The sequence below is a fragment of the Arachis ipaensis genome, chromosome B3 (assembly GCF_059453495.1).
Source record: "Arachis ipaensis isolate K30076 ecotype BB chromosome B3, ASM5945349v1, whole genome shotgun sequence".
NCBI lineage: Eukaryota > Viridiplantae > Streptophyta > Magnoliopsida > Fabales > Fabaceae > Arachis > Arachis ipaensis.
In genome coordinates this window covers 53,931,702-54,003,790 of record NC_142438.1, presented here as the reverse complement: position 1 = coordinate 54,003,790, position 72,089 = coordinate 53,931,702, and the positions used below count along the sequence as shown (strand labels likewise).

The following is a 72,089-nucleotide window of genomic DNA, read 5'->3' as shown; positions in this document are numbered from 1 at the left end:
GCGTGGCCGCAAACGGAGCAGCAATCGGAGCTCTAGATCAAAATTTATGGTGGTTTTAAGATCAACCAAGAGAGAGAACTTGAGAGAGTGTTCTCCCCCCCCCTCCATATTAGTTTTCAGCGTGTTTGAGTGTGTTGTGAGGAGAGAGAGTGCTGAAAACTAGGGTTTTGGTTGGCCCACTTTGGGTCCGGTTGGTCCGGTTTGGCCCGTTCGGCCCAATCTTGGTCCGATTTCTATAAAATTGGTACCGAAATTCTCGTCTCAATCTCCTCTATCACATTTAGCCATAAAAATAACATTTTTGGCTTTCTAGAATAAATTCTCATTTTATGGGTTAGTTAGCCGTTAATTGACCGGGTCTTACATTCTACCCACCTAATTGGGAATTTTGCCCACAAAATTCAAATTCAATTACCTGAGAATAAATGCGGATAATCCGTTCGCATCTCCGACTCAAGTTCCCAAGTGTGTTCCTCAACACCGCCTCGACTCCAAGCCACTTTGACTAATGAAACCTCTTTTCCACGCAATCGTTTGATACTAGTATCATCAATTTTGACTGGAGCCACTGGAAGCGTCAAATCTTCCCTTAACTGAACCGATTCGGGTTCTAACACATGGCTAGCATCAGGGGTGTACTTCCGAAGCTGCGACATGTGAAACACGTCGTGCAGGTTCGAAAGATGAGGTGGTAGAGCCATCCGATATGCCACCGGTCCAATCCTCTCCAGGATCTGAAATGGACCAATGTATCGAGGATTTAACTTCTTCGCTTTAATCGCCCTACCTACTCCTGTGGTCGGAGTAACCTTCAGGAAGACATGATCTCCTTCCTCAAATTCCAAGGGCTTCCGCCTCTGATCGGCGTAACTCTTTTGGCGACTCTGCGCCGTAAGCATCCTATCTCGAATTTTCTTCACTTGTTCAGTGGTCTCAGCTATCATCTCCGGCCCCAACAAGCCTTTCTCTCCAGCTTCATACCAACATAGCGGAGATTGACATTTCCTCCCATACAATGCCTCATACGGAGCCATTCTGATGCTCGCATGGTAACTATTATTGTATGCAAACTCCACTAATGGTATATATCGATCCCAACTCGCCGGTTGATCCAAAACACAAGCTCTCAACATATCCTCTAGGGTTTGGATCGTCCTCTCGGATTGACCATCTGTTTGAGGATGGTAAGCTGTACTCAAGCTTAATCGGGTTCCAAAAGCTTTCTGAAATGAACCCCAGAATCTCGAAGTGAAATGAAGATCTCTATCAGAAATTATAGTAGCAGGTACACCATGGAGTCTCACAATCTCCTTTATGTATAACCGAGCTAGCTCCTCAAGGGTGTAAGTCATCCGAACGGGTAAAAAGTGAGCTGACTTCGTCAGTCGGTCCACAATCACCCAGATAGCATCAAAACCAGTCCTAGTCCTTGGCAATCCCGACACAAAGTCCATTGCAATACTTTCCCACTTCCATTGCGGAACCTCTAAAGGTTGCAACATCCTGGAAGGTCTTTGATGTTCAATCTTTACCTGTTGACAAGTTAAGCACTTTGAAACATATTCCGCCACATCATTCTTCATACCCGGCCACCAAAACATCGCCTTTAAATCATGGTACATCTTAGTACTCCCCGGGTGAATGGAGAATCCGCTTTTGTGTGCCTCCTTTAAGATATCTTGCCTCAAAGTACCAACATCCGGCACAATGATCCTACCCTTGAATCTCCATAACCCATCTTTTTCTTCCGACACTCTCCACTGTTTTCCTTGCTCGATAGCCGGTAACACCTTCCATAACGCTTCATCATTTTCATGAGCCTTTAGGAGTTCGGACTTAAAGTCACTCGAGATTTCTAATTGGCTCAAACACAAGGTTCCAAATACTTCTCGAACACCAATTTTTAGACTCTCAAATTCCTTGAGCAACTTTTCCTCCTGAAGCATCATCCAAGACGCATACAATGACTTCCGACTTAACGCATCCGCCACTATATTCGCCTTTCCAGGATGGTAATTTAACTCAAAGTCGTAGTCTTTCAACAATTCCATCCACCTCCTTTGCCTCATATTAAGCTCTTTCTGATCAAAGAGGTATTTCAAGCTCTTATGATCGGAGAAGACTTGGAACTTAACCCCATAGAGATAATGCCTCCACACCTTCAAGGCAAACATGACCGCAGCGAGTTCCAGATCGTGTGTAGGGTAACTAACTTCATGAGGTCTCAACTGTCGTGAGGCATACGCCACCACATTATGATGCTGCATCAGCACGCATCCTAGACCCTTTAACGAGGCATCACAGTATACCTCAAAAGGCTCGTTCGGCTCAGGTAACACTAACACAGGTGCAGTGGTCAACTTTTTCTTCAATGCCTGAAAGCTCTCCTCGCACTCAGGAGTCCAAACAAACGGGGTATCTTTGCGGGTTAACTTTGTCAACGACAAGGCTAATTGCGAAAAGCCCTTGATGAACCTTCAGTAATAGCTAGCTAAACCCAGAAAACTCCTTATCTCGGTTACTGTGGTTGGTTGCCTCCAATCCATCACAGCTTCTACCTTAGTTGGATCTACGGCTATTCCCTTCTTACTCACCACGTGACTCAAAAACTTCACCTCACTCTTCCAGAACTCACACTTAGACAGTTTCGCATAGAGTTTCTTCTCCTTTAAAATCTGCAACACGGTCCTCAAGTGTTCCGCATGCTCTTCCTCAGTCTTGGAGTAAATTAGTATATCATCAATGAAGACAACGACGAATTTATCCAGAAACGGACGGAATACTCTATTCATGTAATCCATGAATACTGCAGGGGCGTTCGTCAACCCAAAGGACATTACAGTATACTCGTAATGACCATAACGAGTCCTGAAAGCGGTCTCAGGGATATCCTCACCCCTCACCCTTATCTGGTGATAACCGGATCGCAAATCGATCTTAGAGAAAACCCCAGCTCCTTGTAACTGATCCATGAGATCATCAATTCTCGGCAATGGGTACTTATTCTTTATGGTGACCTTGTTCAGCTGCCTGTAATCCACACAGAGCCGCATACTTCCATCTTTCTTCTTTACCAGTAACACTGGAGCACCCCACGGGGAAACACTTGGTCGGATAAAGTTCTTACCCAACAATTCCTCTAACTGAGACTTTAGCTCGGCCATCTCTAACGGTGACATCCTATAAGGAGCACTTGAGATTGGTCCCGCCCCAGGCACCAACTCAATAGCAAACTCGACCTCTCGGTTAGGTGGAAATTCCTCAATATCATCAGGAAACACTTCCGGAAACTCACACACTACCGGAATCTGATCAAACCTTTGATTATCACCCGAAACACCAGCAGTTAACAACAGGATACCCTGACATTCGATTCCAGAACAGTTCACCATCATCGAATTCAAGTAATAATTATTCACCACGACCGGACCTTCTGTATCTTCCGGCATAAAGTACACCGACTTTGTAGAGCAATCAAGCAGGACATGGTTCTCAGATAACCAGTCCAATCCCAAGATAAGATCAAGACCGATCATCGGTAAGCAGATTAAATTATGGACAAAATCACGCTGCTTGAACCTAAACGAAACTTTCGGGCATCCTAGCCTAGTTACCATGGCTTCATGGGTAGCATTATACACTTTTAAGTCATAACCTAAGGTTACGATCTTCAATCCTAACTCATGGGCTTTCTCAAATGCAATGAATGAATGCGATGCTCCCGAATCAAATAAAGCATTTAAAGTTTGACCAGCCATTTCACAGTTACCTCGAATGAGTGTCTCGGATCCCTCTGCACCCACAGCTGAGGTGGTGAACACCCGACCAGTCTGTTGTGCTTTCCCAGCACCTTGCTTTTGCTTCTCTGGACAACTTGCGGCTTTATGCCCCGCCTTTCCACAATTGTAGCACAAACCCCATCCGGCCTTGCATGGTACTCCTGGATAGTGACTCCCACACCTAGTACAAGCTTGATCATTCTGAGGCTGCTTCCCAAACCTTTTCCTTTGGGAGTAGTTGTTGTTGGGCCTCCTAAAAGAACCTCCCCTCTTAAAAGGTGGACCTCTAGGTGCAAAGCTCTTCCCTCGGTTTTGTGGGAATGATCCTTTGTGACTTCCTTTCTCAACGGCTGCCCTCTTCACGCACTCTTCAGCAACCCTACACTTGTTCACAAATTCGGAGAAAGTCCTAATCTCCATTGGCCCCACTAAACCGAAAATATCACTCCGGAGTCCTCCTTCATACTTAACACACTTCCATTCCTCATATTCCACCGGAGTCCCTTGACACATACGAGAGAATCTGAACAGCTCCTCAAACTTGTCAGTATACTCAGATACGGACATAGCACCCTGCTTCAGCTGCAACAATTCAAGCTCCTTGGCCGTCCTAGCAGAAGTCGGAAAGTACTTCTTATAGAACTCCTCTTGGAAGACATCCCAGGTGATATAATCATCACCCTGCTGCAGAAGGCGTCGGATACCCTGCCACCAATGCGACGCTTCACCAGTGAGAAAATAGGTAGCAAACTCCACACGCTGCCCTTCAGGTACCACCTGCGCTTGCAGTGCTCGTTCCATAGCCTGAAACCATGTATCGGCTTCAGTCGGACTAGTAGTTCCCTTGAACTTTGGTGGATTAACCTTCAAAAAGTTTGCCAGTGTCATCGGGCCCTGAACTCCACCTCCATCATTACCATGGTTGTTCATCTGTTGACTAAGAGCCTCAGCAGTGGCTTGCATAGCAGTAGCCATGTTCTCCAACGCAGTCATAAAGTTCACCGGATCATTAGGGTTAGTCTCCGGCGCACGAGCATTCGTTTGTCCTCTCCCACGACCTCTACCGCGTCCACGAGGCGCCATCTGGTTCCTATACACACCAAACAATCGATATTAAGTTGATCAGTCTCAATATCAGAAGTTTAGTGCTTCAAAGTCCCAAATGCATGCTCATGAACGTTTATGCCAATTATATCAAGCAGATATACTAACAGCACATAACACACATACAGAGAATGCACAGAAGCATAGTCAGACCATTCCTCAGGCTCTACAGGAACGAACTGCTCTGATACCATAATGTAACACCCTACCATACAGAGACTTATTTTTAAGTCATAATTCAGAGATGACAAGGTATTACGACCTCTAAAACCAAATTTTTGTACGTATAGTAGTATGAATAATTGAATATAACTAGGAGCCTTTGTAGAAAAAGGGGTAAACAAAAACCGTAACTCGAACGCGCAACACTCCGATCGATAACGTAACGAGCAAAGGATAAGCTAACGCAAGATCATATGTATAAAGAGTGTCAAAAACGGGAATATCAAGACTCAAAATCTGGCTGCGAAGATAACCGGTCCGAGCATAGCAATATATACATATAATAAAATAAGGAAAACCCCAAGGAAAACCCAAAGGGACACAAATACAGAAACCTATTCTCCAAAACCTCCTATAAAAGGAGCCATCACAGTTTGTATTATTTAATGGAGATAAAAGTATCTAAACAAGATATATAACCCAAAACAGAGTTCCGAGAACAAAGGATCTTCGCTAAATCCAGAAGTCTCCAGCATGCCTCAACGAGAAGCCTCGCGTCCTGCATCTGAAAACCACAAAATCTGCATGGGTGAGAACCAGAGGTCCCCAGCATGGTAACAGCTTCCACATATATAATACATAATAATAGAGGAAAGCCGAAGGCAATCCTAGAACTTCCCCCAGATAATATCAAAGCTTATAAACAAGTTAAACCGTAAGTGGCAACTGACTAAAGATCCTTCAGTCTAACTAATACTTCCCTTTTCAATTCCTTCAGACCTCCCAACCACCAGCAGGAGTATAATATAGCAAACACAATTATATCAGACAAGAGATTTACAAATAGGAACAGATAAGGCATTTAGGCAATTAGCAAGTAATATGCAGTCAAATAGGCAATCTCAAACAATTCATGTAGTATGCTTATGATGCATGCCTGTCCCTAGTGGCTGATGATATCATCTGTCGGTTATAGAGCCAACCCGACAAGTCCTGGTAGCTAACCATTGGACTGTCCCTCTGTCACGCATCCCCAACTCGAGTTATACTCATCATAAACTTGATCATAATCATGATCCATATCCATCACCCTCACTGGTGAATATTTACGGGGGCGAGCTCATCCGGGCCTTTCACAGTGCCCGCCCACACTTACGACATAGGGTCAAAAGAGCTTCGAGTCTCAACCTGGAGCACGTGGTGGCTAGCCACTGCTACTACCCAGGGAAACCCTCATCTCCGATGGTGGAAGTGCAAACATTCACAATTCATTCAACAGCATATATGCATTTATACTTAGCCATAAACATGGCTCCGCCGTCACACGGCAATAATCTAGCCATCCGGCTCACGGTTAAATCCATAACCAGCCAATTCATTAACATTTACGGCCCTTCGGCCCATGGCACAACAAGCACTTCCACCGCCATTCTCCGCATCTCACATAATCATCTTTGATCCTCAATGATCATCCATTTTCCCTTGCTTCACTCGCAAGTTACCACATTCACTAGCCCTTTTTCTCATGCTAGGCATATCATAATGATTTAAGACATAAGTGGTGAGATAGGAGGCTTAGAAGTATGAAATTTGGCTTTTAAAACTCAAAAATAAACTTTGGGATGAAAACAGGGCCACGCGTACGCGCACTCCACGCGCACGCGTGGATGGCCTTAAAACTCATTGACGCGCAAGCGTCATACGCGTGAACGCGCGGATTGAAAATTAGCCAAATAACGCGCAAGCGTCAGCCACGCGTACGCGTGGGTGCTCTTGCGCCCAGGCACAAAACTGGCATAACTCTGGCACAACTCTCTGGAAAATGGCTGGACATTTGGCGCAGCGCATCGACGCGCCCGCGCACACCACGCGTACGCGTGGATGGTGCTTTCTTGAAAAATGGCGCTTACGCGCCAAGTGCGCCTACGCGCGGGGGGTGATTCTGCTAAAATTTTTCTAAGTTAAAAGCTACAGAATTCACAGATTCAACCCCCAATCTTCCGACGGACATAACTTCCTCATTTTAAATCGTTTTTCACCCGTTCTTCAAACGGCATGGACATCCCGGATCCAATTTTATTTCTAAACAGATTTGGCACAAATCAGAGATCCGTAGTCCAAGTTATGTCTCGTCAAAGTAAGCCCAAAAACCATGTTTTCATACAAAACCACAAAGTGCCATTTTCAAAACAAGTCACTTTCAACTCTTTTCAAAATCAATCAAAACATGCCAATTTCATCTCTTTTCTTTGAAATCAATCAAAATGTACCAAAATCAATACCAAGCCATCCTCAACTCACACATTGACATTTTACCAAAATTCCCAAAACTACCTCCAACCATTTTAACACTTCTCAATTAATGGCTAAAGGACAAACACAATCTCATGTCATACATCCTTCTCATCCCAATTTCCAATAATATCAATTTCCAAATCAACCATCATTATACATGATCAACATCATACTCACCATCAACATGGTACCACCCATCAATTCAACCTCAATCATCCATCAAGCATATATCACAACATGCATTTCTCATATATCACACAATCAAGGCATCAATATTTATAATCACATATATGAACACATCATATATCTCAACCATTCAACAACGCCAACAATTCAATGCCTATCTTAGGGCCTCTAGCCTAAGTATTTCCTACCACATTACATATTAGATACGGGAAACCGAAACCATACCTTAGCCGATTTCCCAAGCTCAACCGGAGCACTTCCAAACCACTTGTCCACAAGCTCTCAAGGTCTCAACACCTCCAAGAACAGATTTTGTCACACAAAACCCTCTCCCAAGCTTTCCAAAATCACCAATCAAGCTCCAATATTCACATATACACAACCTAAGCCACAATCATCATATCCATACACAACATCTCAATACCCAAACATCATAGAACAACAAATTACACTAGGGTTGAGAATCTTACCACACCCAAGGTCCAAGGAGACAAGATTAACCTTCTCCTTCAAGAGAGTTGGGTCCTATAACATCAAAGAACCCAAAATCTCAATATTTTTGCTCATGAAACTCGAAATCAAGGGCTGGAATTTCGAACAGTAAAATGTGGCTTACCTCAAGATTGATTGTATGGGTTTTGTAGAGCTCTCCGCGGTGAACGCGTGGCCGTAAACGGAGCGGCAATCGGAGCTCTAGATCAAAAGTTATGGTGGTTTGAAGATCAACCAAGGGAGAGAACTTGAGAGAGTGTTCTTCCCCCCTCCATATTAGTTTTCAGCGTGTTTGAGTGTGTTGTGAGGAGAGAGAGTGCTGAAAACTAGGGTTTTGGTTTAGTTATGTTGGGCCAAGGGCCCACTTTGGGTCCGGTTGGTCCGGTTTGGCCCGTTCGGCCCAATCTTGGTCCGATTTCTATAAAATTGGTACCAAAATTCTCGTCTCAATCTCCTCTATCACATTTAGCCATAAAAATAACATTTTTGGCTTTCTAGAATAAATTCTCATTTTATGGGTTAGTTAGCCGTTAATTGACCGGGTCTTACAAAGATCACAAATGCCAGCTTTGTGCCTCAGAAATATCTGAAGAAAGCAATAATGAAACGGAATCAACCCACATGCTAAAAGAAGAGGACAATGCATCTGAAGCCCACATGATAAAAGAAGAGGACAGTGCATCTGAAGCATCCCTCAACATTATTGTATAATGACGTAAGCGCTTAGGTCATAAGGCACCAACAATGTAGCTGGTGCAAGATAATAAACAATGACGTAAGCAATGACGTCATAAGAAGGGTAAGGATGGGAATTGTCCATCAGACCCAACCATTATAAATAGATTGCTTAGGCAATTGTAAGAGGCATCAGAAAACAGAAAGCAGGAGGCTAAGAGTACTCATATGCTAGGAGAGCAAGGAGGAAGCTGCCGAGGCGATTCTGTAGTCTGACAAAGAATTCCCTTAGGGAAAAATAGTTCTAAACTCCCCTCTGGAGTTAGTATCTATAATCTCCCCTCTGGAGATAAAAACACCTTATGTAAAATATACTAAATAAAGGAAGTTTTTCTCCAGAAAGGTACATCTTCATCCTAGTCTTTTAGTTATGAATTATTTAGAAAGTTTAGAATTAACGGAAGAATCTGATTATTATAGATTAACTGCTTTATTAGATAATGAAAAACAGGCTGTTCTAAAAACAGAATTAAATCTCAAATCAAATAAAAATTTTAATAAACAAAATCTTTTAAAAGAAGTCTTTAATAGAAAAAATATAATATACTATGGAAAAATTCAACTTGAAGCCCCTATAAAAATAAAATCTGCCAATGGAGAACTTGAAATAGCTTTGATAAATGATAAAGAATTGAGTAAACAGATTAAGAAAATTAAGGATCAACAAAAAAGATCTAAAATTGGATGGATTCATATTAGTACTATACAAGTCTTAATCAAATCTACATATATGAAAGGAATTAATTCACCAATAAGTTTAGCAATCTGTGACAAAAGAATTACTGATGACCCAATAGATCAAATAATTGGAATTGTTCATGGAAATTTGGCAAACGTAAATGTTAAATTCAATGCCCATCTTGGATATGCTATACCTTTATCAACTAAAAATCTTAGAAGATCTATAAGTTTGGCTTATAAATTTCACAGAAAGAATCTAATGGAACAAGATGATGAACCATTTTCAATTACATATGCAATAAATTATGCTCTAACAAATAGCCATCATAGTATAATATTTAAAAACAGAGAAAGAATTTATGTCGATGAATTATTTCAGAAAATTGTAAAAACAGAAATACCAAAATATAAAGCTATTGAAAACCCAGTTCTATTATTAAAAGAACCATCAGGAAAATTGGTTTCATCAAATTTTCAAATAAGAGAATCTAAAATTAATAGCCCTTTAAGTTTATCTAAGTTAAAAATTAAAGAAGAAAATTCTGAAATAAAAGAATTAACAAAGAAGGTCGAAAAATTAAATGAAACCCTAAATACTAAATTATGACAATAAATAAAGAAAAAATATATATAACTTATCAAGACAAGAAACAAGAGCTCTTTGAAAGAGAAAATCGTTTGAATTATTTACAGTTTTCTGAAATAAATCAAAGAGCATTTGAAGCTCTAAAAATAATCTATGACAAGTTGAAAAGAGAAGTTGAAGAGCTAGAAAAATTAATAGAATCTCTAGAAAATAGTGATGAATCGATGATAGAGTTTGCAGAAATTCTAAAATAAATAATGAAGCATAAAAAGATTGAAAAACCAGAAAATAAAATAAAAAGGAAAAGGGCGAAAAAATTAAAAAGTAAAATAGAGGAGTATAAAAGGGAATTAAATAATCTTCAGATCGAAATTGATGATCTTATAATAAAAAGGATAGAAATAAGAATAAATATAAACAAGCTGGAATTAAACTTAAAAAATTTATAAATGCCTGGAAAACCATATTATGATTTAAAAGAATTAAAGCTGTTGAAAGAAAAAATGGAGAATGAAGTTGAAAAATTAGAAAGATATTTAGAAACAAGAGAAAGTGTAGAAATAAAAGAAGTTTTTGAGGATTTGAGAAATTATATTAAAGAAAAAGACAAACAGATAAAAGATTTTATATACAATAATCCATGCAAAAAAGAATATTATAATTATGATAGAAATTAAGCCAGAGTTAAAAAACTATAAATATGAAATCATAATTATAAATATACATCAAGGATTAGTAATAAATGATCATATAACAAATACAAGAGAAATAGTAGAAATGGTCAATACTTTAGATTATGAAGTTGCAAATTATTTTTATCAAAATCCCTTAAACAAAGCACCACCAATTGAATCTATACAAATTATAAACTTATTCGAAGCAAAATATGAAGAGTTAGTAGAAATTTCGAAAAAGAAATTAAAAGAAAAGTCGAAATTGAAAAATTGGTATCAGAGCCAAGTTAACGATTAAAGGTAACACTTTCTCTTTAAGCAACACTTTTAGTGATACGCTTTTAAATCAATAACAACCACAAAATGGAAAACGTCTTTACGAAAAGATGAAAATGGCATCTTTACCGTAGCATCCCCCTCTTTTAAAATGATAGTAGATAATTATTTTTTTTTAATGTAGGAGAAATTATGCAAAGATAAGTTGATTATTATTTGCACGTTATAACCGAAATAGTAGCTAGAATTAAGTTTTTTTTCCTTGCTTTCCAAGTCGGATCAAATTCAAATTGCGGGATTTGAGTTCTAAATTGTTTGGGTATGGTGACCTCCTAGCTTGGCCTTGCTCTCGTTTGGATCAAGTCGGATTATGCCTTTTTTTTTTTGGCTTACAGGTATCTCTCCGTTACTACTAATTTACATGATGTTTCTTATCTCCTCTACCATCTTAATTGAATGTTCTTTTGACTTTTTTTAAATACATTCCAATAACATAATATAAGAAAAAACTTACCAATTTTTTAATGGTAAGTGTTATTGTTCATATCCTAACTCAAAGTTTAAAGCCAGGCTCACTAAAGAATGGGCCAAAATCAGAAGGGTTGGCCTTCGCACTTATCCGATCACTTTAAAGAGGTAGGACATCGTCGAGAGAGTCTAGCTCTGTTTGCCCAAAGCAAGTAATTGCCTACGCAAATCTCTCCACTATCTCTATCTTTCCTAAATGATAGATCTCAACAAACTCTCAAGATAAAAGAGAACGGTTATCCATCAATAAAGATTGAACTACCGCAACAAAAGTGGTTATCAAATCTACTATAAATACACTGACACCCCTAAGCTATTATTTACGTTTTAATCAACTAAAAACTTGCCTAAAGCCCCTTGCTAACTTAAGCTTCGGGGTCTCTTACAGGTACCACCCCCACCTCCTTACGAGGAACTCGGACGGCAGCACCTCAGAATCAAGAACAAGTCGGTCGCTGCCACTAAAGGAGCCTGGACCTCACGTTCAAGCCCAAATCAACGTTTCAGGTAACCCTCGGAATATTGACGCCGTTGCCGGGAACCTGGAATTCACCCCTTAACAATGGCAGACAACCAGTATCAAGATGGTCATACTGCGTCTGAATTTGAACTTGAAGCCCATCCAAAAGGTCATGCTATTGTAATCCCTCTACCACCACAACACACCCAAGGACCTAACAGGGAGGGGCCCTCAGGGAATCCCCACTCGAGAAGGATACATTCGGATATCCACCATCCTGAAGATAAGGAGACCCCTCACACAACTTAAATATTGGACATAGTCCATGGCCAACGAGAGCGACTAGAACAGCTCGAACACAAAGCCGAGCGGCAAGACGAAGCTGAACGAGAGTTGCGAAGGGAGGTGAGACGACGGAGGGAGCTAGAAGAAAAACTCCTGAAGTTGGAGGCCGACCTTCGCAACCAAAGTAATCGAACATATTGGGAAGAAAACCCTTTGGGAGGAGAAGACCCGTTTGTAGAAGAGATCATGCGAGCTCGGGTACCAAGAAATTTCAAAACGCCCGACATGGATCTCTACGTCGGGACAACCGATCCAAGGCACCATGTTAGCAATTTCAAAAGCCGGATGTACTTTACTAATGCGTCCGATGCTACCCGCTATAAAGCCTTCCCAACGACCTTGACCAAAGCTGTGATGAAATGGTTTGACAACCTACCTCCCAGATCGGTGACTTGCTTTGATGACTTGGCAAGAAAGTTCCTTACCAAATTCTCCAGCCAGAAGAACAAAGTAAAGCATGCCTCGAGCTTGCTAGGAATCAAGCAGGAAGTCGGAGAAACACTTCGGGATTATATGGGGAGATCTAATAAAGCATGCCTGGAGATACATAACTTCCCCACCGAAGCAATAATAATGGCATTAGTTAATGGCCTTAAAGAAGGACCATTCTCTCAATCCATATCAAAGCGACACCCTACTTCCTTGTACAAAGTCCAAGAACGGGCAGAGAAGTACTCAACATGGAAGAAAAGTCCAGCCTGCCTTACCCGCCTCGGAAAAAAGAGAAAGAAGCCAAGAAAAAGGAGGAATATAGCTCGGAGAAAACTCGCAGATACCATAACTACACTCCTCTACAAGTCTCCCTTGTGGATGTCTATAGGGAGATATGTCATACCAAGAAACTTTCACTGCCTCATCTTATTAAGCATAAGAAGGCCAGAAGTCCGAACGAGTGTTGCGAATACCACAAGCTTTATGGGTATTCAACAAATGACTTCTACGACCTAAAAAATGTCATTGAAAAGTTGGCCAGAGAAGGTCGACTGGATAGATAATTAGTTGAGCGGCCCGAAGACCCAAGGAAAAGAAGGAGGGACGAAGAAGGAGGACGGCAAGAACGTCCATCTCAGACCCTAAAGTGGCATATACACATGATAAATGGAGGGTTCACTGGCGGAGGGATTTCAAAATCATCCCGAAAAAGGCACTTGAAGGAAGTGTACCAAGTCAGGAAAGATAGCAAGATGCCCGACCTACCCACCATTTCATTCACCAAGGAGGACGCCTATGGAATAACGCCTGGTAATGATAACCCAGTGATGAGCGGAAATTTTATACGCTTTTTGGCATCATTTTCATATAGTTTTTAGCATGTTTTGTTTACTTTTTATTTAATTTTCATAGGTTTTAGTGTAAAAATTACATTTTTGGATTTTACTTTGAGTTTGTGAATTTTTATGCAATTTTAGGTATTTTCTGGATGAAATTAAGGAGATGGAGCAAAAGTCTGATTCAGAGACAGAGAAAGCACTGCAGATGCTGTCTGGATCTGACCTCTTTGCACTTGGAAGGACTTTTCTAGAGCATCAAAAGTTCAAATGGAGCATTTTCAACGGCTATGGAAATCTGACTTCTAGAGCTTTTCAGCAATGTATAATAGTACATACTTTGCTTCAGATTAAAAGGCCCAAAACTGGCGTCCAACGCCAGCCTCCTATCCTCTTTCAAGCGTCCAGCGCCCAAGGAGAAGAGACCAGCGTCCAAATGCCCAGAGAGGACCCCCTAGCCAGAGTTCAATGCCCTAGAGGCCTTCTAGCACGTGGATCTCATCAAAGCTCAGCCCAAACACTCACCAAGTGGGTCCCAGAAGTAGATTTTAGCACTAAAAAGACTATTTTACCCTTATTAGTCATTAGTTTAGTATTTAAAAGAGAAGATCACCCTTGTTTAGGATCTTCTGCCACCTCTACACCATATTTTCATTTACCATATTGTATTTCCTATTAGTATGAGTTTCTAAACCTCCTAGATTGAGGGGAGGAGCCCTGTTGAGTTTTATGAATTAATAAAAGTATTACTGTTTCTATTCAATCCGTGTTTGATTTAATTCTAAGATGTATGTTTGTTCTTCAACATGATGAATGGGATGATCCGTGACAATCAGCTCTGTTCTTCATACTAAGACCGCGTGCTTGACAACCACCCGTGTCTACTTAGGTTCATGATCATGTGCAGCAGTCAGAACAGAGAGAGAAATGTCCAGGGAGCACACCTTGGGCGTTCAACGCCCCCAATGGAAAGCATAGCTGGCATTGAAACACCAGCCAGGGAGGAGACCCTGGGCATTCAAATGCCAGTGTAGAGGGCAGGGAATCTGAATTTCCTAGCCTCTCAGGACCAGTGGGTTCCACAGCATCTCTACCTACCCCACTTTTTTCCCTCTCTCTTTCACACTTCCTTATACACACTTCCCTATAAACCCTAACCCAATTACATCCATATCACTTTTCCAAAACCATCATAACTCCCACCAACCCCCACCCACTTCAAAATCAAATTTCCTTCCCAATTACCCACCCATGGCCGAACCCAACCGTACCCCCCACCTATAAATATCCCTCTTCATCAACCTTCATACACACACCTCTCATACACTCTCAAAACCCATTCGTCCAAGCCCTCTCTCTCCCTCTATCTCCTTCTATTTTTTTCTTCTTTTACTCCATTCTTTTAAGTTTCGTGTGGGGAAAGCGTTGCTTTTTGCTTTCCATTACCATTTATGGCACCCAAGGTTGGAGAATCTTCTAGAAAGAGGAAAGGAAAGGTAGTAGCCACCACCTCTGAATCTTGGAAGATGGAGAGATTCATCACCAAAACCCACCAAGACCACTTATATGAAGTAGTGGCAGAGAAAAAGGTGATCCCTGAGGTCCCTTTCAAGCTCAAGAAGAATGAGTATCCGGAAATCCGAAGAGAGATTCGGAGAAGAGGTTGGGAAGTCCTAACCAATCCCATTCAAGATGTTGGAATTTTAATGGTGCAAGAGTTCTATGCTAATGCATGTATTACTAAAAACCATGACACTAGTGTGAACCCAAATCCAAATAATTGGAACACCATGGTCCGAGGGAGAATCTTAGATTTCAACCCGGAAAGTGTGAGATTGGCGTTCAACTTGCCTTTGATGCAAGGAGACCCACATCCTTACACTAGGAGAGTCAAGCCTAGTGGAAGGAGCACAGTGGAAAAGGGATTCCCAAGGCAAGCCCATTCAACTAAGAAGGCTTGACCTCAAGCCCATAGCTAGAAGATGGTTGGAATTCATCCAATGCTCTATCATCCCTACTAGCAATCGGTCAAAAGTGACCATTGAGAGCCATCATGATCCATTGTATCATGATTGGAAGTGAGGTGGAAGTACATGAGGTAATTCCTCAAGAACTGTACAAGATAGCTGAGAAGCCTTCCACCAATACAAGGTTGGTATTCCCACACCTCATCTGTCATCTATGCAATTCAGCTAGAATTGTCATAGAGGGAGATATCTATATTGGGGAGGACAATCCCATCACTAAGAAGAGGACGGAGCAAACAAGAGAGCATGCATAAGAGCCTGTGCAGCCGCCTCAGCGTGAGATCCCTGAGATGCCTCAAGGGATGTATTGTCCTCCTCAAAGCTATTGGGATCAATGGCAGAATTCTCTTGGAGAACTGGTGCACGAAAATTACTTCACACTATGTAATTCCGCACAACTAACCAGCAAGTGCACTGGGTCGTCCAAATAATACCTTACGTGAGTAAGGGTCGATCCCACGGAGATTGTTGGCTTGAAGCAAGCTATGGTTATCTTGCAACTCTTAGTCAGGAAATTAATTAGTGGTTATCAATTGACTTGCAAATGAACAAGAGAGCATGAATTAAGGGTTACTTGGTATGCAGTAAATGAGAATATGTTGGAGTTTTGGAGATGCTTTGCCTTTTGAATATCTGCTTTCTCTCTATCTTCTTCTTCACGCACGCACGTCCCTCCTATGGCAAGCTGTGTGTTGGAGGATCACCGTTGTCAATGGCTACCATCCTTCCTTTCAGTGAAAATGGTCCAGGTGCACTGTCACCGCACGGCTAATCATCTGTAGGTTCTCGATCATACTGGAATAGGATTCGCTATCCTTTTGTGTCTGTCACTACGCCCAGCACTCGCGAGTTTGAAGCTCGTCACAGTCATCCAATCCCAGAATCCTACTAGGAATACCACAGACAAGGTTTAGACTTTCCGGATTCTCAAGGATGCTGCCAATGGATTCTAGCTTATACCATCGAGATTCCGATTAAGGAATCTAAGAGATACTCATTCAATCTAATGTAGAACGGAGGTGGTTGTCAGGCACACGTTCATAGGTTGAGAATGGTGATGAGTGTCACGGATCATCACATTCATCATAATAAGGCGCAAATGAATATCTTAGATAGGAACAAACATGATTGAATAGAAAACAGAAATACTGGCATTAACTCATCGAGGCACAGCAGAGCTCCTCACCCCCAACAATGGAGTTTAGAGACTCATGCCGTCAAAAAGGTACAAAGTTTTGGTCTGAAATGTCATGAGATACAAAATAAATCTCTAAAAGTTGTTTAAATACTAAACTAGTAACCTAGGTTTATAGAAAATGAGTAAACTAGGATAGATGGTGCAGAAATCCACTTCTGGGGCCCACTTGGTGTGTGCTGGGGCTGAGACTAAAGCTTCTCACGTGCATAAGGCTGTTTTGGGCGTTTAACGCCAGCTCTGGATCCAATTCTGGCGTTGAACTCCAACTCCTAACTTGTTTCTGGCGCTGGACGCCAGACAGCAGCATGGAACTGGCATTGAATGCCAGTTTATGTCATCTATCCTTGAGCAAAGTATGAACTATTATATATTGCTGGAAAGCCCTGGATGTCTACTTTCCAACGAAATTGAAAGCGCACCATTTGGAGTTCTGTAGCTCCAGAAAATTTACTTTGAGTGAAGGGAGGTCAGAATCCAACAACATCAGTAGTCCTTTTTCAGCCTAAATCAGATTTTTGCTCAGCTCCCTCAATTTCAGCCAGAAAATACCTGAAATTACAGAAAAACACACAAACTCATAGTAAAGTCCAGAAATATGAATTTTTTCTAGAAACTAATGAGAATAAACTAAAAACTAACTAAAATATACTAAAATCTATATGAAATTAACCCCAAAAAGCGTATAAAATACCCGCTCATCACAATACCAAACTTAAACTGTTGCTTGTCCTCAAGCAACTAGATAAATAAAATAGAATACAAATGAGCCAAGAAACAATAATATCTCAGAGTTTTTGAGTGAAGCTCAGATTCTAATTAGATGAGCAGGGCTAGTAGCTTTTTGCTTCCGAACAGTTTTGGCACCTCGCTTTATCCATTGAAGCTCAGAGTGATTGGCATCTATAGGAACTTAGAATTCAGATAGTGTTATTGATTCTCCTTTTTCAGTATGATGATTCTTGAACACAGCTACTTTATGAGTCTTGGCCGTGGCCCTAAGCACTTTGTTTTCCATTATTACCACCGGATACATAAATGCCACAGACACATAATTGGGTGAACCTTTTCAGATTGTGACTCAGCTTTGCTAAATTCCCCAATTAGAGGTGTCCAGAGTTCTTAAGCACACTCTTCTTTTTGCTTTGGACCTTGACTTTAACCGCTCAGTCTCAAGTTTTCACTTGACACCTTCACACCACAAGCACATGGTTAGGGACAGCTTGGTTCAGCCGCTTAGACCAGGATTTTATTCCTTTAGGCCCTCCTATCCACTGATGCTCAAAGCCTTGGATCCTTTTTATTACCCTTGCCTTTTGGTTTTAAGGGCTATTGGCTTTTTGCTCTTGCCTTTTGTTTTTAAGAGCTTAGGCTTTTTCTGCTTGCTCTTCTTCTTTTTTTTTTTTTCTGCATGCTTTTGTTCTTTGCTGCTTTTTCTTGCTTCAAGAATCATTTTTTATGATTTTTCAGATTATCAATAACATGTCTCATGTTCATCATTCTTTCAAGAGCTAACATATTTAACAGTCTTAAACATCAAATTCAAAAGACATATGCACTGTTCAAGCATTCATTCAGAAGACAGAAAGCATTGCCACCACATGTAAATAATTAGAATGTTCTTATTAAAAACTCAAAAATTATTGCCTCTTATTCTAAAGAAATTCTTCTATTTTATTCATGTTTGATGATGATGAGAAAATTAAATTATAGCTTAATTGGAGATAAAATAAAAAATATAGATACTAATTACTACTATATGACTCCTAAGGTAAAACTAGAATAAGAACAGTTATCACAGAGTTAAGGCTAAGATTGGAATTTAACAACCTTTGTTCTGGGGAGTGGATGTTCCTCTAATCTGTGGGGTGCTTGGTCCTTCAAGAGATAATTTCTGGCGCTTCAATTCCCTTAAGTCGCGCCCTTGCTCCTCCTGTTCTTTAATCAAATAGCAAAGAATGCTACTTTGTTCCTTCTGTTCTTTTATTATTTGTTCCATAGCTTCTTGCATCTTGGTGACTGATGTTTCAAGATACTCCCAGTATTTAGATTGAGGGATTTCTGGGAGAAATTTCTGTGTTTTCTTCTTGATGGGGTCATCCTGTGCTTGTTGTTTTTCCATTGATGCTTTGGTGATTGGTCGCTCAATTGAGATATACTCGGTTATTCCCATCCTTACTCCAGCGTCCTTACAGAGCATAGAAATCAAGCTTGGATAAGCCAACCTGGCATCTTTGGAATTTTTATTTACAATTTTGTAAAATTCAGTTGAAATCAGTTGATGAACTTCCACTTCTTTTCCCATCATGATGCAATGGATCATCACTGCTCTTCTAATAGTGACTTCAGAACAGTTGCTAGTGGGCAGCAGAGAATGCCCAATGAAATCCAGCCATCCTCTGGCGACTGGTTTGAGATCTTCTCTTTTGAGTTGATTAGGAACACCCTTCGTGCTAGTGGTCCACCTGGCTCCAGGATGCATATGTCCTCTAGAATCTTATTCAGGCCCTTGTCTGTTCTCATCATTCTCCTATTGAAGAAGTCTGGATCATCTTTCAGCTGAGGTAGCTTTAAGATCTCCCTGATCTTGTCAGGGTGGGTATGAACAATCTTTCCTCTGACCACGGTCCGATAGTCATAGATAGCAGATCCAGATAGTCTTTGCCTGTCTGTATGCCACATATTAGCATAGAACTCCTGGACCATATTCCTTCCCACTTTCGTTTCAAGATTGGCTAGGATCTCCTAGTTCCTGATTCGAATTTGCTCCTGGATCTCCGGATATTCGTCTTCTTTCAGATCGAATCTGACTTCCAGGATCACTGATCTTAGACCCATTATTTTGTAATAATGGTCTGAATGTTCTTTAGTTAAGAACTTCCCTTGATTCCAAAGTGGTTTTGGAACACTCTCTTTCTTGCCTCTTGGAGTGGGTTGTTTTCCTTAGGAGCCATGATCTTAGTGATCACGGATGAGCACACCAAACTTAGAGGTTTGCTTGTCCTCAAGCAAAAAGAAAAGAAAGGAGAAGGAGAGAAGGAGAGCTAGGTGCAATGGTGGATGGGAGGGGAGGGAGGCCGAACCCAAATTTAAAGGGAGGGGGTGGGTTTCGAAAAAAAATAGGGAGAAAGATAAGATAGAAGATATGATTTTTAGAAAAAAAATATGATAAGAAAAGATATGATTTAAAATTGAAAAGATATGAAAGATATTTGAAAAAGATAGATTTGGAATTTTGAAAAAGATAGTATGGGGATTTGAAAAAGATATTGCTTAGTTGAAAAGATTTTTGAATGAAAAGAGAGAGATTTGTTTTGAAAATTTTGAAAAAGAGTTGAGTTGGATTGAAAAAAAGGATTTGTCCTTATGGATTAAGATACATTTAATATTTTTAAAGAAGGGTTTTTAGAAATTAGGGATTTTAGAAATCAGGGTTCTTAACATGTTTATGCAAGAAATCATGAATTAAAACATGAAAATTAGGATTAAAATGAAAAATATGAAGAAAAAAAAACGAATTTACCTCCTTCCCACCATCCTGGTGTTTGAATGCCCAAAAGCTGCATGTTTTAGGCGTTCAACGCCCAAACGCTGCTTCTCCTGGGCGTTCAACGCCCAGCTGCTGCTTATTTCTGGCGTTGAACGCCAGGAAGTCCTTTGTTACTGGGCATTTTTCTTAACGCCCAGAACGCTGTAAATCTGGCGTTCAACGCCCAGATGGCTATCCTCACTGGCGTTCAACGCCCAGTGGATGCTTCTGTTGGGCGTTTAACGCCCAAAACAGACTTTTACTGGCGTTTTCTTCCCAGTGAGCTCTTTTTCTCTGTTTTGCGTGCAGAATCCTTCTGTAACCCTGTGAACTTATACAATTGACTCTTTACCTTAGGATCAATGAACTTTATATAAACAAATAAAATCAAGAATAGGGCAAAATGCTTAGAGGAAGTGATGCCCCATGGCTGGGTTGCCTCCCAGCAAGCGCTTCTTTATTTTCTTTAGCTGGACCTTGCTAAGCTTTTAATCTAGCTTCAGCCTTGAGCACTCTTGCTCAACATTGCCTTCAAGATAGTGCTTGATTCTCTGTCCATTAACAATGAACTTCTTATCAGAATCACTATCTTGAAGCTCCACATAACCATATGGTGATACACTTGTAATCACATATGGTCCCCTCCACCGGGACTTCAGTTTCTCGGGGAATAGCCTGAGCCTAGAGTTAAACAACAGAACCTTTTGTCCTGGTTCAAAGATTCTAGATGACAGCTTCCGGTCATGCCATTTTTTTTATTTTTCTTTATAAAGCTTGGCATTTTCGAAAGCAGTGAATCTGAATTCCTCTAGTTCATTTAGCTGGAGCAATATTTTTTCTCCAGCTAATTTGGCATCAAAGTTTAGGAATCTGGTTGCCCAGTAGGCTTTATGTTCCAGTTCCACGGGCAGGTGACATGCCTTACCATACACAAGTTTGTATGGAGAGGTCCCTATAGGAGTCTTGAATGCTGTTCTGTAAGCCCACAGAGCATCATCCAAGCTTCGTGCCCATACCGGACCATGGCAGAGTAAAGCTGTTTATTGCAGAAGTGAGTGCCCCCATCACTGATTAGTACTCTAGGGACCCCAAACCTGCTGAAGATATGTTTTTGGAGGAACTTCAGCGCTGTTTTAGTATCATTGGTGGCTGTGGCAACGGCCTCTACCCATTTTGATACGTAGTCAACTGCCACCAGAATATAAGTGTTTGAGTATGATGGTGGGAAAGGCCCCATGAAGTCAATTCCCCATACGTCAAACAACTCAATCTCCAAGATTCCTTGTTGAGGCATGGCGTAACCATGAGGCAGATTACCAGCTCTTTGGCAACTGTCACAGTTTCGTACAAACTCTCGGGAATCTTTATAGAGTGTGGGCCAATAGAAGCCACATTGGAGGACCTTGTTGGCTGTTCGCTCACCTCCGAAATGGCCTCCATATTGTGATCCATTGCAATGCCATAGGATCCTTTGTGCTTCCTCTCTAGGCACACACCTACGGATTATTCTGTCTGCACATATCTTAAAGAGATAGAGTTCATCCCACAAGTAGTACTTTGCATCATTAATTAATTTTTTCTTTTGTTGCCTGCTGTACTCTTTGGGTATGAACCTTGCAGCTTTATAGTTTGCAATGTCTGCAAACCATGGTGTTTCCTGAATGGCAAATAAATGCTCATCCGGAAAAGTCTCAGAGATCTCAGGAGAGGGGAGGGACGTCCCTTCTACTGGCTCTATCCGGGACAGATGATCAGCCACTTGGTTCTCTGTCCTTTTTCTGTCTCTTATTTCTATATCAAACTCTTGCAGAAGCAACACCCATCTTATGAGCCTGGGTTTTGAATCCTACTTTGTGAGTAGATATTTGAGAGCAGCATGGTCAGTATACACAATCACCTTTGATCCTACCAAGTATGATATAAACTTGTTAATGGCATAAACCACTGCAAGCAATTCTTTTTCTGTGGTTGTGTAATTTTTCTGGGCATCATTTAAAACACGGCTAGCATAATAAATGACATGCAGAAGCTTGTCATGCCTCTGCCCCAGCACTGCACCAATGGCGTGATCACTGACATCACACATTAGCTCAAATGGTAATGTCCAGTCTGGTGCAGAAATAACTGGTGCTGTGACCAGCTTGGCTTTCAGCATTTCAAACGCCTGCAGACACTCTGTGTCAAACATAAATGGCATGTCAGCAGCTAGCAGATTGCTCAGAGGTTTATCGATTTTTGAAAAATCCTTTATAAACCTCCTATAGAATCCTGCATGCCCCAGAAAAGCTTCTGATTGCCTTGACATTGGCAGGTGGTGGTAATTTTTCAATACCTCTATTTTTTCTTGATCCACCTCTATTCCCTTGTTTGAAATTTTATGCCCAAGGACAATCCCTTCAGTCACCATAAAGTGACATTTTTCCCAGTTTAAAATCAGGTTGGTCTCTTGGCATCTTTTCAGAACTAGTTTCAGGTGATCAAGATAAGAGCTGAATGAGTCTCCATATACTGAGAAGTCATCCACGAAGACTTCTAGAAATTTTTCCACCATATCAGAGAAAATAGAGAGCATGCATCTCTGGAAGGTTGCAGGCGCATTACACAGCCCAAATGGCATCCTTCTATAAGCAAACACTCCAGATGGACATGTGAATGCTGTTTTCTCTTGATCCTGGGGATCTACTGCAATCTGGTTATAGCCTGACTAGCCATCCAAAAAGCAGTAATAATCATGACCTGCCAGTCTTTCTAGCATCTGGTCTATGAATGGTAAAGGAAAAATGATCCTTTCTAGTGGCTGTGTTGAGCCTTCTGTAGTCAATACACATGCACCACCCTGTAACTGTTCTTGTAGGAACCAGTTCATTCTTTTCATTATGAACTACTGTCATGCCTCCCTTTTTGGGGAAACTTGGACAGGGCTCACCCAGGGGCTGTCAGAAATAGGATAAATAATCCCAGCCTCCAGTAATTTGGTGACCTCTTTCTGCACCACTTCCTTCATGGCTGGATTTAGCCGCCTCTGTGGTTGAACCACTGGTTTAGCATTATCCTCCAATAAGATTTTGTGCATGCATCTGGCTGGGCTTATGCCCTTAAGGTCACCTATGGACCACCCAAGAGATGTCTTGTGTGTCCTTAGCACTTGAATAAGTGCTTCCTCTTCCTGTGGATTTAAAGCAGAGCTTATGATCACTGGAAAAGTGTCACCTTCTCCCAGAAATGCATATTTCAGGGATGGTGGTAATGGTTTGAGCTCGGGTTTAGGAGGTTTTTCCTCTTCCAGAGAAAATTTCAGAGGCTCTTTCATTTCCTCTGAATCCTCCAAATCAGGCTGAACATCTTTAAAGATGTCTTCCAACTTTGATTCGAGACTCTCAGCCATGTTGATCTCTTCTACCAAAGAATCAATAAGATCAACTTTCATGCAGTCTTTTGATGTGTCTGGATGCTGCATGGCTTTGACAGCATTCAACTTAAACTCATCCTCATTGACTCTCAGGGTTATTTCCCCCTGTTGGACATCAATGAGAGTTCGTCCAGTTGCTAGGAAGGGTCTTCCTAGAATGAGAGTAGCACTCTTGTGCTCCTCCATTTCCAGCACTACAAAGTCAGTGGGAAAGGCGAATGGCCCAACTCTGACAATCATGTCTTCAATCACGCCTGATGGGTATTTAATGGAGCCATCAGCAAGTTGGAGACATATCCGGGTTGGTTTAACTTCTTCAGTTAAACCAAGCTTTCTGATAGTGGATGCAGGTATTAGGTTGATGCTTGCCCCAAGATCACATAAAGCTGTCTTGGTGCAATTACCTTCTAATGTGCATGGTATCAGAAAACTCCCAGGGTCTTTAAGCTTTTCAGGAAAGCTTTTCAGAATGACTGCACTGCATTCTTCAGTGAGGAGAACTCTTTCAGTTTCTCTCCAATCCTTCTTATGACTCAAGATCTCTTTCATGAACTTGGCATAAGAAGGTATTTGCTCAAATGCCTCTGCAAATGGAATCTTTATTTCAAGAGTCCTGAGATAATCTGCAAAGCGAGCAAATTGCTTATCCTGCTCCTCTTGGCGGAGTTTTTGAGGATAAGGTATCTTGGCTTTATATCCTCAACCTTAGTTGCTGTAAGTTTATTTCCTACAGAAGTGGCTGAGGAAGCCTTTTTAGATGGGTTGTTATCAGCACTTGTGTGTGTCTGATCCCTCACTGGCAATTGAATGCCAGAGTTAGGAGCTAGAGTGGTGTTAGACACCAGCTTCCCAGTTCTTCCTGGCGTCTGAACATTAGAACTGTGCTCCTTTTGGGCGTTCAACGCCAGTTCCTTGCTTGTTTCTGGCGTTGAACGCCAGTCCTGAGCATGGTCTGGGCGTTCAGCGCTAGCCTTCTACCAAATTTCTGGCGTTTTAGCGCCAGAATTATTTTTCCCTGGGCTTTTACTGTCCTCTGGTGGATTTTGGATGGTTTGCTCATTTCTTGGCTTCTTGCTGCCTTGAGGTGAGGTATTTAATGTTTTCCCACTTCTTAATTGGACTGCTTGGCATTCTTCTGTTATTTGTCTTGACAGCTGCTGCTTCGTTTGCTTCAATTGTTCTTCCATGTTTATATTAGCCATTCTTGTCTCTTGTAGTTTATCCTTGAATTCAGCTAACTGCTTTGTTAGAAAATCCAATTGTTGATTGAATTCAGCAGCTTGCTCTGCAGGACTGAGTTCAGCAGTTACTGTTTTAGCCTCTTCTTTCATGGAAGAGTCACTGCTTAGGTACAGATGCTGATTTCTGGCAACTGTATCAATGAGCTCTTGAGCTTCTTCAATTGTCTTTCTCATGTGGATAGATCCACCAGCTGAGCAATCTAAAGAGATCTGAGCTCTTTCTATAAGCCCATAATAGAAGATGTCTAACTGAACCCACTCTGAAAACATTTCAGAGGGGCATTTTCATAGCATCTCTCTGTATCTCTCCCAGGCATCATAAAGAGATTCATTATCTCCTTGTTTAAAGCCTTGGATGTCCAGCCTTAGCTGTGTCATCCGTTTTGGAGGAAAGTATTGATTCAGAAATTTTTCTGTCAGCTGTTTCCATGTCCTTATGCTAGCCTTAGGTTGGTTATTTAACCACCTCTTGGCTTGGTCTTTTACAGCAAATGGAAACAGTAATAATCTGTAGACATCCTGATCTACTTCCTTATCATGTACTGTGTCAGCAATTTGTAAAAATTGTGCCAGAAACTCTGTAGGTTCTTCCTGTGGAAGACCGGAATACTGGCAGCTTTGCTGCACCATGATAATGAGTTGAGGATTCAACTCAAAGCTACTGGCTCCAATGGAGGGTATGCAGATACTACTCCCATATGAAGTAGTAGAAGGGTTAGCATATGACCCCAGAGTCCTCTTGGACTGCTCATTTCCACTTAGATCCATGATGGAGAAAGGGAGATGATGTAAAAGAATATTTATTTTTATTTATTTATTTATTTATTTAATTATTTTGAAAATAAAATAAATTAAAATAAAATAAATAAAAATAGGTGAAGATTTTCGAAAAAAATGAGGAGAGAGAAAGTGGTTAGGAAGTTTTGAAAAATATATGATTTGGAAAAGATTTTAAATTTTGAAAAAAAAATCTGAATTTTTTTTAAATGATTTTCAAAAATTTGTTTTAAAATTAGAGAGAAAAGATATTTTTGAATTTAGTGAGGAAAGAGAAAAACCATAAAATAGCACAAGATTTAAAATTTTTAGATCTAATGCTCCTTGTTTTCGAAAATTTTGGAGGGAAAACACCAAGGAACACCAAACTTAAAAATTTTAAGATCAAGACACAAGGAAAACTCAAGAACACTTTGAAGACTCACAAGAACACAAGAACATGAAGAAAGAACACCAAACTTAAAATTTTTAGAAAACCAAACTAAAATTTTCGAAAAACAAAGAAAAATCAACCAGAAAACACCAAACTTAGAGTTTGGCACCAGATTTATTCAAAGAAAAATTATTTTTGAAAAATATTTTAAAAATAGGATAGCCAATTACCAAGAACATAAGCACCACGCTCTAACTAATTGAGCTATAAATTTAAAGTGTTTTAACAATGTATAAATAATAAAAGACTCTAAACCAAAAAGAAAAATTTTTCCTAATCTAAGCAACAAAATAAACCGTCAGTTGTCCAAACTCAAACAGTCCCCGGCAACGGCGCCAAAAACTTGGTGCACAAAAATTACTTCACACTATGTAATTCCGCACAACTAACCAGCAAGTGCACTGGGTCGTCCAAGTAATACCTTACGTGAGTAAGGGTCGATCCCACGGAGATTGTTGGCTTGAAGCAAGCTAAACTCTTAGTCAGAAAATTAATTAGTGGTTATCAATTGACTTGCAAATGAACAAGAGAGCATGAATTAAGGGTTACTTGGTATGCAGTAAATGAGAATATGTTGGAGTTTTGGAGATGCTTTGCCTTTTGAATATCTGCTTTCTCTCTATCTTCTTCTTCACGCACGCACGTCCCTCCTATGGCAAACTGTGTGTTGGAGGATCATCGTTGTCAATGGCTACCATCCTTCCTTTCAGTGAAAATGGTCCAGGTGCGCTGTCACCGCACGGCTAATCATCTGTAGGTTCTCGATCATACCGGAATAGGATTCGCTATCCTTTTGCGTCTGTCACTACGCCCAGCACTCGCGAGTTTGAAGCTCGTCACAGTCATCCAATCCCAGAATCTTACTAGAAATACCACAGACAAGGTTTAGACTTTCCGGATTCTCAAGGATGCTACCAATGGATTCTAGCTTATACCACGGAGATTCCGATTAAGGAATCTAAGAGATACTCATTCAATCTAATGTAGAACGGAGGTGGTTGTCAGGCACACGTTCATAGGTTGAGAATGATGATGAGTGTCACAGATCATCACATTCATCATAATAAGGCGCAAATGAATATCTTAGATAGGAACAAACATGATTGAATAGAAAACAGAAATACTGGCATTAACTCATCGAGGCACAGCAGAGCTCCTCACCCCCAACAATGGAGTTTAGAGACTCATGCCATCAAAAAGGTACAAAGTTTTGGTCTGAAATGTCATGAGATACAAAATAAATCTCTAAAAGTTGTTTAAATACTAAACTAGTAACCTAGGTTTACAGAAAATGAGTAAACTATGATAGATGGTGCAGAAATCCACTTCTGGGGCCCACTTGGTGTGTGCTGGGGCTGAGACTAAAGCTTCTCACGTGCATAAGGCTGTTTTGGGCGTTTAACGCCAGCTCTGGATCCAATTCTGGCGTTGAACTCCAACTCCTAACTTGTTTCTGGCGCTGGACGCCAGACAGCAGCATGGAACTTGCATTGAATGCCAGTTTATGTCATCTATCCTTGAGTAAAGTATAGACTATTATATATTTCTGGAAAGCCCTAGATGTCTACTTTCCAACGCAATTGGAAGCGTGCCATTTGGAGTTCTGTAGCTCCAGAAAATCCACTTTGAGTGAAGGGAGGTCAGAATCCAACAACATCAGCAGTCCTTTTTCAGCCTAAATCAGATTTTTGCTCAGCTCCCTCAATTTCAGCCAGAAAATACCTGAAATTATAGAAAAACACACAAACTCATAGTAAAGTCCAGAAATATGAATTTTTCCTAGAAACTAATGAGAATAAACTAAAAACTAACAAAAATATACTAAAATCTATATGAAATTAACCCCAAAAAGCGTATAAAATACCCGCTCATCAAGAACTAAACACTAACATGGAGCAACTGAGGATGGAGCATCAAGAGCATTCCACCATCCTCAATGAAATAAGGGAAGACCAAAGATCCATTAGAGAAGATCAAAGGGCTATGATGGAAGAACAACAAAGAAAAATGAGTGACATTGAAGAGATCAAGCACCACATTGGATCCTCAAGGAGGAGTACTAGCCGCTACCATTAAAGGTGGATTCGTGCTCTTTTATCTCCTTTCCCTTTTATTATGTTTCTATTTTCTGTTATGTTGTATTGTCTGTCCTCCTGTTCTTATTGCATGATCATTTGCATTTATGTCTTAAGGCTATAAAATGTTCCATATATCTCTCACCTTGCTTAAAAAGAAAATTTTAATTGAAAAGAATTGAGCGGTACATGAATTTCAAGTTTATAATAAGAATAGTTCAATTATCTTGATGTGGTGGCATTGCTTTTATTTTCTGAATGTATGAATAAACAGTGCATATTTGAAGTTGAAATTAAGAATGTTGGCTCTTGAAAGAATGATGAAAAAGGAAAAGTGTTATTGGCAATCTGAAAAATCCAAAAAAATTGATTTTTGAAGCAAGAAAAAGCAGCAAAAAGAAAAAGAAAAAGCATGTTGCAAAAGACAAAAAAAAAATACATATGCATGCGAAAAATAATCAAATAGGCAAAATAAATAAATAAATAAAAAGCAGAAAAAACCAATAGCTCTTTAAACGAAAAGGTAAGAGCAAAAAGCCAGTAACCCTTTAAACCAAAAGGCAAGGGTAAAAGGATCCAAAGATCCTAAGAGTGTGCTTAAGAACTCTGGACACCTCTATCTGGGGATTCTAGCAAAGCTGAATCACAATCCAAAAGGGTTCACCCAGTTAAAGTGTCTGGGGCATTTATGTATCTGGTGGTAATACTGGAAAAAAAGTGCTTAGGGTCACGGCCAAGACTCTGAAAAAATGTGTTCAAGAATAATAAAGAACTGAACTAGGAGAGTCAACAATATCATCTTTATTTTAAGTTCCTAAAGGGACCAACCATTCTGAGTTTCAATGGATAGTGAGATGCCAAAACTATTTAGAAGCTACTAAGTCCCGCTCATCTAATTGAAACTGAGCTTTATTGAAAATTCTGAGATTTATTATATCTTACTCTTCTTTTTATCCTACTGTGTTTTTAGTTTCTTGGGGACAAGCAACAGTTTACGTTTGGTGTTGTGATGAGCGGATATTTTATACGCTTTTTGGCATCATTTTCATATAGTTTTTAGCATGTTTTGTTTACTTTTTATTTAATTTTCATAGGTTTTAGTGTAAAAATCAAATTTCTGGATTCTACTTTGAGTTTTTGTGTTTTTATGTAATTTCAGGCATTTTCTGGCTGAAATTGAGGAGCTGGAGCAAAAGTCTGATTCAGAGACAGAGAAAGCACTGCAGATGCTGTTCGGATCTGACCTCCTTGCACTCGAAAGAGCTTTTCTGGAGCTACAAAAGTCTAAATGGATCATTCTCCACAGCTATGGAAAGCTGACTTTCAGAGTTTTTCAGCAATGTATAATAGTCCATACTTTGCTTCAGATGAAAAGGCCCAAAACTGCGACCAACGCCAGTCTCCTGCCCCCTTTCAGGCGTCCAGCGCCTAAGGAGAAGAGACCAGCGTCCAAACGCCCAGAGAGGACCCCCTAGCCAGCGTTCAACGCCCTAGAGGCCTCCTAGCATGTGGATCTCATAAAAACTCAGCCCAAACACTCACCAAGTGGGCCCCAAAAGTGGATTTTAGCACTAAAAAGACCGTTTTACCCTTACTGGTCATTAGTTTAGTATTTAAAGGAGAAGATCACCCTTGTTTAGGATCTTCTGCCACCTCTACACCATATTTTCGTTTACCATATTGTATTTCCTATCAGTATGAGTTTTTAAACCTCCTAGGTTGAGTGGAGGAGCCCTGCTGAGTTCTATGAATTAATAAAAGTATTACTGTTTCTCTTCAACCCGTGTTTGATTTAATTCTAAGATGTATGTTCATTCTTCAACATGATGAATGGGATGATCCGTGACAATCAGCTCCATTCTTCATACTAAGATCGCGTGCCTGACAACCACCCGTGTCTACTTGGGTTCGTGTGAATACGTGACTGGAAAGCATCGAACAGCCAGCTCAATTATACATCTCTCAGATGGCTAATCCACGACCTCGTTGGGGACTTCTCGAGACACCAGTTCAGCTGAGGTGTGGGGAGATTAGGGTCTCTGTGGTAGAGGCTAGAATCCAAAGGCGCAGCATTCTTTGATCCGAAAGATTCGACCTTGTTTGTGGCGTTTTGAGTAGGATCATTAAGGAGAATGGACTGCAGGAGCTTCATCCTCAATCAGACGGGATGCGCACTAACCCTGATATTTAGATCTGGAGGAGCATTGATGACCTCTCAAGAAAGGCGTTGATCACATACAACCTGCCATTGAAGAAATCATTCACAATTGAAGAAGACAGTAAGACCAGAGTTAATCCAGAATGACAAAGCAACTCCAAGCCTTAACCATCTTCCTATCCCTGATTATAATTTAATTTACAAAGTACTTTATACACTTTTATTCCTTTCATGTCAACCTAGTTTAGATCTCATAAATCCAACAACTTCTTGATTCACCTGACTAAGGCCTGCAAGATAACCATAGCTTGCTTCAAACCACGATCCTCGTAGGATCGACCCTGACTCGCTCAGGTATTAATTGGACGACCCAGTGCACTTGCTGGTTCAGCTGTACGAAGCGTGGAGATTCGTGTACCACCAGTAGTAATAAAAGTGGTCTTAGCTAACGCGAACTGCCATAGGACTCTAGTGGATCAAGGCAGCTCAACAGATATATTGTTCAAACCCGCTTTAAACAAGCTTGGGTTAGAAGTAAAGGAGCTAAAAGCCTATCCCGACAACCTCTTCGGATTGGGAGATACACCGATCCGGCTTCTTGGGTTCATCTCTTTGTACACCACCTTTGGAAAGGGCGTTAAGTCGAAGACGCTAAGTGTTGACTACAAAGTAGTTGACGTTGCGTCAGCCTATAATGCCCTGATAGGTAGGACCACTGGTGCACAAAATCGTGACTGTTCATTCCTTGGTAACGGCGCCAAAAACTTAATACGCACGTTCATAATCTTAGTTCTTTTTCACAACTTCGCACAACTAACCAGCAAGTGCACTGGGTCGTCCAAGTAATAAACCTTACGTGAGTAAGGGTCGATCCCACAGAGATTGTCAGCTTGAAGCAAGCTATGGTCATCTTGCAAATCTCAGTCAGGCGGATTCAAATGGTTATAGAGTTTTAATAATCAAAAGATAAATAAAACGTAAAATAAAGATAGAGATACTTATGTAATTCATTGGTAAGAATTTCAGATAAGCGTATGGAGATGCGTTGTTCCTTCTGAATCTCTGCTTTCCTACTGCCTTCATCCAATCCTTCATACTACTTTCTATGGCAAACTGTATGTTGGGTGTCACTGTTGTCAATGGCTACTTCCCGTCCTCTCAGTGAAAATGGTCCTCTACGGTTTCCCGCATGGCTAATCAGCTGTTGGTTCTCGATCGTGTAGGAATAGGATTTACTATCCTTTTGCGTCTGTCACCCCGTCCTACAGTCGCGAGTTTGAAGCTCGTCACAGTTATCCCATCCCAGATTCTACTCGGAATACCACAGACAAGATTTAGACTTTCTGGATCTCAAGAATGCTGCCAATTGATTCTAGCTTATACCACGAAGACTCTGATCTCACGGAATGGAAGGCTCTATTGTCAGGAGAGGCAACCATGCGTCATGGACCAGGAATCCAAGAGATACACACTCTAGCTTGTTTTCTTGTAGAACAGAAGTGGTTGTCAATCACGCGTTCATAAGTGAGAATGGTGATGATCACATTCATCATGTTCTTGTGTGTGAATGAATATCTTAGAATAAGAATAAGCATGAATTGAATAGAAGAACAATAGTACTTTGCATTAATACTCGAGGAACAGCAGAGCTCCACACCTTAATCTATGGTGTGTAGAAACTCTACCGTTGAAAATACATAAGTGATGGAGGTCAAGGCATGGCCGAATGGCCAGCCCCCTAAACGTGATCTCTGAACATAGAATTTGTCAAATACCAACCAGAGATGTGAAATAAATCACTAAAAGTAGTTTTTATACTAAACTAGTAGCTAGGGTTACATAAGATAAGTAAATGATGTAGAAATCCACTTCCGGGCCTACTTGGTGTGTGCTTGGGCTGAGCATTGAGCTTTCATGCGTAGAGACTCTTTTTGGAGTTAAACGCCAGGTTGTAGCCTGTTTCTGGCGTTTAACTTTGATTTGCAACCTGTTTCTGGCGTTTAACTCCAGAATAGGGCAGCGAATTGGCGTTTGAACGCCGGTTTGCATCGTCAAAACTCGGGCAAAGTATGGACTATTATATATTGCTGGAAAGCCCTAGATGTCTACTTTTCAACGCAATTGGGAGCGTGCCAATTGGATTTTTGTAACTCCAGAAAATCTACTTCGAGTGTAGGGAGGTCAGAATCCAATAGCATCTGCAATCCTTCTTCAGCCTCTGAATTAGATTTTTGCTCAAGTCCCTCAATTTCAGCCCGAAATTACCTGAAATCACAGAAAAACACACAAACTCATAGTAAAGTCCAGAAATATGATTTTTATTTAAAAACTAATAAAAATATATTAAAAACTAACTAAATCATTCTGAAAACTATGTAAAAACAATGCCAAAAAGCGTATAAATTATCCGCTCATCACAACACTAAACTTAAATTGTTGCTTGTTGACGTTAGGATTTTTGCCGGTAAAGAATTTTATATAAACAATCGCGTTGTAGATATAGTCTCTAAACCAACAGAAATCCCTTCGTACAAACGTTTTGGTTGTCACAAGTAACAAACCCCTTTTAAAATTGATAACCGAGTATTTAAACCTCGGGTCGTCTTCTCAAGGAATTGCAGGGAGGTATGTTCTTATTATTGGTTATGAGTTTGTAAATTGGGGTTTTGGAGTTTGGGAAATGGGCACAGGTATATTTAAATGACAAGTAAAATAAATTAACAATAATAAAATCTCTTGGCAAGGTATGAAGAACTGGAAGTCCTATCCTGGTTATCCTTATCAATTGTAATGAGAATTGGATTTTTCTCCCACTTTGTTAACCTCTAACTATGAAGGTAAGTTAAGTGGATGAATTAATTCTGATTCCTCAAGTCCTAGTCTTTCCTTGGGAAAAGTTAGAGTTATCGGAACCCGAATTAATTCTTGAAGAATTCCAATTTTCAATCAACAATGAGTTTGATAACTCAAGTGTCTCCAATGACTCAACCAAAGGCAAAAGGGAAAAAATCAAATTATAAATAAAAGAGAGAACAATCATAAATCTGAAATACTTCAATTAGCACTAATAAAGATATCAAATGTAACATGAAAGAGTTCATAAATTAAATTAGAAAAATAAATAAAAGGAACATTGAACCTGTGATGAAGAAGAAATAATGCTAGATCCTAAAACTAAATCCTAAGAGAGAGGAGAGAACCTCTCTCTCTAAAAACTACATCTACTCCTAAAATTGTGAATGTGAAAGCTTGATTATGAATGGATGCATTCCCCTACTTTATAGCATCTAATCTGTGTTTTCTGGACCGAGAATTGGGTCAGAAACAGCCCAGAAATCGCTGGAGAAGAAATCTGCCACGCTAATTTTCGGAACTGTGATGTGTCCGCATAGAGCACGCGTTCGCGTCACCTAGAATCAGAGCAACTATAGCATATTATCTATCAAATCAAAGCCCCAGACGTTAGCTTTCCAACGCAACTGAAACCGCATCATTTGGACCTCTGTAGCTAAAGTTATAGCCGTTTGAGTGTAGAAAGGTCAGGCTGGACAACTTAGTAATTTCTCCAACTTCTTGTATTCCTTCCACTTTTGCATGCTTCCTTTCCATCCTCTGAGCCATTCCTGCCCTGTAATCTCTGAAATCACTTAACACACATATCAAGGCATCTAATGGTAATAAGAGAGAATTAATATTAGCAATTATAAGATCAAAGAAGCATGTTTCCAATCATAGCACAAATTCTGGGAAAGAATTGTAAAACATGCAAATAGTATGAATAAGTGGGTAAAGAGTTGATAAAAACCACTCAATTGAGCACAAGATAAATCATAAAATAGTGATTTATCACTTGTCCCTAAGCAACTGAAAATCAATTAGGATAAAAAGAAGAGAATATACTATAAATTCCAAAATATCAATGAAACTTAGCTCCAATTAAATGAGTGGGACTAGTAGCTTTTTGCCTCTGAACGGTTTTGACATCTCACTTTATCCCTTGAAGTTCAGAAGGATTGGCATCTATAGGAACTCAGAATTCAGATAGTGTTATTTATTCTCCTAGTTCAGTATGTTGATTCTTGAATACAGCTACTTTATGAGTCTTGGCCGTGGCCCTAAGCACTTTGTTTTCCAGTATTACCACCGGATACATAAATACCACAGACACATAACTGGGTGAACCTTTTCAGATTGTGACTCAGCTTTGCTAGAGTCCCCAATTAGAGGTGTCCAGGGTTCTTAAGCACACTCTTTTTTTTTTTTTGCTTTGGATCACGACTTTAACCGCTCAGTCTCAAGCTTTTAACTTGACACCTTCAAGCCACAAGCACATGGTTAAGGAAAGCTTGGTTTAGCCACTTAGGCCAGGATTTTATTCCTTTTGGGCCTTCCTATCTACTGATGCTCAAAGCCTTGGATCCTTTTATTACCCTTGCCTTTTGGTTTTAAGGGCTACTGGCTTTTTCTGTTTGCTTTTTCTTTTTCTTTATTATAATTTTTTTCGCCAAAATTTTTTTTCTTTCTTTTTTTTTTGCATTTTTTTTCTGCAAGCTTTATTCTTCACTGCTTTTTCTTGCTTCAAGAATCAATTTTATGATTTTTCAGATTATCAAATAATATTTCTCCTTTTTCATTATTCTTCAAGAGCCAACAATTTTAACATTCATAAACAATCAAATTCAAAAGACATTTGCACTGTTCAAGCATTCATTCAGAAAACAAAAAGTATTGTCACCACATCAAAATAATTAAACTAATTTCAAGGATGAATTCGAAATTCATGTACTTCTTGTTCTTTTGTAATTAAAATATTTTTCATTTAAGAAAGGTGATGGATTCATAGGACATTCATAGCTTTAAGACATAGACACTTAAACACTAATGATCATGTAATAAAGACATAAACATAAATAGACATAGAGCATAGTAAACGAAAAACAGAAAAATAAGAACAAGGAGATTAAGGGACGGGTCCACCTTAGTAAAGGTGGCGTCTTCTTCCTCTTGAAGAACCAATGGTGTTCTTGAGTTCCTCTATGTCTCTTCCTTGTCTTTGTTGCTCCTCCCTCATAGCTCTTTGATCTTCTCTTATCTCATGGAGAATGATGGAGTGCTCTTGGTGCTTTACCCTTAATTGTACTATGTTGGAGCTTAATTCTCCTAAGGAGGTGTTGATTTTCTCCCAATAGTTTTGTGGAGGGAAGTGCATCCCTTGAGGCATCTCAGGGATTTCACGGTGAGGAATTTACTCATGCTCTTGTTAAGGTCCATGAACTCTTGTTTGCTCCATCTTTTTTTTAGTGATGGGCTTGTCCTCATCAATGAGGATATCTCCCTCTATGTCAATCCCAGCCGAATTGCAGAAGTGGCAAATGAGGTGAGAAAAGGCTAACCTTGCCAAAGTGGAGGACTTGTCAGCCACTTTGTAGAGTTCTTGAGGTATAGTCTCATGAACTTCCACTTCCTCCCCAATCATGATACTATGGATCATGATGGCCCGATCTACAGTTACTTCGAATTGGTTGCTAGTAGGAATGATAGAGCGTTGGATGAACTCCAACCATCCTCTAACTACAGGCTTAAGGTCCGGTCTTCTCAATTGAACCGGTTTGCCTCTTGAGTCAACTTTCCATTGAGCTCCTTGCACACATATGTCCATGCGGACTTGGTCCAACCTTTGATCAAAGTTGACCATTCTAGTGTAGGGGCGTGCATTTTCTTGCATCATTGGCAAGTTGAACGCCAACCTTACATTTTCCGGACTGAAATCTAAGTATTTCCCTCGAACCATTGTAAGCCAATTCTTTGGATTCGGGTTCATACTTTGATCATGGTTTCTAGTAATCCATGTGTTTGTATAGAACTCTTGAATCATTAAGATTCTGACTTGTTGAATAGGATTGAAGAGTACTTCCCATCCTCTTCTTCTAATCTCTTGTCGGATCTCCGGATATTTGCCCTTTTTTGAGCTTAAAAGGGACCTCAGGGATCACTTTTTTCTTGGCCACAACTTCATAGAAGTGGTCTTAATGGACCTTTGAGATGAATCTCTCCATCTCCTATGACTCAGAGGTAGAAGCAATTGCCTTTCCTTTCCTCTTTCTTGAGGTTTCTCTGGCCTTAGGTGCCATTAATGGTTATGGAAAAATAAAAAGCAACGCTTTTACAACACCAAACTTAAAATGTTTGCTCGACCTCGAGCAAAAGAAGAAAGAAAGTAGTAGAAGAAGAAGAAAATGGAGGAGATGGAGGGAGAAGGCGTATTCGGCCAAGGGGGAGAAGTGGTGGTTGTAATGTGTGAAAATGGAGTAGTGTTGAGGGGTTTATATAGGGGTGGGGGGGAAGGTAGGTTTCGGCTATTAGGGTTGGGTTTGGGAGGGAAAAGAATTTGAATTTTGGAGGTAGGTGGGATTTATGGGGAAGAGTAGATGGATGTGAGTGGTTAAGGGTATTTGGGGAAGAGGTATGGATCTGATTGGTGAAGGGTATTTGGGGGAGAGTGTTATGAAGAGGTGTGAGGAGGAGAGAAGAAGAGGTGGGGTTGGTGGAGATCCTGTGGGATCCACAGGTCTAGAGGGGTCAAGGACTTAGCATCCCTGCTCCATTTAGGCGTGCAAAACGCCCTTAGAATGCATGTCTGGCGTTAAACGCCAGCTTGCTGCTTGTTTCTGGCGTTTAACGCCAGCTTTTCTCCCATTCTTGGCGTTAAACGCCAATTCCATGCTCTGTTCTGGCGTTAAACGCCAGTCTGGTGCTTGTTTCTGGTGTTTAACGCCAGCTTGATGCTTCTTTCTGGCGTTAAACGCCAGTTTGATGCTTCTTACTGGCGTTTAAACGCCAGTAAGCTCTTCCTCCAGGGTGAGCTATTTTCAATGCTATTTTTCATTTTATTTTTGATTTTTCAGTTGTTTTTGTGACTTCACATGATCATCAACCTAAAGAAAACATAGAATAGCAATGGAAAATAAATAGATATAATTAAATAACATTGGGTTGCCTCCCAACAAGTGCTTCTTTAATGTCAATAGCTTGACAGTGAGCTCTCATGGACACTCACAAAAAATCAGAGCAATGTTGGGGTCTCTCAACACCAAACTTAGAGTTTGGTTGTGGCCTCTCAACACCAAACTTAGAGTTTGAATGTGGGGGTTTTGTTTGAATCTACATTGAGAGAAGCTTTTCATGCTTCCTCTCCATGGTTACAGAAGGAGAACCTTTAGTTCTGAATACAAGGTGGTCCTCATTCAACTGAAGGACCAACTCTCCTCTGTCAACACCAATCACTGCTTTTGTGTGGCCAGGAAGGGTCTGCCAAGGATGATGGATTTATCCTCATCCTTCCCAGTGTCTAGGATTATGAAATCAGCAGGGATGTAAAGGCTTTCAACCTTTACTAGCACGTCCTCTACTAGTCCATAAGTCTATTTCATGGATTTGTCTGCCATCTCTAGTGAGATTTTTGCAGCTTGTACCTCAAAGGTTCCCAGTTTCTCCATTATAGAGAGGGGCATGAGGTTTATCCCTGACCCTAGGTCACATAGAGCCTTCTCAAAGGTCATGATGCCTATGGTACAAGGTATGAAGAATTTTCCGGGATCTGGTTTCTTCTGAGGTAATGTCTGCCTCATTAATGCATTCAGTTCATTGGTTAACAAGGGGGGTTCATCCTCCCAAGTCTCGGTACCAAATAACTTGGCATTCAGCTTTATGATTGCTCCTAGATATTTAGCAACTTACTCTTCAGTGATGTCTTCATCCTCTTCAGAGGAAGAATATTCATCAGAGCTCATGAATGGCAAAAGGAGGTTCAATGGAATCTCTAGGGTCTCTGTATGAGACTCAGATTTCTTTGGTTCCTCAAAGGGAAACTCCTTTCTGTCCAGAGGACATCCCATGAGGTCTTCCTCACTGGGATTCACGTCCTCCTCCTCTTCTGGGCATTTGGTCACACCAAGTAAGGTTATGGCCTTGCACTCTCTCTTGGGGATTTTCTTCTGTATTGCTTGGGAGAGTACTGGGAGGAGTTTCAGTAATCTTCTTACTCAGCTGACCCACCTGTGCCTCCAAATTTCTTGTGGAGGACCTTGTTTCATTCATGAAACTTAGTGTGGTCTTGGATAGATCAGAGACTATGGTTGCCAGGCCAGAATGGCTCTGTTTAGAATTCTCTGTCTATTGCTGAGAAGATGATGGAAAAGGCTTGCTATTACTAAACCTATTCATTCCACCATTATTATTGAAGCCTTGTTGAGGCTTCTGTTGGTCCTTCCATGAGAAATTTGGATGATTTCTCCATGAAGAATTATAGGTGTTTCCATAGGGTTCTCCCATGTAATTCACCTCTGCTATTGCAGGGTTCTCAGGATCATAAGCTTCTTCTTCAGAAGATGCTTCTTTAGTACTGCTGGATGCAGCTTGCAATCCACTCAGACTTTGAGAAATCATATTGACTTGCTGAGTCAATATTTTGTTCTAAGCCAATATGGCATTCAGGGTATCAATTTCAAGAACTCCCTTCTTCTGAGGCATCCCATTGTTCACAGGATTCCTCTCAGAGGTGTACATGAACTGGTTATTTGCAACCATTTCAATGAGTTCCTGAGCTTCTGCAGGGGTTTTCACGTGAAGAGATCCTCCTGCAGAATGGTCCAATGATATTTTTGACAACTCAGATAGACCATCATAGAATATACTTATGATGCTCCATTCTAGAAGCATGTCAGTAGGACACCTTTTGATCAGTTGCTTATATCTTTCCCAAGCTTCATAGAGGGATTCTCCTTCCTTCTGTCTGAAGGTTTGGATTTCCACTCTAAACTTGCTCATCTTTTGAGGTGGAAAGAATTTGGCCAGGAAAGCACTGACCAGCTTATCCCAAGAGTTCAGGCTATCCTTAGGTTCTGAATCCAACCATGTTCTAGCTCTGTCACTTACAGCAAAAGGGAAAAGCATAAGCCTGTAGACCTCGGGATCAACTCCATTGGTCTTGACAGTGTCACAGATTTGCAAGAATTCAGCTAAAAACTGATGAGGATCTTCCATTGGAAGTCCATGAAACTTGCAATTCTGCTGCATTAGAGAAATCAATTGAGGCTTAAGCTCAAAATTGTTTGCTCCAATTGCAGGGAGTGAGATGCTTCTTCCATAGAAGTTGGAAGAGGGTGCAATAAAGTCACCAAGCATCTTCCTTGCATCTCCACCATTGTTATTAGGTTCGGCCATGTCTCATTCTTTTTCAAAAATTTCTGTCAGGTTCTCTCCAGAGAGTTGTGCTTTAGCTTCCCTTAGCTTCCTCTTCAGAGTCCTTTCAGGTTCAGGATCAGCTTCAACAAGAATATTCTTATCCTTGTTCCTGCTCATATGAAAAAAAGAGAACTGAAAAGAAAATATGGAATCCTCTATGTCACAGTATAGAATTCCTTATATGAGTATAAGAAGCGAAGAATAGAAGAAGGAGAAGAGAAAAATTCGAACATAGAAAAGAAGAGGGGGTTCGAATTATAAGTAGAAGAGAAGTGTTAGTAGATAAATAAATAAATAAAAAGAGATGAGATGGGGGAAGAATTCAAAAATAAAATAAAATAAAATAAAAATATTTTTGTCTTTATTTTAAATATTAGTTATAACTTGAAAATTAAAAAGAGAAATAAAATTTAATTAAAATTTAAGACAATTAGTTAATTAAAAGGAAATTTGAAAAAAAGGGGTTAGTGATTTTCGAAAATAATGAGAGGGAAAAGTAGTTAGGTGGTTTTGAAAAAGATATGATTGATATAGAAAACTTTTTAAAAATAAACCAAAAAGTCAAATAGTTAATTGAAAAAGATTTGAAAATCAAATTTGAAAGGGTGAGAAGTTAGAAAAGATTTTGAAATTGATTTTGAAAAAGATATGATTGAAAATCATTTTGAAAAAGATTTGAATTGGAAATTAAAAAGATTTGATTTTGAAAATTGAAATTGATTACTTGACTAACAAGAAACTAAAAGATATGATTCTAAAATTTAAAGATTGAACCTTTCTTAATAGGCAAGTAACAAACTCAAAAATTTTTTTGAATCAATCACATTAATTGTTAGTAAAGATTTTGAAAAATATGGAATAAAATAAGAAAAAAAAGATTTTTGAAAATTAAATTGAATTTTCAAAAATATGAAAGAAAAAATGAAAAAGATTTTATTTTTGAAAAAGATTTGAAAAAGATAGAATTTTTAAATTGAAAATTTGATTTGACTCATAAGAAACGACTAAATTTTCAAAATTTTTTGAAAAAGTCAACTCAAATATTCGAAATTTATGAGAAGAAAAAGGGAAAGATAATTTTTTTATTTTTAAATTTTTAATGAAGAAAGAGAAAAACAACAAAAAGACTCAAAACATAAAAATTATGAATCAAAACAAGAAAAATATGCCAGAACACTTTGAATGTCAAGATGAATACCAAAAACACTTTGAAGATCAAGATGAACAACAAGAACTTATTTTTGAAAATTTTTAAGAAAAGACACACATGAAAGACACCAAACTTAGAAATTTTTAATGTTGAGACACTAACAAATTGAAAATACATATGAGAAACAAGAAAAGATGCAAAACATGAAAATGCAAAGATCAAACAAGAGAAATCATCAAGAACAACTTGAAGATTATGATGAACACCATGCATGAATTTTTCAAAAATTTTTAGTGAAAATTAAAAATATGCAATTGACACCAAACTTAAAAATTGACACAAGATTCAAACAAAAAACATCAAATTTTTTGTTTTTATGATTTTATTATTTTTTTGTAATTTTTCGAAAATTGTTTGGAAAAAGAAAAATAAGGATTTCAAAATTTTTAATGAGAATTCTAGGAATCATGCAATGTTACTCTAAAGCTCCGGTCCAGGAATTAGACATGGCTTACTAGCCAGCCAAGCTTTCAGTGAAAGCTTCGGTCCAAAACACTAGACATGGCCAATGGCCAGCCAAGCTTTAACAGATCATTACATACAAAAGCTAAATTGCTGAGAAAGACAAAGAAGCTCTTCTAATGATAGTTGAAACCTCGGTCCAAAGGATTAGACATGGCTTAACAGCCAGCCAGGATTCAACATATCTCATGAAACTTTAGAATTCATTCTTAAAAATTCTGAAGAACATAGAATAATTTATTTTTTTTTTTTGAAATTTTTTTTTTGGAATTTTTTTGAAAAAAAAAATAAAAAAAACAAAAAGCTTAAAATTAAAATAAAATTACCTAATCTGAGAAACAAGATGAACCGTCAGTTGTCCAAACTCGAACAATCCCTGGCAACGGCGCCAAAAATTTGGTGCACGAAATCGTGACTGTTCATTCCTTGGTAACGGCGCCAAAAACTTAATACGCACGTTCATAATCATAGTTCTTTTTCACAACTTCACACAACTAACCAGCAAGTGCACTGGGTCGTCCAAGTAATAAACCTTACATGAGTAAGGGTCGATCCCACGGAGATTGTCGGCTTGAAGCAAGCTATGGTCATCTTGCAAATCTCAGTCAGGCGGATTCAAATGGTTATAGAGTTTTAATAATCAAAAGATAAATAAAACATAAAATAAAGATAGAGATACTTATGTAATTCATTGGTAAGAATTTCAGATAAGCGTATGGAGATGCGTTGTTCCTTCTGAATCTCTGCTTTCCTACTGCCTTCATCCAATCCTTCATACTCCTTTCTATGGCAAGCTGTATGTTGGGTGTCACCGTTGTCAATGGCTACTTCCCGTCCTCTCAGTGAAAATGGTCCTCTATGATTTCCCACATGGCTAATCAGCTGTTGGTTCTTGATCGTGTAGGAATAGGATTTACTATCCTTTTGCGTCTGTCACCACGCCCTACAGTCGCGAGTTTGAAGTTCGTCACAGTCATCCCATCCCAGATCCTACTCGGAATACCACAGACAAGGTTTAGACTTTCTGGATCTCAAGAATGCTGCCAATTGATTCTAGCTTATACCACGAAGACTCTGATCTCACGAAATGGAAGGCTCTGTTGTTAGGAGAGGAAACCATGCGTCGTGGACCAGGAATCTAAGAGATACACACTCTAGCTTGTTTTCATGTAGAACGGAAGTGGTTGTCAATCACGCGTTCATAAGTGAGAATGGTGATGATCACATTCATCATGTTCTTGTGTGCGAATGAATATCTTAGAATAAGAATAAGCATGAATTGAATAGAAGAACAATAGTACTTTGCATTAATACTCGAGGAACAGCAGAGCTCCACACCTTAATCTATGGTGTGTAGAAACTCTACCGTTGAAAATACATAAGTGATGGAGGTCAAGGCATGGCCGAATGGCCAGCCCCCTAAACGTGATCTTTGAACATAGAATTTGTCAAATACCAACCAGAGATGTGAAATAAATCACTAAAAGTAGTTTTTATACTAAACTAGTAGCTAGGGTTACATAAGATAAGTAAATGATGTAGAAATCCACTTCCGGGCCCACTTGGTATGTGCTTGGGCTGAGCATTGAGCTTTCATGTGTACAGACTCTTTTTGGAGTTAAACGCCAGGTTGTAGCCTATTTCTGGCGTTTAACTCCAGAATAGGGCAGGGAATTGGCGTTTGAACGCCAGTTTGAGTCGTCAAAACTCGGGCAAAGTATAAACTATTATATATTGCTAGAAAGCCCTGGATGTCTACTTTCCAACGCAATTAAGAGCGTGCTAATTGGGATTCTGTAGCTCCAAAAAATCTACTTCGAGTGCAAGGAGGTCAGAATCCAACAGCATCTGCAGTCCTTCTTCAGCCTCTGAATCAGATTTTTGCTCAAGTCCCTCAATTTCAGCCAGAAATTACCTGAAATCACAGAAAAATACACAAACTCATAGTAAAGTCTAGAAATGTGATTTTTATTTAAAAACTAATAAAAATATATTAAAAACTAACTAAATCATACTGAAAACTATGTAAAAATAATGCCAAAAAGCGTATAAATTATCCGCTTATCACAACACCAAACTTAAATTGTTGCTTGTCCCCAAGCAACTGAAAATCAATTAGGAAAAAAGAAGAGAATATACTATAAATTCCAAAATATCAATGAAACTTAGCTCCAATTAAATGAGTGGGACTAGTAGCTTTTTGCCTCTGAACAATTTTGGCATCTCACCTTATCCCTTGAAATTCAGAATGATTGGCATCTATAGGAACTCAGAATTCAGATAGTGTTATTGATTCTCCTAGTTCAGTATGTTGATTCTTGAACACAGCTACTTTATGAGTCTTGGCCGTGGTCCTAAGCACTTTGTTTTCTAGATTACCACTGGATACATAAATGCCACAGACACATAACTGGGTGAACATTTTCAGATTGTGACTCAGCTTTGCTAGAGTCCCCAATTAGAGGTGTCCAGGGTTCTTAAGCACACTCTTTTTTTTTTTTTTGCTTTGGATCACGACTTTAACCGCTCAGTCTCAATCTTTTAACTTGACACCTTCACGCCACAAGCACATGGTTAGGGACAGCTTGGTTTAGCCGCTTAGGCAAGGATTTTATTCCTTTTGGGCCCTCCTATCCACTGATGCTCAAAACCTTGGATCCTTTTTATTACCCTTGCCTTTTGGTTTTAAGGGCTACTGGCTTTTTCTGCTTGCTTTTTCTTTTTCTTTATTATATATTTTTTCGCCAAAATTTTTTTCTTTCTTTTTTTTTCGCATTTTTTTTCTGCAAGCTTTGTTCTTCACTGCTTTTTCTTGCTTCAAGAATCAATTCTATAATTTTTCAGATTATCAAATAACATTTCTCCTTTTTCATTATTCATCAAGAGCCAACAATTTTAACATTCATAAACAATCAAATTCAAAAGACATATGCACTGTTCAAGCATTCATTCAGAAAACAAAAAGTATTGTCACCACATCAAAATAATTAAACTAATTTCAAGGATGAATTCGAAATTCATGTACTTCTTATTCTTTTGTAATTAAAACATTTTTCATTTAAGAAAGGTGATGGATTCATAGGACATTCATAGCTTTAAGACATAGACACTTAAACACTAATGATCATGTAATAAAGACATAAACATAAATAGACATAGAGCATAGTAAACGAAAAATAGAAAAATAAGAACAAGGAGATTAAGGGACGGGTCCACCTTAGTGAGGGTGGCGTCTTCTTCCTCTTGAAGAACCAATGGTGTTCTTGAGCTCCTCTATGTCTCTTCCTTGTCTTTGTTGCTCCTCCCTCATAGCTCTTTGATCTTCTCTAATCTCATGGAGAATGATGGAGTGCTTTTGGTGCTCCACCCTTAATTGTCCCATGTTGGAGCTTAATTCTCCTAAGGAGGTGTTGATTTTCTCCCAATAGTTTTGTGGAGGGAAGTGCATCCCTTGAGGCACCTCAGGGAGTTCATGGTGAGGAATTTCCTCATGCTCTTGTTGAGGTCCATGATCTCTTGTTTGCTCCATCCTTTTCTTAGTGATGGGCTTGTCCTCATCAATGAGGATATCTCCTTCTATGTCAATCCCAGTCAAATTGCAGAGGTGGCAAATGAGGTGAGAAAAGGCTAACCTTGCCAAAGTGGAGGACTTGTCAGCCACTTTGTAGAGTTCTTGAGGTATAATCTCATGAACTTCCACTTCCTCCCCAATTATGATACTATGGATCATGATGGCCCGATCCACAGTTACTTTGGATTTGTTGCTAGTAGGAATGATAGAGCGTTGGATGAACTCCAACCATCCTCTAGCTACAGGCTTAAGGTTCGGTCTTCTCAATTGAACTGGTTTACCTCTTGAGTCAACTTTCCATTGAGCTCCTTCCACACATATGTCCATGAGGATTTAGTCCAACCTTTGATCAAAGTTGACCCTTCTAGTGTAGGGGTGTGTGTTTTCTTGCATCATTGGCAAGTTGAATGCCAACCTTACATTTTTTGGACTGAAATCTAAGTATTTCCCCCGAACCATTGTAAGCCAATTCTTTGGATTCGGGTTCATACTTTGATCATGGTTCCTAGTGATCCATGCGTTTGCATAGAACTCTTGAACCATTAAGATTCAGACTTGTTGAATAGGATTGGAGAGTACTTCCCATGCTCTTCTTCTAATCTCTTGTCGGATCTCCGGATATTCACCCTTTTTGAGCTTAAAAGGGACCTCAGGGATCACCTTTTTCTTGGCCACAACTTCATAGAAGTGGTCTTGATGGACCTTTGAGATGAATCTCTCCATCTCCTATGACTCAGAGGTAGAAGCAATTGCCTTTCCTTTCCTCTTTCTTGAGGTTTCTCTGGCCTTAGGTGCCATTAATGGTTATGGAAAAATAAAAAGCAACGCTTTTACCACACGAAACATAAAATGTTTGCTCGTTCTCGAGCAAAAGAAGAAAGAAAATAGTAAAAGAAGAAGAAAATGGAGGAGATCGAGGGAGAAGGCGTATTCGGCCAAGGGGGAGAAGTGGTGGTTGTAATGTGTGAAAATGGAGTAGTGTTGAGGGGTTTATATAGGGGTGGGGGGAAAGGTAGGTTTCGGCCATTAGGGTTGGGTTTGGGAGGGAAAAGAATTTGAATTTTGGAGGTAGGTGGGGTTTGTGGGGAAGAGTAGATGGATGTGAGTGGTTAAGGGTATTTGGGGAAGAGGTATGGAGGTGATTGGTGAAGGGTATTTGGGGGAGAGTGTTATAAAGAGGTGTGAGGAGGAGAGAAGAAGAGGTGGGGTAGGTGGGGATCTTGTGGGGTCCACAGATCCAGAGGGGTCAAGGACTTAGCATTCCTGCTCCATTTAGGCGTGCAAAACGCCCTTAGAATGCATGTCTGGCGTTAAACGCCAGCTTGCTGCTTGTTTCTGGCGTTTAACGCCAACTTTTCTCCCATTCTTGGCGTTAAATGCCAATTCCATGCTCTGTTCTGGCGTTAAACGCCAGTCTGGTGCTTGTTTCTGGCTTTTAACGCCAGCTTGATGCTTCTTACTGGCGTTTAAACGCCAGTAAGTTCCTTCTCTAGGGTGAGCTATTTTCAATGCTATTTTTCATTTTATTTTTGATTTTTCAGTTGTTTTTGTGACTTCACATGATCATCAACCTAAAGAAAACATAGAATAGCAATGGAAAATAAATAGATATAATTAAATAACATTGGGTTACCTCCCAACAAGCGCTTCTTTAATGGCAATAGCTTGACAGTGAGCTCTCATGGAGCCTCACAAAAAATCAGAGCAATGTTGGGGCCTCTCAACTCCAAACTTAGAGTTTGAATGTGGGGGTTTTGTTTGACTCTGCATTGAGAGAAGCTTTTCATGCTTCCTCTCCATGGTTACAGAAGGAGAACCTTGAGTTCTGAATACAAGGTAGTCCTCATTCAACTGAAGGACCAACTCTCCTCTGTCAACATCAATCACTGCTTTTGCTGTGGCCAGGAAGGGTCTGCCAAGGATGATGGATTCATCCTCATCCTTCCCAGTGTCTAGGATTATGAAATCAGCAGGGATGTAAAGGCTTTCAACCTTCACTAGCACGTCCTCTACTAGTCCATAAGCCTATTTCATGGATTTGTCTGCCATCTCTAGTGAGATTCTTGCAGCTTGTACCTCAAAGATTTCCAGTTTCTCCATTACAGAGAGGGGCATGAGGTTTATCCCTGACCCTAGGTCACATAGAGCCTTCTCAAAGGTCATGGTGTCTATGGTACAAGGTATGAAGAATTTTTCGGGATCTGATTTCTTCTGAGGTAATGTCTGCCTCATTAATGCATTCAGTTTATTGGTTAACAAGGGGGTTCATCCTCCCAAGTCTCGGTACCAAATAACTTGGCATTCAGCTTCATGATTGCTCCTAGATATTTAGAAACTTGCTCTTCAGTGATGTCTTCATCCTCTTCAGAGGAAGAATATTCATCAGAGCTCATGAATGGCAGAAGGAGGTTCAATGGAATCTCTATGGTCTCTGTATGAGACTCAGATTCCTTTGGTTCCTCAAAGGAAAACTCCTTTCTGTCTAGAGGACATCCCATGAGGTCTTCCTCACTGGGATTCACGTCCTCCTCCTCCTCTGGGCATTCGGTCACACCAAGTAAGGTTATGGCCTTGCACTCTCTCTTGGGATTTTCTTCTGTATTGCTTGGGAGAGTACTGGGAGGAGTTTCAGTAATCTTCTTACTCAGCTGACCCACCTGTGCCTCCAAATTTCTAATGGAGGACCTTGTTTTATTCATGAAACTTAGTGTGATCTTAGATAGATCAGAGACTATGGTTGCCAGGCCAGAATGGCTCTGTTTAGAATTCTCTGTCTATTGCTGAGAAGATGATGGAAAAGGCTTGCTATTGCTAAACCTATTCCTTCCACCATTAATATTGAAGCCTTGTTGAGGCTTCTGTTGGTCCTTCCATAAGAAATTTGGATTATTTCTCCATGAAGGATTATAGGTGTTTCCATAGGGTTCTCCCATGTAATTCACCTCTGCTATTGCAGGGTTCTCAGGATTATAAGCTTCTTCTTCAGAAGATGCTTCTTTAGTACTGTTGGACGCAACTTGCAATCCATTCAGACTCTGAGAAATCATATTGACTTGCTGAGTCAATATTTTGTTCTAAGCCAATATGGCATTCAGGGTATCAGTTTCAAGAACTCCCTTCTTCTGAGGCATCCCATTGTTCACAGGATTCCTCTCAGAGATGTACATGAACTGGTTATTTGCAACCATTTCAATGAGTTCCTGAGCTTCTGCAGGGGTTTTCACGTGAAGAGATCCTCCTGCAGAATGGTCCAATGACATTTTTGACAACTCAGATAGACCATCATAGAATATACTTATGATGCTCCATTCTGGAAGCATGTCAGTAGGATACCTTTTGATCAGTTGCTTATATCTTTCCCAAGCTTCATAGAGGGATTCTCCTTCCTTCTGTCTGAAGGTTTAGATTTCCACTCTAAGCTTGCTCATCTTTTGAGGTGGAAAGAATTTGGCCAGAAAAGCACTGACCAGCTTATCCCAAGAGTTCAGGCTATCCTTAGGTTGTTAATCCAACCAAGTTCTAGCTCTGTCTCTTACAGTAAAAGGGAAAAGCATAAGCCTGTAGACCTCGGGATCAACTCCATTGGTCTTGACAGTGTCACAGATTTGCAAGAATTCAGCTAAAAACTGATGAGGATCTTTCATTGGAAGTCCATGAAACTTGCAATTCTACTGCATTAGAGAAACCAATTGAGGCTTAAGCTTAAAATTGTTTGCTCTAATTGCAGGGAGTGAGATGCTTCTTCCATAGAAGTTGGAAGAGGGTGCAATAAAGTCACCAAGCATCTTCCTTGCATCTCCACCATTGTTATTAGGTTCGGCCATGTCTCCTTCTTTTTCGAAAGTTTCTGTCAGGTTCTCTCCAGAGAGTGGTGCTTTAGCTTCCATTAGCTTCATCTTCAGAGTCCTTTCAGGTTCAGGATCAGCTTCAACAAGAATATTCTTATCCTTGTTCCTGCTCATATGAAAAAGAAGAGAACAGAAAAGGAAATATGGAATCCTCTATGTCACAGTATAGAATTTCTTATGTGAGTATAAGAAGAGAAGAATAGAAGAAGGAGAAAAGAAAAATTCGAACACAGAAAAGAAGAGGGGGTTCGAAATATGAGTAGAAGAGAAGTGTTAGTAGATAAATAAATAAATAGAAAGAGATGAGATGAGGGAAGAATTCAAAAATTAAATAAAATAAAATAAAAATACTTTTGTTTTTATTTTAAATATTAGTTATAACTTGAAAATTAAAAAGAGAAATAAAATTTAATTAAAATTTAAGACAATTAGTTAATTAAAAGGAAATTTGAAAAAAAGGGGTTAGTGATTTTCGAAAATAATGAGAGGGAAAAGTAGTTAGGTGGTTTTGAAAAAGATATGATTGAAATAGAAAACTTTTTAAAAATAAACCAAAAAGTCAAGTAGTTAATTGAAAAAGATTTGAAAATCAAATTTGAAAGGGGGAGAAGTTAGAAAAGATTTTGAAATTGATTTTGAAAAAGATATGATTGAAAATCATTTTAAAAAATATTTGAATTGAAAATTAAAAAGATTTGATTTTGAAAATTGAAATTGATTACTTGACTAACAAGAAACTAAAAGATATGATTCTAAAATTTAAAGATTGAACCTTTCTTAATAGGCAAGTAACAAACTCAAAAAATTTTTTGAATCAATCACATTAATTGTTAGTAAAGATTTTGAAAAATATGGAATAAAATAAGAAAAAAAAGATTTTTGAAAATCAATTTGAATTTTCGAAAATATGAAAGAAAAATGAAAAAGATTTTATTTTTGAAAAAGATTTAAAAAAGATAGAATTTTTAAATTGAAAATTTGATTTGACTCATAAGAAACAACTAAATTTTGAAAATTTTTTGAAAAAGTCAACTCAAATATTCGAAATTTATGAGAAGAAAAACGGAAAGATATTTTTTTATTTTTGAATTTTTAATGAAGAAAGAGAAAAACAACAAAAAGACTCAAAACATAAAAATTATGAATCAAAACAAGAAAAATATGCAAGAACACTTTGAATGTCAAGATGAATACCAAAAACACTTTGAAGATCAAGTGAACACCAAGAACTTATTTTTGAAAATTTTTAAGAAAAGACACACATGCAAGACACCAAACTTAGAAATTTTTAATGTTGAGACACTAACAAATTGAAAATGCATATGAGAAACAAGAAAAGATGCAAAACATGAAAATGCAAAGATCAAACAAGGGAAATCTTCAAGAACAACTTGAAGATTATGATGAACACCATGCATGAATTTTTCGAAAATTTTTAGGGAAAATAAAAAGTATGCAATTGACACCAAACTTAAAAATTGACACAAGATTCAAACAAGAAACATCAAATTTTTGGTTTTTATGATTTTATTATTTTTTTTGTAATTTTTCAAAAATTGTTTGGAAAAAGAAAAATAGGGATTTCAAATTTTTAATGAGAATTCCAGGAATCATGCAATGTTAGTCTAAAACTCCGGTCCAGGAATTAGACATGGCTTACTAGCCAGCCAAGCTTTCAGTGAAAGCTTCGGTCCAAAACACTAGACATGGCCAATGGCCAGCCAAGCTTTAACAGATCATTACATACAAAAGCTAAATTGCTGAGAAAGACAAAGAAGCTCTTCTAATGATAGTTGAAACTTCGGTCCACAGGATTAGACATGGCTTAACAGTAGCCAGCTAGGATTCAACATATCTCATGAAACTCTAGAATTCATTCTTAAAAATTCTGAAGAACATAGAATAATTTATTTATTTTTTATTTTTTTTGGAATTTTTTTGAACATAAAAATAAAAAAAAGCTTAAAATTAAAATAAAATTACCTAATCTGAGCAACAAGATGAACCGTCAATTGTCCAAACTCGAACAATCCCCGGCAACGGCGCCAAAAACTTGGTGCACGAAATCGTGATTGTTCATTCCTTGGTAACGGCGCCAAAAGCTTAATACGCACGTTCATAATCTTAGTTCTTTTTCACAACTTCGCACAACTAACCAGGAAGTGCATTGGGTCGTCTAAGTAATAAACCTTACGTGAGTAAGGGTCGATCCCACGGAGATTGTCGACTTGAAGCAAGCTATGGTCATCTTGCAAATCTCAGTCAGGCGGATTCAAATGGTTATAGAGTTTTAATAATCAAAAGATAAATAAAACATAAAATAAAGATAGAGATACTTATGTAATTCATTGGTAAGAATTTCAGATAAGCGTATAGAGATGCGTTGTTCCTTCTGAATCTCTGCTTTCCTACTGCCTTCATCCAATCCTTCATACTCCTTTCTATGGCAAGCTGTATGTTGGGTGTCACCGTTGTCAATGGCTACTTCCCGTCCTCTCAGTGAAAATGGTCCTCTACGGTTTTCCGCATGGCTAATCAGCTGTTGGTTCTCGATCGTGTAGGAATAGGATTTACTATCCTTTTGCGTCTGTCACCACGCCCTACAGTCGTGAGTTTGAAGCTCGTCACAGTCATCCCATCCCAGATCCTATTCGGAATACCACAGACAAGGTTTAGACTTTTCGGATCTCAAGAATGCTGCCAATTGATTCTAGCTTATACCACGAAGACTCTGATCTCACGGAATGGAAGGCTCTGTTGTCAGGAGAGGCAACCATGCATCGTGGACCAGGAATCCAAGAGATACACACTCTAGCTTGTTTTCATGTAGAACAGAAGTGGTTGTCAATCACGCGTTCATAAGTGAGAATGGTGATGAGTGTCACATAATCATCACATTCATCATGTTCTTGTGTGCGAATGAATATCTTAGAATAAGAATAAGCGTGAATTGAATAGAAGAACAATAGTACTTTGCATTAATACTCGAGGAGCAGCAGAGCTCTACACCTTAATCTATGGTGTGTAGAAACACTACCGTTGAAAATACATAAGTGATGGAGGTCAAGGCATGGCCGAATGGCCAGCCCCCTAAACGTGATCTCTAAACATAGAATTTGTCAAATACCAACCAAAGATATGAAATAAATCACTAAAAGTAGTTTTTATACTAAACAAGTAGCTAGGGTTACATAAGATAAGTAAATGATGTAGAAATCCACTTCCGGGCCCACTTGGTGTGTGCTTGGGCTAAGCATTGAGATTTCATGTGTAGAGACTCTTTTTGGAGTTAAACGCCAGGTTGTAGCCTGTTTCTGGCGTTTAACTCTGATTTGCAACCTGTTTTTGGCGTTTAACTCTAGAATAGGGCAGGGAGTTGGCGTTTGAACGCCAGTTTGCGTCGTCAAAACTCGAGCAAAGTATGAACTATTATATATTTCTGGAAAGCCCTGGATGTCTAATTTCCAACGCAATTGAGAGCGCACCAATTGGGTTTTTGTAGCTCTAGAAAATCTACTTCGAGTGCAGGGAGGTCAGAATCCAACAGCATCTGCAGTCCTTCTTCAGCCTCTGAATCAGATTTTTGCTCAAGTCCCTAAATTTCAGCCAGAAATTACCTGAAATCACAGAAAAACACACAAACTCATAGTAAAGTCTCGAAATGTGATTTTTATTTAAAAACTAATAAAAATATATTAAAAACTAACTAAATCATACTGAAAATTTTGTAAAAACAATGCCAAAATGCGTATAAATTATCCGCTCATCAACCACTCTGAACCGACTTGCTGCAGTTATTTCAACACCCCATTTTTACATGAAGTTCCCCACTGTAGAGGGAATTGCTACAATTAGGAGAGATCAAAAGCTGGCACGAAAAAGTTACAATGAGAGCTTTAATTTAAAAGGCAATCCGGGAGGAAAGTAAATCAACACCATCGAACTCAATGGCATTCGAACTTGGGAGGAGTTACATCCTCAACCAGAAGGAGAAATACAACAATTCCAAATCGGAGATCACCCCAAAATAATAACAAGCATAGGGATAAACATAGAAATGGATTGAAAATGAAGCTCATTAATCTACTTAGGGAAAACTCTGACCTCTTCACTTAGAAAGCATCCGATATGTCCGGAATAGATCCCGATGTAATGTCCCATAAGCTTGTAGTGTACCTAGGTTCCCGACATATCTAACAAAGACATTAGAAGCTCGGACCAGAAAGGACATAGGTTGTGAAAGAACAAGTGCATGCCCTACTTGAAGTTGGATTCATAAGAGAGGTAAAATATCCCTTATGGCTGGCGAACGTTGTGCTAGTAAAAAAATAGAATAGAAAATGGAGAATGTGTATGGACTACACCGATCTCAATAAAGCTTGCCCAAGGACTCCCAAGTATCGACGCTCTCGTTAACTCAACTTCAAGATATCGATACTTGTCCTTTATGGACACCTACTCGGGATACAACCAAATCTCGATGTATAAGCCAGACCAAGAAAAGACCTCGTTCATAACCTCAAAGGCTAACTATTGTTACATAGTGATGCCCTTCAGGTTAAAGAACACCGGAGCCACGTATCAACGGTTAATGAACAAAGTGTTTTCACCCCATCTTGGGAAGCTCATGGAGGTCTATGTGGACGATATGCTTGTTAAGACTAAAAATAATTCAGCACTATTGTTCAATCTCTCTGAAATTTTTTCCATAATAAGGAAGAATAAGATGAGGTTAAACCCCTCGAAATGTACCTTTGCAACAAAAGTCGGTAAGTTCTTGGGCTTCATGCTAAAACAAAGAGGCATAGAAGCAAACTCGGACAAATGCCGAGCCATACTCGACATGAAGAGCCCGACATACCTCAAAGAAGTTCAGCAACTAAATGGAAGATTATCAGCTCTATCCAGATTCCTAGCAGGGTCGGCACTAAAATCACTAAAAGCACGAACGTTCCTCTCCGGACACCACAAGATAGCTCCAGAAGAAACAAAATGGAGAAATCTTGGAATCAAGGGTACAGAGGAAGCAAGAAATTGAAAGAAAAGTAGAGGAAGTCTTTCACAATATGAAGGAAATAATTTCAAAGTAAAGAAAGGAGTAAAGGGATAAGGGAAAAACGCCTTATATAAGGGGAACGATAGCAGAGCAGCCGTTACACTCCTTATCAAAATGTGTGCGAACCCCAAGATAAACTGCCGACCTAAAAGATAGCAACGTTCAAAAATTTGAAATACGTCCGAAACCCGACCTGAAAGCTAGAAGATCTATGATGCTTGAGCCCGACTTCTTGGAAAGCTCGGACTCAAGCAGGGCACTGTTCATATCCTTGTCCAAAGTTTAAAGTCAGGCCCACTAAAGAATGAAAGGCCCAACCAGAAGGGTTGATCTTCACTTACCCGACCTCTTTAAAGAGGTCGGATACCGTCAAGAGAGCCCAACTCTGCTTGCCCAAAGCAAGTAACTGCCTCCGCGAATCTCTCCAATATCTCTATCTTCCCTAAAAGATAGACCTCAACAAACTTCCATGATAAAAGGGAATGGTCATCCATCAATAAAGATGGAACTACCGTAACAACGATGGTTATCAAATCTACTATAAATACACTGACACCCCTCAGGTATTATTTACGTTCTAATCTACTAAAAACCTGCCTAAAGCCTTTGCTAAATTAAGCATAGGAGTCTCTTGCAGGTACCACCCTCACCTCCTCATGAGGAACTCGGACGGCGGCACCTCAGAACCAAGAACAAGTCAGTCGCTACCACTAAAGGAGCCTGGACCTCACGTTCAGGCCTAAATCAACATTTTAGGTAACCATCGGAACAGTTACTTTATTAGTTCTCTCCCATTTGTCTTTGATCGGTTCATTCTAGTGTGACCACACTAATTTAATTATAAAACTATTTTCAATTTTGAAACAATAAGCATATATTTTTCTTCTTGATCTTTTGCTCTCTAATAATATTCTATCCCATATAACATAACTAATCTAATTGGCCTACTATGATAAATTTAACCTTATACATATGATTTTTTTATAAATAAATAATTTAATTATTTTATTTAGTAAAATATGTAATTTATAGTGTATTTACTAATTTATAACATATTGATTTATCTCATTTCCAATGTAAACAAAATAATTATGAATGTATCTTATTTACACTGTAAACAAGATATATAAAATTTGAAAAAATACACATCATATTTTGTTTAGATATATATATTATTATTAAAAAAATTACGATTAAAATAATATCAATTTTCTTAAAAACCAACTCATTTGAATTAGTACTCAAAGGAGTATATAAAAAATAGATTAAATTAAATTTATTTTAATTAAAAAAAGATTTTACGAAGGATGAAAAGTTACGTGTAAAAATTAAAACATTGAGTATGTTTGTTAGGGATGAGAGGTTACATGGTCCATAATAAGAGCATATCAGGGATGGAAAGTTATGTGTTATGGTTTACGTGATTATCTCTCCCACTTGTTTCCACTTGTTCTAGTTTTATGATGAGAAAACGTAGTTATCTCTTCCACTTTTTTTCTGGTTTATATACCCCATCAACTTCACAATTCTTTTAATATAATAACTGTCTATGCCTAATATTCTCTCATGCACTAAACGATTCAATTACCGCGTTTCTTCTTATTATGGAATTTGAACATGTACAACCATGTTTTTTTCAAATTTAAATTATGTACTCTTTTTAAGTACTAATTCAAATGAGTTAGTTTTTTAAAAAACATAATGTACTTATTTCAAATGGATAATTTCAAATTACTAGTTTTAAATAGAATAAAGTATCATTTTTGTCCCCAACATTTGGGATAAGCCCCAAAGTTATCCCTAACGTTTAAATCGTCCTATTTAAGTCCCTAAAATTTTAAAATTGACTCAATGTTGTCCTGCCGTTAGGGATCTGTTAATAGAATTGACAATGGGACAAAATTGAGACGATTTTGAAACGTTAGAGACTTAAATAGGACGAAAACGTTAGGGACAAAAACGACACCTGCCTAGAAATAAATTTTAATTTTATCCTTCACTAATATCAATCTTTTACAGTACATATTTATTCAATTACTTTTTAATCACGTTTAAGTAAATTACACTTAATCACATTTCTTTGATTCTGAATAAATTTATTTTTTTTTATAATTTTACTCTTAAAGATTTTTACTCATCATGAAATATTTGTAGAATGACTAGAATCACATTACTTTATTGTATATGTATCATTTTTCCCACAAGTTTATGTACTAGTCATTTTACAAATATTTTATGATGAGTAAAAATTTTTAAGAGTAAAATTATAAAAAAATAAATTTATTTAGAACAAAAACAATGTCATTAAGTATAATTTACTTAGATGTGATTAAAAAATAATTGAATAACTATGTACTATGAAAAATTGATATTATTGAAGGATAAATTTAAAAATTTATGTCTATATATCATTTTTGTCCCTAACGTTTTCGTCCTATTTAAGTTCCTAATGTAACACCCTAATATTCAAATCCTTATGCTCGAGTCATAAGTCAATGATATTACGGTGGTACGAATCTCAGGTGGATTGTTAATATATAATTATAAGTATATTTTAAAGGAGTATTAATCGAGAAGCCTGAAAAGAGTAACAATAAAATCGCGAAGTCGTATCACTCACGTATCGACAACTAAAAGATAAAGCGTGAAGTCGAGAAGCGACATACAGATAAAGGTATGAAGAAGAGTAAGAGAAGGACAATATATATATATATATATAGTCGTGACCCGCGAAGTTTAGGATGGCTAAGGTACAGTATGAAAGTAGTTGACAACAATATCTCCTAATCTATCCCAAAAAAAATATGAGAGCCTTTATAGGCAAGTTCAAAAGAGTTCAATACATAATACAAGCTTTTCAAAGTAAAGGTGGAGAGATTCTAAGCAAAATATAAAGTAGGGAATATAAAGATCTTCGCCATCTCTTAGATAAACCATAGCTCACTTATGAGCACCTGAACCTGTATTTGAAAAACAAGAGATATATACAAAATGAGAACCCCCAACCCATGGGTTCCCAGTACGGTAAACGTGCCAAATAAATACAATGCATTGTAATAAAAACTCACTAAGCATCCTAAACTTCCTTTCACCAAATATTCATCCTATGTTCTCGCTAATCCATGAATAGGCAACGACAAGGTCACAATAAAGAATAAGTACCCATTGCCGAGGATTGACGATCTCATGGATCAGTTACAAGGAGCTGGGGTTTTCTCCAAGATCGATTTGCGATCCGGTTATCACCAGATATGGGTGAGGGGTGAGGACATCCCTAAGACCACTTTCAGGACTCGTTATGGTCATTACGAGTATGCTGTAATGTCTTTTGGGTTGACAAACACTCCTGCAGTGTTTATGGATTATATGAACAGAGTCTTCCATCCGTTTCTGGATAAATTCGTTGTTGTCTTCATTGACGACATACTGGTTTATTCCAAAACTGAAGAGGAGCATGCGGAACACTTGAGGACCGTGTTGCAGATACTGAAGCAAAAGAAACTCTATGCGAAACTGTCTAAATGTGAATTCTGGAAGAGTGAGGTGAAGTTTCTGGGTCACGTGGTGAGCAAACAGGGGATAGCTGTAGATCCTTCTAAGGTGGAAGCAGTGATGGAGTGGAGGCAACCAACCTCAGTAACTGAGATAAGGAGTTTTCTGGACTTAGCTGGCTACTACCGGAGATTCATCAAGGGCTTTTCGCAGATAGCTTTGCCATTGACAAGGTTGACCCACAAGGATGCGCCGTTTGTTTGGACTCCTGAGTGTGAAGAGAGCTTTCAAGCGTTGAAGCAAAAGTTGACCACCGCTCTTGTGTTGGTGTTACCTGAGCCGAATGAACCATTTGAGGTGTACTGTGATGCCTCACTAAAAGGTCTATGGTGCATGCTGATGCAGCATCGTAATGTGGTGGCGTATGTCTCACGACAATTGAGACCTCATCAAGTTAACTACCCTATGCACGATTTGGAACTTGCTGCAGTTGTGTTTGCCTTGAAGGTATGGAGGCATTACCTCTGTGGGGTTAAGTTCCAAGTTTTCTCTGATCACAAGAGCTTGAAATATCTCTTTGATCAGAAAGAGCTTAATATGCGGCAGAGGAGGTGGATGAAATTACTGAAGGACTACGACTTTGAGTTGAATTACCATCCGGGGAAGGCAAATGTAGTGGTGGATGAATTCAGTCGAAAGTCGTTGTACGCTGCTTGGATGATGCTTCGAGAAGAGGAGTTGCTCAGGGCATTCGAGAGTCTAAAGATTGGTGTTCAAGAAGTGTCTGGAACCCTGTGTTTGAGTCAATTACAGATCTCAAGTGACTTTAAATCCAAACTCCTAAAGGCTCATGAAAATGATGACATGTTACCGAAGGTGTTGCTAGCTATTGAGCAAGGAAAGTGGTGGAAAGTGTCAGAGGATCAGGATGGGCTATGGAGATTCAAGGATAGGATCATAGTGCCGGACGTTGGCACTTTGCGGTAAGATATCTTAAAGGAAGCACACAAAAGCGGATTTTCTATCCACCCGGGGAGTACTAAGATGTACCATGATTTAAAGGCAATGTTTTGGTGGCCCGGTAATGAAGAATGATGTGGCGGAATATGTTTCAAAGTGTTTAACCTGTCAGAAAGTAAAGAGCGATCATCAGAGACCTTCCAGGACGTTGCAACCCTTAGAAGTTCTGCAATGGAAATGGGAGGAAATGTCAATCTCCGCTATGTTGGCATGAAGCTGGAGAGAAAATCTTGTTGGGGGCGGAGATGATAGCTGAGACTATCGAACAAGTCAAGAAAATCCGAGATAGGATACTCACTGCGCAGAGTTGTCAGAAAAGTTACACCGATCAGAGGCGGAAGCCCTTGGAATTTGAGAAAGGAGACCATATTTTCCTTAAAGTTACTCCAACCACAGGAGTAGGTAGGGCAATTAAAGCGAAGAAGTTGAATCCTCGATACATCGGTCCATTTCAGATCCTTGAGAGGGTTGGACCGGTGGCATATCGGATGGCTCTACCACCCCACCTTTCGAACCTGCACGACGTATTTCACGTGTCGCAGCTTCGGAAGTATACTCCTGATACTAGCCATGTGTTAGAATCTGAATCAGTTCAGTTAAAAGAAGATTTGACGCTTCCAGTGGCTCCAGTCAGAATTGACGATACGAGTATCAAACGGTTGCGTAGGAAAGAGGTTTCGTTAGTCAAAGTGGCATGGAGTCGAGGCGATGTTGAGGAGAACACTTGGGAACTTGAGTCGGAGATGCGAACTGAATATCCGCACTTATTCTCAGGTAACTGAATTCGAATTTTGTGGGCAAAATTCCCAATTAGGTGGGTAGAATGTAAAACCCGGTTAATTAATGACTAATTAATCCATAAATTAGAATTTATTCTAGAAAGCCAAAAATGTGATTTTTATGGCTTAATTTGATAGAGAAGATTAAAACAAGAATTTCGATACCAATTTTAAAGGAATCGGCCCAAGATTGGACTGAACGGGCCAAACCGAGCCAACCGGACCCATATTGGGCCCTTGGCCCAACCAAACTAAACCTAAAACCCTTATTTCAACACTCTCTCTCCTCCCTTAAACCCCAAACATGGTGGGCAGCCATGGAAGGGAAGAAAACTCTTCCAAAAACATAAACTCTCACTTGATCTTCAAACCACCATAACTTTTGATCTGGAGCTCCGATTGCCGCACCGTTTGCGGCCACGCATTCTTGAGGTAAACCACGAGTTTAGCCCAATTTTCTTAGCCTTAAATTCAAATTTTATGGTGAAAAATTGTTGATATTTTGGGCTCTTTGATGTTATAGGATCCAACTAGCTTGAAGGAGAGTCTTAATCTTGTCTCCTTGATCCTTGGGTGTGGTAAGATTCTCAACCCTAGTAGAATTTGTGGGTTTATGATGTTTGGGTATTGATTTACTGTGTTTGGATGTGATAATTGTGGTTAGGTAGTGTATATATGTGTGTTGGAGCTTGATTGAGGTTTTGGAAAGCTTGGAAAAGGGCTTTGGTGTGCTAAAAATCTGTTCTTGGGGGTGTTGAAGCTTTGAGAGCTTGTGAAAAAAGGTGATTTGGAGGTGTTCCGGGTTAAGCGGAAAAGCGGCTAAGGTATGGTCTCGGTTTCCTATATCTAAAATGTAATGTGGTGTGAAAACTTAGGCTAGAGGCCCTAAGATAGGATTTAAATGGTTGATGTTGTTGAATGGTTGAGATAAATTATGTGGTTATGTATATGATTCATGAATATTGATGTTTTGATGGGGTGATGCATGAGAGATATGCATGTTTTGATATATGCTTAATGATTGATTGAGGTTGAATTGTGGGTGAAGCCATATTGATGGTGAGGGTGGTATTGATTGTGTGTATTGATGGTTGATTAGAAATGGTATTGTTGGGAATTGGGATGAGAACATATGTATAATATGATATTGTGTTTGAAGTTGAGTTACTTAGTTGAGATTGGTTAAAATGATTGAATTGGTGGGTTATGATTTGATAAAAATGTTAATGTATGAATTGAGGAGGCTTGAGGTTAATTTTTGGTATGTTTTGGTTGATTTTAAAAAGGGTTGGAATTGGTTTGTTTTGAAAATGGCACTTTGTGGTTTTGTATGAAAATGTGGTTTTTGGGCATACTTTGAGGGAGCATAACTTGGACTCCAGATCCCCGATTTGTGCCAAACTTATTTAGAAATAAAATTGGATCCGGGATGTTTATGCCGTTTGAAGAACAGGTGAAAAATGATTTGGAATGGAGAAGTTATGCCCGTCAGAAGATTGGGGTTTGAAACTATGAATTCTGCAGCTTTTTAACTTAGTAAAATTTTTGGCAGAACGCACTGCCACGCGTATGCGTGGCCGATGCGCACGTGTCGTTTTCAAACGTTTGCTACCACGCGTGCGCCTGGCCGACATGTACGCATTGATGAGCTGAATTGATTGCCTAGCCAAATTCCCGAGAGTTGTGCGGGAATTGCGCTGGTTTTGTGCGTGGGGCACAAAACGCACCACGCATACGCGTGGCTGACGCGCAGGCGTCACTTGGCTTTTCTCCCATCCACGCGCGTGGGCGACGCTTACGCGTCACTGTGACTTTGCTGTTTTCCACACGTGCGCGTGGGCGACGCGTACGCGTGACCCTGTTTTCATCCCAAAGTTGATTTTTGAGTTTTCAAAGCCAAATTTCAGACTTCTAAGCCTCCGATCTCACCCCTTATGTCTTAAAACCTTATGATATGCCTAGCAATGGAAAAGGCTAGCGAATGTGGTAGCTTGTGGATGAAGAAAAGGGAGAATTAATGATTAAAGATGATCATAGATCATTGTATGAGATATGGAGGATGAATGTGGAAGTGCTTGATATGCCATGAGTCGAAGGGCTGTAATTGTTAATGAATTTGGTGGTTATGGATTGTATTATGAGCCAAATGGCTAAGATATTGCCAAGTTATGGCTGAGTATGATTGCATATATGCATATTGAATGAAATGTGAATGTTGCACTTCCACTATTTGAGATACGAGTTTCCCTGGGAGAAAGCAGTGGCTAGCCACCATGTGCTCCAGGTGGAGACTCGATACTCTGCTGACCCTATGTCGTAAGTGTGGCTGGACACTGTGAAAGTTCCAGATGAGCTCACCCCCGTGAATATACACCAGTGAGGGTGTTGGATATGAATTATGATTTATGTTATGAATAACTCGAGTTGGGGATGCACGACAGAGGGACAGTCCAATGGTTAGCTACCAGGACTTGTCGGGTTGGCTTTATAACTGACAAATGAGACTCATCAGCCATTAGGACAGGCATACATCATATGCATATTATGTGAATTGTTTGGAATTGCCTAATTGACTGCATATTACTTGCTAATTGTCTAAATGCCGTATCTGTTTCCTATTTGTATATCTCTTTGTTTGATATAACTGTGTTTGCGATATTATATTACTGCTGGTGGTTGGGAGGTCTGCAGGATTTGGAAAGGAGAATGTTAGTTAGACTGAAGATCTTTAGTCAGTTGCCATTTATGGTTTAGTCTGTTTATAAGCTTTGATTTTATCTGGTAGAAGTTCTAGGATTGCCTTCGGCTTTCCCAGGACATTACATGTTAGATCTGTAGGTACTGTTACCATACTGAGAACCTCCGGTTCTCACCTATGCGGATTTTGTGGTTTTCAAATGCAGGACGTGAGGCTCCTCACTGTGGTATGCTGGAGACTTCTGGATTAGCGAAGATCCTTGGTTCTCGGGACTTTATTTTGGTTTTATATAGATACTTACTATCTCCACTAAATAAATGTGTATATATACTGTTTGACTCCTCTTAGAGGTTGTTTTGGAGAATAGGTCTTGTTAGCTTGTCCTTGGGGCTTCCCTTGGTTTCTTACCTTATGTTTATATTTATATAAGTATACTTTTATGCTTGGACCGGTTATCTTCGCAAACCGGGTCTTGAGCTTTGATAATTGTACCTTTGGCACTCTTTTGTTTATGGTTTCACGTTAGTCTATCCTTTATCTGTTTTGTTACGTTATCAATCGGAGGGTTGCGCTTTTCTATTTAACGGTTTTGTTCTACCCCTTTTTTTTCAAAGGCTCCTAGTTATAAACATTTTTCACACTACTATATGTACTAAATTTTTATTTCTAGAGGTCGTAATACCTCGCCACCTTTGTCTTATGACTTAAGCATAAGGCTCTGTGTGGTAGGGTGTTACACCTAACATTTCAAAATCGTCTCAATTTTGTCCCGCAATCAATTCTATTAACAGATTCCTAACGGCAAGACAACATTGAGTCAATTTTGAAACGTTAGGGACTTAAATAGGACGATTTAAACGTTAGGGACAACTTTGAGACTTACCCCAAACGTTGTGGTCAAAAACGATACTTTACTCTTTTAAATACGTAGCGTAATAGTTTGAGATATAACTTTTAAAAACTGGATTAATTTAAAAATAAAAATTAAATTGATATTATTTTAATCGTAATTTTTTAATAATAATACACATATTTTGTTTATGAGATATATTCATAATTATTTCTTTTACACTATAAAAAAAATAAACTAATGTGATATAAATTGATAAATACAGTACAAATTATATATTTCGATGAAATAATTAAATATTTATTTATAAAAAAAATCCCTTATATATATGCAACTTTATTCTATGTTTAAGCATATAATTAACACCTCTCTGTCCTTAAGAAAAATTGAAAACATTAAAACATAAAGAATAAAATTGTTTAGTTATACATGTTTCCGTTTTAGCAAGAAAGTGTAATATATTAAAATGAAGTGAGGTTTGTAGTGTTAGTGTATACGTGGGAGTGTGTTATAAACTTATAATAAGTAGGGGACATGAAGAGAAGAGAAGTGAAATAATTTAAGAACAAGTTGGGACAGTTGGTAGGGAAGGTTCCCTCCAACAGTTATTTGTGCCGTGAATCTCGCTCCCTGCTTCTTTCTCAGGACTCCATTATTGAACTTGTACTCTTATATGTGTCTTCACTGTACATTTTTGGAACTTATACTATTATCTCAATTTTGCCACATAACTTTTTATTTTTTATTATTTAAAAATAATTGGTAATGTCTCAGGCTCCATTTGTCATTATCTAATTCTAATACCAATATTGAATTGGTCGATCAGTAAGCAAATTTCCTTCTTTTTTTTTAACTGATTTTAAATTTAAGTCCTAAAAGTTAAAGTAATAAATGGTCACAATTTTTTAAACCAAATTAAATACTAAGACTCAATAGATAATAGGATTTTAGATGCCAATAACAAAGATAGGAAAAAAATTGCCATGATTGGTTGGTATTTATTATTATCGGTCCTCTTAAAGGAACATAAATTAAATTTCAGCAAAATATAAAATAACTTTTCACATTCAAAATTTCAACAACGGTACATCCAAAATTTATTATGGCTTATTATTATTATTATTATTATTATTATTATTATTATTATTATTATTGGAATAATTCGGTGAAATTTGGCGTCCAATATTCTTTTTCAATTTTAGTGCTTATAACTTTTCCATGATCTATGCAATTTTCTTTTATTATTATCATTAAGTAAACTAATTTTTGTTATTGTCAATGTGTCGCTCATTTTTTATAACTACCATCCACGAAAAAGAAACCATGATCTTTCACTTATGATAAAGATGAAATTAATGCATGTTTGGGCGCCATTATTTTGTTAAAAAAAGATCTTTTTTCAATGAAAAAGATCTTTTTTTATTTTTTAACGTGTTTGGTAAATTTCTAGTAGTAAAAGTAAAAGCACTAATAAAATCAAAAAAATATTTTTTTTGAGAAGATGTAATTTACATCTTTTTTTAAAAGATCTTTTTTCCTTAAAAAAAGATGTTTTTCATGTAATAAATAAACAAAAAAGTACTTTTATATTGTTATACCCAAACATAATTGATTGATAAAAAGACTTTTTTACATGAGATATCCAAACATAAAATTACTTTTACTTCTCTATAAGATCTTTTAAAAAAAGATAACTCGAAAAAAGATCTTTTTTAAAAAGCTCACCCAAACAAGCCTAAGATAGATTAATAACAAGTACGAAGGTAAAGGTCGCTAATTAAGATGCAAATTATTATAGAGATTAAGGTTTCCTCTAATTGGCCCTTCACTGTAATAGGCAACTCTCAGGAATCACCAATTGATAATGAATAGTTGCTAAATTTAATTTGTTGGTCTTTTTTACAAGGAAGAAAAGTGATCTTGTTGGTCAATAAGAGGGTTGTTGCTGTCCATGCGAATGTGATGAGAAGATTATTAAAATTATATTAAATACATATATTATTATTATTGAACATATACAAGTTAACATTATTAGCTAAGCTAATTTCTTAGTCCCAAACGATAAATAAACATTTAACTTGGTGCTAGTTTAGAGAAGTTACACACTTGTACCCAAAACATATATTAGCTAATCAAGCTCATTTTTTATTTCCAAGAATATAAAATATTTTAACACACTGGTATATATAGTTAAACAATAAAATAACTGTAAAATTCCTTTTCAATCCCATTTTTTTTAAATTTTAGATAATCTGCACCTTAATAATTAGAAAATGACAATCTATCCCTTTTTTTTTTATTAGACGCATAAGTCTTTCTGTGAGAATTTTTAATAAAGGATATCAAAAAATACTTACGTATAACATAACTTCTATTACTTGACCTTTATTAGTCGTACGTGAATGATAACCATTTCATTGAGACTCTTTAGTTCTTTCATAATTATCACAATAATGTCTCAATCAAATGGTTGTTATTATCATCTATGTATATTAAATTATTGTGTTGTTTTTATTTGTTATCTTTTCTTCTAGAAAGAAAATTTGTTATATTTATCTTTTTCTAAGTTAGTTATACTTATCTTTGTCTAATAGAATCATCTAGAGATTTTGGTTGTTTTATCTTATTTTAAAATTCAAAATCAGTTTAGTAATTAGTATAAATAGGTTGCATTGTTCTCCTATATACAACAACAACATACAATAAAAAAAATTTATTTTTTCTTTTCTTATTTTTTCATAGTTTTATTATGGTATTAGAGTCATGTTATCCTTTTTGAGGAGAATATATAAGCTATCATCTTTTTGGTGAGAAATCACCATGTTTCTTTTTTAACTCCCTCCCACAATAAATAATCAATCTTTCAATTTGGTTCAGAATCCAACCTTTCAACTCCCTTTGAAGATCACTCTTATTACGCGCTACGCGCCCTCTTAAGATCAATCTTATCGCGCTTTATGCGCATTCTGAAGATCGCTGCTTACTCTTTCTCCCTCAAGCACAGCATCTCCTTCTATGTTTCTGCATACTTTCATCTTTTCTTTTCTTATCCTTCCGAATCCAATAGACCCAAAATTGTGGCGCTCTACGTGCCCTCTATCATCGCGCTCTACAGACCTTCTGAAGATCGCTGCTTGCTCTCTTTCCCTCAAGTACGGCATCTTCTTCTATGTTTCTGCATCACCGCGCCACACGTGTCTTCTTCAACTATTTCATCGGAACTTATCCAAATTGTGGATTATTGACATCTTCCATCCACCAGCTTACGGGAGCATATTAAATTCTTGTGTTACAAAGACATTACTACAAGCTTTGTACCATTCAAGGTGCCGTTGATTTTATATTTGATGCTGGTCAGTCTTTGTTTGAGAGGTGTAGCATAAATGTGATTGGAAGGGCATTAAAAAAAGGGTTTGTAGGATATATAACAGTACAAGGGAGGACAAGTCCAAAGAATTCAAATGGGTTTATATTTAAGAATTGCAATGTCTTAGAAAATGGTACTGCTGTTTTCGGAAGGCCTTCGAGACCTTATGCTAGAGTTTTTTTCTTCAACACAAACATGTCCGACATTGTTCAACCCTCTAGTTGAGACCCATGAAAATTCTCTCAACATGAGGATCACATTATGTTTCCAAAGTATGATAATTTTGGACCAGATTCTGATATTAGACTAAAAAAATTGGATTTAGAGACAATTAATATGATGACAAGTATGAATTTCATAGACTCCCAAGAATGGCTTGATCACAACTAACTGTTTTAGAAAGAATAACAACATACAATAAAAATCATTCATCTTTTTTTTCTTATTATTTCATAATTTTATTAATGAAGGACAGATGAAAATCAAATTAAACAAGCTAATATCATATGTAAGTATTATTTTTTGTTACTTTTTGTCGAAAATTTTTGTAGAAGGGTTCATGTGTCTAACGAAAAGAAAAAATAAGAGATGAATTATCATTTTTCAATTGTTAAAGTACGGCTCGTCTAAATTAAAAAAAAAAAGATAGGAATAAAAGAAATTTTGACTCATAAAATAATGGCATAATTCTAATATTCAGCAATATATTAGGATCTATTATAAACAAAAAAAAAATATAAAAACTAACTTTTAATAAATTAATAAAATATTAGCTAATTTTAAAGTTTAGATTATAATTTAGAATTTAAAATTAAAAATTTATGAATTAGAGTCTAAAATTTAAGATAAATAAAATAATTTAAAAAAATTAATTGAAAAAATTTATTTCCTAGTATTGCTCTATAAAAAAGGAAAAAATAATAAGATCAATTGTACTTCATTAGATTGAAATATATAAGCAGGAATCGGACTCAAGTGAAAGGAAGAGGGGGCAATTTGCCCCCAACAAAGATTTTGAAAAAAAAAACAAATAATTATATATAGATGTTTGTATTTACTTTCTTGTTATATTATATTTTTTTAAAAATAAAATATAAATTATTTTTTTTGTGTTTTATGTTAAATTTTTTTTATTAAACTTAACATACAATAAATATTATCTTGTTAGATTTGATTTAGTATAAAATTAATAATAAATAAATAAATCACCTAAAAAAGAGTGACAATTAATTTTATGATACTAGCTAATTAGTTAATAATTAAATTGAAATCTAATTTTTTAACTAAATACAACTTAAATTATTAGTGATTTTTTCAAAATTGATCAAAATTTATTTAAGATAAAAAATATATTATCTATATATTGATATACTTTATTGATATTTTTTATTAAAATGGTCTTGATTATAATAACTATTTTGGTCAAAAAATATTTTAAATTATAATGCTATTCCGTTTGCGCTTCTTTCCAGCAGTTCTGTCTGCATTCTATTTCAGCAGTTCTCTCTCTGATCGTGCTCTATATGCTCTCTCTCTTATCGCGCTCTTCGTGCCCTCTGAAGATCAATCTTATCGCACTCTACGCGCTCTCTCACTCTTATCGCGCTCTACACGCTCACTGAAGATCGCTGCTTGTTCTTTTTCCCTTAAGCACAACATCTCTTTCCTCTCTTATCACGCCCCTCTCTCTTATCATGCTATACGCGCACTCTCTTTTATCGCGCTCTACTCGCTCCCTCTTATCGCGTTCTACGCGTTCTTTGAAGATCAATCTTCTCGCGCTCTACGCGCACTCTTATCGCGCTTTATGTGCCCTCTAAAGATCACTCTTATCACGCTCTACACGCTCTCTGAAGATCGCTTCTTGCTCTTTCTCCCTTAAGCACAACATTTCGTTCTATGTTTCTGCATCACCGTGTCGCACGCGTCTTCCTCAACTATTTCATCAGAGCTTATCCAAGCTGTGGATTATTGACATCTTCCATCCACCAGCTTGCGGGGGCATATTAAATTCTTATTTTATTTTTATTTGTTATCTTATCTTTTTCTTCTAGAAACAAAATTTGTTATTCTTATCTTTTTCTAAGTTAGTTATTCTTGTCTTTCTCTAATAGAATCATCTAGAGATTTTCGTTGTTTTAGCTTATTTTGAAATTTAAAATCAGTTAAGTAATTAGTATAAATAAATAGCAAGTTCTCCCCTACAACAACAAACAATAAAAATTTCTTCATCTTTTATCTTCTCATTCTTTTACAATTTTATTAGATAGAGCATTGAACAAATGATGTGCAAATCCAATTTTTTTTATTTTACATTTTATATCATCTAAATTTAAAATTTTAAAAATTTATAATTTAAAATTTAAATTTTTTAATTTATTTTTCAAAAAGTTAACTTTTTTCTTGAGTAGTGTAGATTACATAAGTAAAAAGATACAAAAAAAATGAATAATTTTAATTCAAATTTTTTAAAAAATTATAATTAAAACTTTTGAATTATAAAATTCAAAATTTGGATAAACTATGCATACTAGGGTTTGGGTGCTTTGCTAGGATTTGGGTGTTTGTGAGCCTTTTTCAAGTGGAATCTTAATTCTGATTCAAACGTGGAGGTTTCTTCTTATACGTAAAATAAAAATATGGGAGACAAAGGGCAAGGTCCCAGAAGTGAGGAGGAAAAGGAGGGAGTCATCCTTTTTGATACCTCAGATATTTAAGGGGGGGTTGGAGGAGTGCGAAGGAGTCTTGTTCAGATTACTATCAGATAAAAAGCTTCACCATTGGTACGATTGAACCTGCAATAACGGCAATATGGAGGCATCCAGATAGATTACGGAAGGTGGATAATAGAAATAACAAATTCTAATTCTTTTTTGACAAGGTACAAGACATGAACCGAATCAAAAAAGAAGTTTCTTGACTGTTTAAGAATTTCATACTTAACATTAAGAGGTGGATAGAGGAGATGGATATTGAAAAAGAAGATTTTTCCAATGTTCTTATATGGATTCAACTATGGAGGATGCTAGTTGTGGATGTGGACCTGTTTCTAATGAGAGGGCAGGAGACTCGGGTAGTAAAAGTGAGAGTCAACCTGGATGTAACCCAAAAATTAAAACAAGCGATCAAAATTGCAGGACTTAACAGAAGAATCATGGAAATCCATTTGAAATATGAGTGAATTGGTTGCTTCTATTCGGTATGCGGACATTTGGGCCATGAAATACGAAACTGTATCGAAGGATCTAATGAAGGTGAGAAAGAGCAAGGTGAAAAGGAGATCTGGGGTGAATGGCTAAAGGCTGAGCAAATTGGAAAGCGAATAGAGGTGTTGAAGGAGAATTCAGATCCCATGAAAAACAAACCAAATTGGAAACCAGAAAATAAAATGAAAAAACCTACCCCTATTAACCTTCTAAGAAAATTCAGTGATCTATCAATAGACGATAAAGGGGCAAAACAGCAAAAGGACCAAGTAAAAGTCATTGAAGATAAGGAGGACGGAACCGGAGAGGCTTCTGAACGACTAAATCAAGGAAGGGAGATTATGGAAGTATTGGGGGAGATTGTATAGGTGCCGAATATGAATGAAAACATTATACAACATCAAGCCATGACAAGCCTTCTACTATCCCTCATACAAGCCGAATCACAACAAGAAAAAAAAGATTCAAAATAAAATATCTGGCAAGGCAGGGAGGAACGAAGATGAATATGATGATATGAGTGAAGAGAAGGAGCAGTGACTTGGAGGAAGACCTGGATAGACAACAGGAGGGGATAGAAGGAATAGAGGTTGCTGAAATAGGGGAGAGTGCCATCTCGAATTTGGCACTCCAACCCCAATAAAAATGTTGATGTGGAACTGCCGGGGGGGTTGGGAAAATCCCTTGCAGTTCACAACATCTAAGGAAAAGGAGATCTCATTCCCTTGATTTATTGTTTTTATGTGAATCCAAAAACAACTCATCGTTTGTTAGTACACAGTGTAAGAAGCTGGGTTTCAAGATTTCATTTTGTGTGGAGCCACAAGGAATTGGTGGTTGTTTGGTGCTTCCATGAAAGGAGATTTAGATTAATATTGAGGAAACTGCATCCTTTTTCATACAATTTAGCTGGTTAGAACCAAACAGTGGCAAGAAATGGAGCTTTTTTGGAGTTCACTTGCATAGAAAAGAGAATCAAAGGAAAGCTCAATTTGAAAAGGTACAACAATATTTAAATTCTGTTAACTCTGTGTACCTTATCATTGGATATTTCAATGTTATTCTTGCTCATTATGAAAAAGAGGGCGGAAAGCCCAAATCAGCTAATTCTATACGTGAATTTCAAAATTTTGTTGATAAAGGCAACCTTAGAGATTTAATATTTGAAGGGCCTAAATTTACATGGTGTAATAGATATTATGGAGGTAATTTAATCAGGGAGAGATTCTTAGTATCTCAGGATTGGATGGTGGCATACCTGAATGTAAAAATTGTTCATTCAGATGATCATGGATCTAATCATAGACTTCTCCTTTTAACTCTGAAATGTCCCAAACGGAAGATAAACCGCAGGTTTCGCTTTCAGGAGAGGTGGTATGAGGAGGAACAAGTGAGAAGAATTGTTAAAGAGACATGGCAGATTCATTGTATAGGTTCGACTATGTTCATATTGGCGAATAAACTCAAGAATGTTTGTCACAAGTTAGTGCAGTGGCAAGCTACTAATTCATACAACTCTGAAAAGTAGATTCAAGATACTAAAAGGAAGCTGGAGGAAGAAAAAATGAAAGCTCATGAGGCAGATAGAAATCGAATATTAACCTTTGAATCAACTTTACAAGAAGCATATGAGAAAGTGGAGCGATATTGGAAGGAGAAATCAAGGGTAAAATGGCTTAAATGGAGAGATCAGAATACTAAGTTTTTTCATTCTCAATTTTGGACGCGTAATAACTGAAACAAAATTGAAAAACTTGTAGATGATGAAGGGCAGGAGTTCACAAACATGGACAACATAGGGAGGGTGGCTCAAAATTTCTTTGAGAAATTGTTTGCAACTTCTAATCCAGATGAACCAAATGTGATATTAGAGGTTCTGGAGACTAAGGTGGGGAACAATGATAATATAATTCTAATTTGGCCAATTTAGAAATCAAGCAAGTAGTCTTTTCAATTAATCCTTATTCACTCCCAGGAAAAGATGGTTTCACAAGTAGATTATTCAAATTCTTTTGGGATATCATTAAGAAGGAATTGATGTAAGCAGTTACAAGTTTCTTCTCGGGTGAAAAAATGTTAAGAGCTTTGAACCACACTCAAATATGCTTAATTTCGAAGATCCCAGGCGCAGACTCGATGAGCCAGATTCTCCTAATAAGTTTAAGCTTTGTTTTCTACAAAATTATTTCCAAAATTCTTGTGCATAAAATGCAAAGAATGATGGATAAGATAATCAACAAAAACCAGAGTGCCTTTATCAAAAGACGTTTGATTAGTGACAATGTTCTAATCGCTCATGAGATGATGCATTCTTGAAAAATAAGAGGTATGGTGACTACGATATGGCTTTTAAACTGGATATGAGCAAGGCCTATGACAGAGTTGAATGAAATTTTGTTTGGGAGATCATGAAGAAATTAGGATTCCGTAACAAATGGATGGATTGGATAAAGGAATGTGTTACTACGTATCGTACTTTATTACTGTGGATGGTCACTCACTAGCTTTTTCAAGCCAACGAGAGGTCTCCGACAAGAGAATCCTCTCTCCCCCTATCTTTTCTTACTATGTAGAGAAGATTTTTCTCATCTACTCCATAGAGGAGAATAAAGTAATCAGATTTCTGGTCTAAGACTTAACTGGAGATGCCCTATTATTACCCATCTTTTCTTTGTGGAAGACTCAATCTTATTTAGTAAAGCTACAAATCAATCCTATCAGAACCTATTGCATCTATTACAGGAGTACAGTAGAGTTAGTGGCCAGTTGATTGATCTAAATAAGTCATCAGTTTTTTTCAGCCAGAATACACCCCAACACATCCGAGTGGATCTATCAGAGTTGCTATAGGTTCCTAATGTTGGATCCTAAG

The 72,089-nt window shown here is 38.1% G+C and overlaps 2 non-coding genes across 2 annotated transcripts; both read left to right on the top strand.

Moving 5' to 3' along the window:
- The first annotated feature begins 39,131 nt into the window (after positions 1–39,131).
- On the top strand, positions 39,132–39,235 carry LOC148570666 (small nucleolar RNA R71). The gene has a single exon (XR_015908888.1). It is a non-coding gene; the product is annotated as a small nucleolar RNA R71 (small nucleolar RNA).
- Positions 39,236–48,215: 8,980 nt separating this feature from the next.
- LOC148570665 (small nucleolar RNA R71) lies at positions 48,216–48,323 on the top strand. Its single transcript, XR_015908736.1, has one exon. It is a non-coding gene; the product is annotated as a small nucleolar RNA R71 (small nucleolar RNA).
- Positions 48,324–72,089: the final 23,766 nt, after the last annotated feature.